The sequence below is a fragment of the Scyliorhinus canicula genome, chromosome 6 (assembly GCF_902713615.1).
Source record: "Scyliorhinus canicula chromosome 6, sScyCan1.1, whole genome shotgun sequence".
In the NCBI taxonomy this organism is placed as follows: Eukaryota; Metazoa; Chordata; class Chondrichthyes; order Carcharhiniformes; family Scyliorhinidae; genus Scyliorhinus; species Scyliorhinus canicula.
In genome coordinates this window covers 192,827,984-192,900,072 of record NC_052151.1, presented here as the reverse complement: position 1 = coordinate 192,900,072, position 72,089 = coordinate 192,827,984, and the positions used below count along the sequence as shown (strand labels likewise).

The 72,089-nt window shown below is 47.2% G+C and overlaps 1 long non-coding RNA gene across 1 annotated transcript; it reads right to left on the bottom strand.

Annotated features, from left to right (window-relative positions):
* Positions 1–40,969: 40,969 nt before the first annotated feature.
* LOC119966851 lies at positions 40,970–50,244 on the bottom strand. Its single transcript, XR_005460860.1, has 3 exons — positions 50,028–50,244; positions 48,072–48,203; positions 40,970–41,053 (listed from the first exon to the last, which is right to left on the bottom strand). It is a non-coding gene; the product is annotated as an uncharacterized LOC119966851 (long non-coding RNA).
* Positions 50,245–72,089: the final 21,845 nt, after the last annotated feature.

The following is a 72,089-nucleotide window of genomic DNA, read 5'->3' as shown; positions in this document are numbered from 1 at the left end:
TACATAGGATATATGGCAGAGAAACAGGTCATTCAGCTCAACCCCCCACTCAAGCCTCCTCCCCTCTTTTCTCAGCAAACCCACCATCGTAATCCCTTCTCTCTCAATTCCATGTCCAGTCACCCCTTAAATTAATCTATACTCTTTAATTCAACCACTCCCTGCGGTAGCGAGTTTCACATTCTCATCACGCTTTGAGAAAGGAAGCTTATCTGGATATTGATGGCCTCTAATAATGCGCTTTCCCACAAGGGGAAATATTGGTTCATAATCTTCCGATCAGCATCAATGCTCTGCGCATTGCCTCAGCTGCAGTGGTGATGGGTCAGCACACACCAGTAGGTGTAAGGGAAGATGGGCTAAGAGAGGCCACAGACCCCTTTTCGCAACATGGGCCCCTGTATTCAGGTAGCTGTCATGGATTTCAATGGAGCTGCATTTCTCCCTGCTGTCACTGGGCAGGCTCTGCTTATTCCTGCACTTGCACCTTACAGGCGCTTTTCGACTACCGGTAAAACACACACAGCTTTGTGAAATTGGCACTTCTCCTGGGAGTGAGCCCCCACATCTATAGCACTCTTCACTACTCCTGGGTTGCTGACTAAATCTTTAATATCTCTGCATTCTCTCGCTTTCTGCATCCCTTTGCTCATTAAACCCCAGGCCCTCAGTCTTGGCATTCCTTCCGCTCGCAGCTTCTTTCCTGACCTGGTAGACTTTACACCACACTGCGCGCTTTCAAGCTCCATAGTGCTGTTATCTGCACTTTCCATAGCTAGAGAAACCTCCAGCGCCTTCTTCAGGGTTATCTTGGACTCTGCCAACAGTTTCTCCTGTATCGCAGTGTTATTCACCCCACACACCAAACGGCCTCTTAACATGTCATTAAACGTAGGTCCATCGTCCCTGTGTTCTACTCTTTGCCTTAATCCGGCCAGAAATGCTGCGATTACTTTTCCAATGGCTCTTGTAATTGAATTGAATCTATACCTTTGCACAATTCTCGAGGGCTATGCACGGTAATGCCCTTTCACAAGATCTAATATCTCTGCGAAAGTCTTCGTATCAGGGCATCTGAAGATGTCAAACTCCTAACCAAATTATAATCAATTATGTATTTGGTCTCCACAGGCTGTAAGTTTTATGATCTTTCTCTTCTCCTCCTCCACTATTTCATTTACCTGGAAAAAATACTGCAGATGTTCAACAGATGGGCAGCACGGTAGCATAGGAGATAGCATAGTTGCTTCACAGCTCCAGGGTCCCAGGTTCGATCCCCGGCTTGGGTCACTGTCTGTGCGAGTCTGCACTTTCTCCCCGTGTCTGTGTGAGTTTCCTCTGGGTGCTTTGGTTTCTTCCACCAGTCCAAAGATGTGCAGGTTAGGTGGATTGGCCGTGATAAATTGCCCTTAGTGTCCAAAAAAAGGTTAGGTGGGGTTACTGGGTTCCGGGATCGGGTGGAGGTGTTGGCTTTAATAGGTGCTTTCTCTAAGAGCCGGTTCAGACTCGATGGGCCGAATGGCCTCCTTCTGCACTGTAAATTCTGTGATCTATGATCTATGAACATAGTGAACCCAATCTTCGGAGTTAGGATCATACAGCTCTAATTTACCACAGAGATGCATTTTGGTGACTCACTGATTGTAGACTGGCTTGACTTGAAAATTTGAACATGAGGTCTGTTTTCTTCCTTTGTACGGTGACTTGAAGTTGATCCTCATTGCCAATGTAATATCTGAGTAATTGGCGACCAGCAAGTTTGGACAACAAACTATTTTTAAGAATAACTATAACTATATACATGGTGCTAGGATGTGCTTCCGACTTCCACAGCTCCAGGATCGATTCTGCTGTAAAAAAAACCCTCACAGCCCCACACCAGCACCACCCCCCACCTTCCCCCCCCCCCCCCCCCCGCCCCTGCATCTGCACGATATGACTCAACTGTTGGTTTAGCTCACTGGTTTCGCTCACTGGGCTAAATCGCTGGCTTTTAAAGCAGACCAAGCAGGCCAGCAGCACGGTTTGATTCCCGCACCAGCCTCCCCGGACAGGCGCCGGAATGTGGCGACTAGGGGCTTTTCACAGTAACTTCATTGAAGCCTACTCGTGACAATAAACGATTTCCATTTTCATTTCAACTGGCTGATTGGGTCAGATGACCCTTCGAAACATCGCCCCTTCCAGGTGCCCACTATTATATACCCGATTGATCTCATAAGCTTAAATATTAAAAATAGTCCTAGACGCTATTAATTCCCATTAAGTGAGACTTACATGACTAAATGTTAGAAGTGAATTGTTACTGATTAGCCTTTGTGACTTTACAAAATAACTAGGCTGGGATTCTCCGTTCTCCGATGCTGCGATCGGGAATTCCGATTGGACAGAGAAAGGAGCGTCAGTCGAAAAACTGTATTGGTGCCAGAAGACAGACTTGTCCCTAGTCTCTGCTCCCATGCCGCCGCTGGTAGTGGGCTATCTGCAAAGTGCTGATTTGCATGCATGAGCATGCAATTAACATGGTGGAAGCCCGATTCTAGCCCCGCCACTCCTCCATCCAGCCTGTTCCTCTGGCCCTCACAGCGGGAAATCCACAAGGTGGGCTTTCATATGAGTGTGGTGAAAGGCAGCCCTGGCGCGGTGTACCCTGAGGGGTCCAAAGGGTCATCCCATTGCTAATATGCCTCTTTCATGCTGGCAGGCTGCAGAGAGGGTTCCCCAAGGATCCTGGGAGTTGGGTGTGTAAGGGATTGCGCCGGAGAAAGCTGAAGGGAAGGGACTGAAGGAGGAGGGGTGGCGTGACTTAAGGGGGGCTGTCTAAAGTAAGGAGGCTGGGGGGGTTGGGGAGGTGGGCTCGGGTCACCTTCATGCATTTGTTATGTGGGGGGGGGGGGGACTACCTGTTATTTCCGTGGTGTGGGGGAAGGACGTCCGATTTGACGTGGGGTTGGGAATTCTCCCCTTTTCACGGGAGGAGGAGGGGAGGGTGGGTGACATTTGAGCTGTGTAGGGGGGCCCGGGTGTGTGTGTGTGGAGGGGCCCTTACTGCTGACTTTGGGATTGGGGCACTTATTCCGAATGGTGGCCCAAGCCAGACAGTGATGAGAATCCGGTGCATTTGCTGCTCTGCATATATATTTTTATGCTAAAGTACTGTGACACGCACCTGGTGCCATTCCTATCACCAGCAGGGATCAGTCCCCATTCTCCACTGGTGGGAGCACTTCATCTCCAGAATCCCAACCCCAGAGTTTAATAAGACAGAGCAAATCATTGCGAATATCCTCATCCACGCTGTTCCTTCATCTTTGGGATTCAAGAGGGTTTTGACCAAGAGTGATTGATTTTGCGAGTGGTAGAGGCAAAAGAGAATCCCGAGCGACCTGTGAGAAAGGGCTGTCAAAAATCAATTCCAAACATTCACGGTTCCTCCTGACAATGCATGGACTAACAAAGCAAAATGCCTGATAAATATTTCAGTGAATTCTGCTCCCTGCACATCAGAAGGCATCAAAATAACTTAAAGTAAATATACTTCTCAGGGAAAAAAGCGGTACACTCGCACTCTGTCAGAACATCTGATGGGTTCACCGAATTAAGTTTCATCAATGTGTGAAATGGAAGCACCAATTTCCCTATTGGAGCTTCATTCAGAAATAATGTTTCAGCGCTCCAGCATTGGCGGTTCTACCTTCAATTACCTGAGCCTTCCGTTCTGATATCCTGTCCCTCAACCTATTGCCTCTCTACCTTGCTCTCCTCTTTTAAGACACTCCGTGAAGCTATGGACGGGATTTTCTGGTCGCACCCACCCGCAAGACCAGAAATTTCCGCCTAAGGTCAATGGAACTTTATACGATCTGTTAAGCTGTCCGTCCAACCCGCGACGATGCCCTTGGAGTACAGTCATTAGTGAATATCCCCACTTCTGACCTGATGATTTATGGAAGGTCTCAGTTGAAGATGGCTGGATCTAGTAGACTCCCCTGGGTAATTCCTGCAGTGATGTCCCAGGACTGAAATGATTGAACTCCAACAGCCACAACCATCTTCATTTATGCCACGTATAACAAGTGGAGGGCTTTGCCCCGATTCCATCCACCACCACTCTGACTTCTATCGGTTAGCCAGTTCGTTATCCAACTGGCCAAATTTCCCACTATCCCATGCCTCCTTACTTTCTGCATAAGCCTACCATGGGAACCTCATCAAATGCCTTACTAAAATCCATGTACACTACTGTGGTGATATGCATCACTGCAAATACACAAGGGATTAATGTAAATACACGTAGACTAGCGAGACACTAGAGGGAGCACCAGAGACATGACACACAGACACTCAACCAATAGGTCAGTTAGATAGGACACGACCAATATGCATTCACGATACACACAGAGGTGACACTACCACAGGAGGGCATTACACCAATATATAAAGGACACAGCACACATGATCATCCTCTTTCCAATGGAGACACTCAGTGAATACAGACACAGGGTTGATTGAACATCACACCCACCACGTGGATTGTAGCAGACTGGTTCGTCAGTCTGAGTAGCTATAGAAGGATTAACAGTAGAGGCAAATCCGAGTAGGAGAATTGTTAATAGTTTAATAAACGTGTTGAAGTTATCTCCATGTCTGAACCTTCCTTTGTCAGAGTGAACACCAAGGAAGCAGCTTATGCTACGCCAAGGGCATAACAAGACATGGTACCAGCGAGTGACTGTTTCAATCCATATAGTTACAACTCAGCAAACAGTGACAACCAGCAACAACACCCAGGCAAGATGATGGAGATTCCGGTTCCAAAGCGGCTGCAGTGCCACGGCAATCTCCGCGAAAACTGGCATGCATTTTAGGCAAAGGCTTAAGATCTTTCTGGTAGCAGCCGACTTACAAGATGTGGCCGATGCTGAAAAGACAGAGCTTCTGCTCACCTTCGCTGGTGCCAGAGCAGAAGAGACCTTCAAAACATTCAAGTTCTCCAAAGGGCAAAACAGGAGCGACTTCCAGGCAGTCCTGGACAAATTCGGACAATACTGCGAGGAAAACACAAACAAACGAACAGAAAATGGTAAGAGAGGCGCCAGTACTCACCACGAGGCCGAGATCCCGGAGCAGAGAACGACAATTGTGATCGGCGGCCATCTTGAGAAAGATACCGCACATGCGCAGTTGAGGGAAATGCGCAAAGTAAAGGAGCAGCGATCTGCACATGCGCAAATGCTTCCTACGCACCACGTCACACGCTTCGTGATGTCGGAGGCCCCAGACCACGCCCACTTAAAGGGGAAATGTCCCAAAACACAAAAAAAAAATTCAAAGCTGTAAAACCTGATTCTTTCACCTGGAACGACAGCACAATGCCTGAAATTCAACCAGTAGCTGAAAGTAACCTCCGCAGAACCCTGCAACAAGCAGTTAGCACCGCCGAAAGAGATGATACAGTCCTTGAAGACTACGACTCCGACCTTGATTTCTTCTTTGGACATCATGAGCCCAATGCCAGCTCCGACACAAACAGTGATGACATGGTCCTAGAAGACTACGACTCGGACGAAGGTTTCATCATTCGAGATGGTGATCCCAGTACCAAATCCGAACCGCAACGAGATGTGTTCTACAGTGAAGAATCCAACACAGACGCGGATGTGTTCTTCGGATTTGAGGATCTTCAGCCCAGCATATATGACATCCCGACTCGTGAGTGCAGGATTATGCTGCGGCCTGACACCGAGAGACAGAGAGCGGTACAAGCCCACAGAGAGCGGCCTGCTGCCACACAGACAGTGGTCCACGCACCACTAAGGGTTCCCGACTCCACACACACAGTGGTCCACGCACCACAAAGGGTCCCAGCCTCTACACAGGAAGCGATGAAAGACTCAATAGCGAGACAACTGCACGTCGCCACACAAGAAGTGACTCAAGTGACACAAGCCTCCACAGCGAGCTCGTGGACAGCCTCCATGATAGAAGCAACGAAAGACTCCAAAGCGCAGTCCTTGCATGAACAAGACCATGAGGGTCTAGCAATCTCCTCTGAGCAACCAGCAGCAGACGATGCAAGTCTGCCACGCTCAAGTGAACAACAGAAAGACTATGACAGTCTGCCATGCTCAATGAAATGAAATGAAAATCGCTTATTGTCACAAGTCGGCTTCAATGAAGTTACTGTGAAAAGCCCCTAGTCGCCACATTCCGGCGCCTGTTCGGGGAGGCTACTACGGGAATTGAACCATGCTGCTGGCCTGCCTTCGTCTGCTTTAAGAGCCAGCTATTTAGCCCAGTGTGCTAAACCAGCTCCAAGTGCACAGCAAGAAGACTACGACAGTCTACCACGCTCCAGTGAACAACAAAGCGACTATGACAGTCCACCCAGATTGTTTGAGCCACAAGAAGAAAACTCTGACAGTCTACCCAGCTCAAGTGAACAACAAGAAGCTACTGAAGCTCTATCCACTGTATGTGAGACAAGTGACGACGGCATCCCACTTCCCATACAAGATGTGCAATATGACAGACCTCAGCTAGTGTGTACAGGGGCACTCGACGATCACAGTGAGACTACTGGTGAATCCGGTGACACCACGTTACTTCAAACCTCATTCGCTCGAGCCTCTCCACAAACAAATGCATTCCTGAATGTTTTGACTCCTGACCTGGAGCATCAAGAAACCTCAGCTGACTCCAGTGAACCTGAAATGACTCCGGACATGGAGCATAAAGAAATCTCAGCCAACTCCAGTGAACCTGCTATGACTCCGGACGGGGAGCATCGACAAAAAACAACTGACTCAGGTGACACAGACCAGCTCCAGACGGGGAGCATCGATAAACCAACACTGACTCAGGTGAAACAGACCAGACTCAAGATGAGGAGCATCAACAAGCCAAAGCTGATTCATGTAAGCCGGACAGGACTCCAGACGGGGAGCGCCGCAAACTCAGTGATGGCACGCTCAAGGTGACAGCAGATGCCACAGAGCACACTGACACGAGTAACTGTGTGACGGACTCGTATTATCCACAGCGTGTGGTCCTTCAGTGCAGCAACCACGACAACAAAACCAACCGACACAACACAACCTATGAAAGCCATATCAAAGACAATGACATGACGTGTACCAAAGACAACATCGTCGATAGCAAGCATGACAATGACTACACCAATGGAACTATGACTGGTATGACATGGTACAACTCTGCCCATGAGGGACACTGTTACTGCTCAGCTCAGTGCAATGACATACCATGGCAGGACGATGCATCTTCCCAATTCACGTGTGCTGCACGACCAACAGGCAACCTGGCTTTCAGGACAGATGCCATCCAACATCGCTATCACAAGCATCGGAAGAAAAAAAGACTCCAAATCAGACAATGAAGTGATTTGACCACTTCTTGGTTCCTTATGCACAGGGACACTGATGGCGTTCACAAGGACACGCCACCATCAAACTCACCAACTCACCAACCCAACAAGAAAGACATTCCACCATGATAATTGATGGGTTTTGGACTCATATATATGATTTGGACTTATTGTGTAGTGATCACTGTTATCGTGACTTGTACAGAGCATCGCTTATCTACCTGTTTTTTGTTCAATTTTCTTTAACAGTGTACAGAAAATATGTAACACGAACAAAGGGGGCATGTGGTGATATGCATCACTGTAAATACACAAGGGGTTAATGTAAGTACACGTAGACTAGGTAGACACTAGAGGGAGCACCAGAGATGTGACACACAGACACTCAGCCAATAGGTCAGTAAGATAGGACACGACCAATGGGCATTCACGATACACAGAGGTGACACTACCACAGGGGGGCATTATACCAACCCATATATAAAGGAAACAGCACACATGATCTTCCACTTTCCAATGGAGACACTCAGTGAGTACAGACACAGGGTTGATTGAACATCACACCCACCACGTGGATTGTAGCACACTGGTTCACTTCTGACCTTGGGTGACTCTCTGTGGGGAGTTTGTACCTCTGTTTTGTGTCTGCCTGGGTTTCCTCCGGGTACTCTGGTTTCCTCCCACTCTCCAAAGCTGAACTGGTTAGGTGGGGTCCCAGGCATAGGGTGGGGGAGTGAGTCTAGGGCCTAGATAGGGTGCTCTTTCAGAAGTTTGGTGCAGACTCAATAGGCCAAATGGCCTCCTTCTCCATTGAAGGGATTCTCTGATTCTAAACTTGCACTTTCCGGCAGCCAGGCTGACTCAGCAATCTTCCGGGAGGCGGTATCTCTAATGGCCCTCTCTGAGCTCATTGCCCAATTGGGAATGCTGGGCAGGCTCGCTACACTGCCTGTCCAATCAGAGGGCCGCAAGCTCTGATGCCTCAACAATCGCATTAAGAAAGGTGGGAGCTGCTGGTGCTGAAGGAGCTCAGGGACTGCAAGGACACCTCAAGCAGAATTGAACTTATACTGTGGCCGCATCTGCCTGGCCATCATTGAGGTGGGAGAACCCTCCGCAGGGCATGCTGGCCCACACAGGTCAGAGGAATAGGACAACCTTTAAGCTGCAGGCTCCAATCACACTGGGTGCATGAAGGGGTCACTCAATTGGCAGGAGCCTGCGGCTGAATGCTGACTCCCCCACAGAAGCCACCCAGTGGTCAGAAGCAGGAACAAGGCAGCAGAACAACATGCCGTCAGACAGAGAGAAGATTCCAGCATACCCGGTTCCAAACCCATTTCCATCCTCCGTGATAAACTCCAGTCCAATGTTCCAGGTCGGCGACCTTTCCTCAGAACAGCTGTCTCATTACGTGGCTTGGAGTCCGATTTTCTGCCTATTGTGGCCCTGTAAAGCTGCGAGGAATGTTTACTGTGTCCAAGGCACAACATAAATGCAAGCTGCCATTATTGTTGGGATGAAGCAGGATACCACACAGAGAGATCGAATGCATTTGGTTTCCGCCCTGCCAATCTCATTTCCACAAAGGATAAAAAATACTTGTTTTATGACTCGCAAATGGGATATATGTTGAAGATTTGAGATTATTCAATTTTACTAGACAACCCGCTTGGAAAAATACATTCTTTTATATAGACTGTTTGACAGCAGTCAAGCATGAACAATACAATCTTAAAGCCACTCATAGGCTTGAATGACTTTCCCTTGAGTGAACAACCTGATTCCGGTGTAAAAATAATGACAGAATAGTAATTCTGCGGATGTAGCAGCGCTGAATGCTACACGGGTCTTAATACCTTTATGATTACTTAATCACAAAGTGGAATATTTTACATTCACATGCGACTGAACAGACTGGAGCTCTTTTTTTCCCCCGAGAAAAAAGAAGGCCTAAGGCTGGTTTTGAAGAGACTAAACTATGAAGAGGTTTAATTAGATGGGTGTGGATAAGATGTTTTCATCTGTTGGGTGGGGGGGGGGGGGGGGGGGGGGGGGGGTGAGTTCAAACACAGGACCAATAAATAAAAGAACGTGAATGCAGAAAGGAATGCAGCAGAACATTCTTTACCCTGAGAGCGTCGACAGCACGGAACTCACGGCCACATCAAGTGCATTGGCAAATAGATGGCTTTTTAAAGGGAAGCCACGCAGGGACACAAGCAACAAAGGGATAGAAGGATATGCTGAGAGGGTCAGGTGAAGAGGGGTAGGAGGCGGCTCGCATACATCATGGGCCAGTTGGGTTGACAGGTCTATTTCTGTGCTGTACATTCTGTGGGGTATTACCGACCCGTATCCTATTGACTGGGGACAGTACCCCATGTTCCTTGGGGAATATAAGCTCCCCCAATGAGGGGGGCGGGGGAGGGGAGGGGGGGGGGGGCAATCATGAGCGGTGCATCTGTATAAATAGACCTGCCCAGTATGGTATTGGCAAGAGAAGGATCCAATAGTGAACTTCTGGCCCTGTGTACATATTGTTGCAAATAAAGTTAGTTTCTGTTTGACTCTACAAACTTTTGCTGGATTTTTCATGGCCCTCACAAAACTATGCAATGCAAAGGACATGAAGAATTTCTCTCCTGCATTGTTCGACATTTCGGGTACATACAATTAGATATAAAAGCAGAAAATGCGGCAAACACACAGCAGGTCAGACAACATCTGTGGAGAGAAGCATTTCAGGTCAACGAGCCTTCATCGGATCTGTTCTGATGACCTGCGCCATTGAAATAAAGAACAAATTAGCATTTAGATAGTGCCTTTTCTTGACCCCAAGCTGTCGCAAGGTGCTTTACCGCCAATGAAGTAATTTCTGAAGTGTCAGGAATGAAGGAAACAAGGCGTATGGCTTATGCGCATTGAACTCCCAAAAACAACAATCAAATAATTATTTTTAGCGATGCTTATTCAGCAATAAATATTTGATATATCCCTGCTCTTCTTCCAAGTGTTACTATGCGGTCTTTCACGTCAGAAACCGACCCGTTTGAACGTTTCATCTGATAGACCTCAGTGAATATGAGTGAGTATGAATTGAGACAGTGGGAGTTCCAGTGTCCATTTTATTTTGGCAGTTACAACATTGGCCAAGCAAGGGGAAAACAATACCATAAAATCTAACATCACAGGAGGAAGCCACCTCACACATCGTGCCTGCCCGAGCCCTTTTGAAAGAGCAATGCAATCAATCCCACTCCCCTGCTTTTTTCCCAATGACTCTGTAAATGTTTTTTTTTGTTCAAGTATATACCCAATTCCATTTTGACAGTTACTATTTGAATCTGCTTCCATTGCCCTTTCAAGCCGTGCATTCCAGACCGTAACCAATGCAATGATATCCTGGAGACTGCTAGCTGTAAACACTCCAACATTTATTTCAACATATTTACAGGTTATGGAGCACTCTTTTGCAAGCCTCCTTGCTGGTTTAGCACAGCGGGCTAAACAGCTGCCCTGTAATGCAAAACAAGGCCAGCAGCGCGGGTTCAATTCCCGTACCGGCCTCCCCGAACAGGCGCCGGAATGTGACGAATGAGGGCTTTTCACAGTAACTTCATTGAAGCCTACTTGTGACAATAAAAGATTATTATTATTATCCTTCTTACTGTCATTTTAAACTGCTGCAGAGTCTCACATCACATGAGTGCATGACCTCACAGGTTGTTAACCCTTTATGGGGCTTAGCCTAATCCACTCCATTATACTGCAATCAAACCCTCAGGGTCTAGTTTCCTTGAAACCCCGTATTTTGGTTATCAACCCTCCTGCAGGTGAAAAAGCGATTCTATAAAAACATTTTGGCAACTATAGGTCTCCCACTAAGTCTCTCTGTTTTCAGGAGATCCTTGCCCCTCTAGTTCTTCCAGACAATAATCCCGCATCCACCCTAGTGTCATTCTGATAACATTTTCTGTGCACCCTCTCCAAGGCATCGACATTAGCTCGAAAATGGGGGGGGGGGGGAAGGGGGGGGGGGGGCAAGAATTGGTCACACTGCACTCTCGGTCTTAACCAGTGGGGCTGGATTCACCCCATGTCGAAATTGCGTTCGGCACTCGTGCGGAGAATACAATTTCGCCAAAATCGGGCCTGGTGCCAATTCGACGATTCTCCGGGACCCGTGAATCGGCGTGATCGCGGAGTACTCGGTCCGGCCGGGGTCCCGTTGACACAGACCAGCCCACAATCCTCCGCTCTCGACCGACCAAGTTCCCAACGGCGTGGAACTAACCTGCTATCGCCGGTCGGGATGCTCGCATGGCGGCTGCGGACTCAGTCCACGGCCGCCCTGGTGGGGCGCGGGCGAACCGGTAACCGGGCGGGGGGCCTTATAGGCGGCCGGGGGACAGATCCATGCGGTCAGATGCTCGGGCGCGTGGCCAATCGGGTGGTCCTAGTTTTTATGTGTGGCTCCGCGGTCCAAGTCCGCCATGCCGCTCGGCGCAGCTGCTGGAGGCCGCCGCCGTGCACATGCGTGGATTCAAATCTGGACTTGCGAGGGCCCGTATCCGCAACTAAAGCTGCGTGAATTCCTCTGGGTCCCTGCTAGCCCCCTAGCTAGGGCATTGAATCAGTTCATCTTTTTTGCAGGAATCTCCAGAGTAAAGCACCAGCGGTTTTATGCCGGTGTGGGGACATAGTCCCATTTTGGGAGAATCCAGCCCTTGATATTTATAAATGTTTACGTGACTTCAGCGTTTGCATTGTGGCTCACTGAGTATTACTCGTGTCCCTTATTCAGACCTTCCAGGTTTAAGTCTCACTCCAGGATGTGAGCACTCAACCAAAGACTGATACTCTTGTGTGGCACCATGGGACTGCAGCACTACTGGAGGTGCTGCCCTTTGGCTAAGATGTGGCATTGGGGCTCCTCTTCTGAGGAGGGTAGAAAACATCCCATGGCACTATTTTGAAGCAGAGCAAGAGTGTTATTCATGGTGACCGAGCCAATATTTATCCCAAAATCTACATCACACAAAAAAAAACAGATCATCGCATTGCTGTTTGTGGGAGATGGCGATGCATAACCTGGTTGCCACATTTCCTAAATAACAAAGATGACTACACTTTGAAGTATATTTCATTGCCTGCAAGTGCTTTGCGGCATCCATTGGTTGTGAACAATGTTAAATACAAGCAAGTCTTTCTTGGTACACTTTGAATCCCGTATACCTTTTTAATAGCTTCACCATACCAGTCACAAGCCTGGCATTGAGTTCAATGGAGCCTGTTCATTATTTCCTGATCCTCACAACCAGATTTTATGGCCTCACCAGCGGGAGTGTTTCCGGCGAGGTGGGGAGATGGTGAGAGAGGGCACATAAAATCTGGTGGCGGCTTTGCCCACCGCTTGGCGCCCAACCCCAATTCATTCCACATAAAATTCTAGGGAGGCATGGGTCAAAGTCGGCAGCCCGCCATTTTGAAAAAAATAACTAATGGACAATTGGGCTTGTGAGCAGGCTACTTGACCTGAATATTACACTGCCCATGCAATGATAGGGAGTGAGAAGGCCATGAAGGCCAGTTTCATGGAAAAGGCAGGAGGAAAGGAGGACACATCATTCCTGTGTGCATCGGTGTCCCGTGTGCATTGTGAACCAGCCCCTCAACCCCCTCCACTACTCACCCCAGCCCTACCTCCACCATCACCCTTGCAAGGCTCTCCGATACCTCCCTCTCCGAAACCCTACACCTCACTGGAGTCTGGGTGGCATGCTGTCTTCACCTCAGGGGCTCCGTGCCATCCCAGCAGTGTCCACTACTCAGTTCTGACACTGATGGTACACATCATATTGACTGGTAGCTCTCGAGAGTGGACGCCACCCGCTGTGAGGTTGACTTTCCACTCTCTGTTGGTTTTGCCCACCAGCAGTGCGTTATTTCTGCAGAGTTGGCTTGTTTTCAGTTGCTTGGCTACTGACTGACTTTTGCAGCAGTGGGTAGACAGGATTGCCAATAATATGCCCGTTAGAATTTAGCCCACAGATTGTGACTTTCGGACCAATGGAAACATCTTCTCCATACCCACCTTCTTGAACAATTTCATAACGTGAGGTAACCCTTCAGACTTTATGAAAGAAAATAACCCCAACTGCAGCCTTTCCTGACAGATACGCCTCCTCATTTCTGATAGCAACTGATACATTTTTCTCTTGTATTTACTTCAGTGTTTGGGCATGCTTTCTCCCGAAGTACGGCACGGTGACACAGCCGTTAGCACTGCTGCCTCACAGCACCAGGGATCCTGGTTCAACTCCGGCCTTGGGTGACTGTCTGTGTGGAGTTTGCACTTTCTCCCCTTGTCTGCGTGGGTTTCCTCCGGGTGCCCCAATTTCCTCCCACAGTCCAAAGATGTGCAGGTTTGGTGGATTGGCCGTGATAAATTGCCCTTTAGTGTCCAAAGCCGTGCAGGTTAGGTGGGAATAGGACAGAGGAGTGGACCTAGGTAGGGTGGTCTTTCAGAGGATTGGTGGCGAGGCCAATTGGCCTCCTCTACAATGTAAGAATTCTGTTCTATTCTACAACAAGGAGGCCAGAACTGCAAACAGCTGTATGTGTGCTCTATTCAAGTTTCACGTAACTTCTCTGCTTATCAAAATGGTGTTTGTATAAATGATCCCAATGCTTTGAATTTTTTATGGCCTCCTTGAACGACGTTGCTATTTTCACCGACTGGTGAGCCTGTAACCCCTCGATCTGTTCCTTCCCTACAATTTACAAAACCCCGGTTTTGATCAACGGTGGCCCACCTTACAGCAAATGGTACCACTGTCGGTGACAGAATAAAAGCAATGACAAATCTGAAATATTGAAAACATTTGGAATTAAATTATTGTTTCAGGGTCATTCATCTTACTGAAGGCAGAGAATAGTCAAAATGATAGAATTAAATCTGAGTGTGCAATTTACAGAGCCTGAAGGCACAGTTTTGATGTAAATATTTAATATTGCCCCCCCCCCCCCCCCCCCCCCCCCCCCCCCCCCCCCCCCCCCCCACCCCACCGTCCCCCAAGGAGGAATTCTGAGGCGCAGTCAGCTGTACCAAACTGGAGCGAATCAACAAAACTAACTGAGGTAAGCAAAGGAAAGTGAGCAACACTTAGAATTGAGCTGTAAATGCTGAGAAAACGACATTGCTTATTATAAACTATTTCTGCAAGATCAAAGATGCCAATTTCTGAATTTTAATAATGAATGCTACAAATGTGGAGGCTGCCTGCATTATTTGAGAGAGCGTAACGCCTCCCACAGCTTACTGGAGAGTTACTACACTGGCAGAACCTTTCAGAGTTGGTACTCGTTGACACAGAGCGCAGCTTTGAAATTCCTCTTCTCAAAATTAAAAGCTTGTGGGTCATCCCATTTGCAAGAGGACCTTCCAGGATGTTATCTGTAGATTGCTAGATAGCTTTTGCATGACAACAACGAAGTGACATCCACCTGGGTGCCGAGAATGAGCTGGTTAGATACGGCACTTTCTGGTGAAGCTGTCTTATGAAATGAGTTTTTCAATGTGCTGTTTTGGATGACTTGATTTATTCCTTAGTTTACATAATGTCACAGATAATAGCGTTAGCACATTCAATAATATACTCTTCTTCACATACAGCAGCAACAATTTGCATTTATATGGCCCCTTATAATGTAGGCAAACGGCTCAAGGTGCTCCACAGGAGAGTTACCAAACAACATTTGGTGCCAAGCTCCATAAGAATAACTGGCCAAAACCTTGGTCAATAGAGGTAGGTTTTAAAGAGTGTCATAAAGGATGAGGGACAGGTGGGGAGGTTTGGATGCGGGTGGATTCCAGAACTTGGGATTGAGGCAGCTGAAGGCATGGGCACCAAAGGTGGGCCAATCAAAATTGAGAATGCACAGGAGGTCAGAATGGGGAGGCAGTGGCGCAGTGGTATTAACACTAGTCATCCAGAGGCCCAGAGCCCAGGTCCAAGTTCAAATCCCGCCCCTGCAGATGGTGAAATTTTAATTCAATAAAAATCCATAATTAAATGTCTAATGGTGGCCATTGTCGATTGTCGTAAAAACCCATCTGGTTCACTAAGCCCTTCAGTGAAGGAAATCTGCCACCCTTACTTGATCTGCCCTATATGTGACTCCAGACCCATAGCCATGTGGTTGACTCTTAACTGCCCCCTCAAGGGCTTTTATGGATGGGCAATAAATGCTAGTACCGTCTGTGACACCGACGTCCCAAGAACAAATATATTTGAAAAAGGGATCAGATGAGCGAAGAGAACGAGAAGGGTTGGTGTGGCTGCAGGAGGTTTCAGAGATGAGGAAGGGGGGAGGGGAACGTCATGAAGGAATTTTCACATGCGAATGAGAAATCTGGAAATCGAAATGTTGAATCTAATGACCTCCTTCTGTGCTATGACTGACACTATGATAATACTGCTTATAAATTATGAAGAGTTAGGGCACAGAAATATTTCATAAGATATTAAATTGGATCTGTACCTTCCTGGTGCACAGACTGAAATCATCTATATCCAATACAGATATAATTAAGATTTTTTTTTTCTCTTCATCTCTTCCCTTTTCATTTTGTGCAAAGTGCGCTGCTTGCTTCGACTGAAGTAATCTAGAAATGAAATATGTATTTCTGCAAGATCCAGTTATCGTCTGAATCCTGGTGGCTTTTTTCTCTTTGCCAGACAGATGACTTCAAGCAAACATTTTGCGCATCACTTCAGACATTGCAATTTGATGTTAGTGTTAACGTAGGGATGCATTTAAAACAAGCGCTGTGGATGCTTACTTGATGAGTGAGAGAATAATACTCAGGAAGGCTGCATTGGTTGGGAACCGATTTAATGGAAAAATAAATGCCTCGACGTATTCAACAGTAAGGCAGATTTTTCCATTCAGTTACTTTACAGATAGAACAAGCACACTCAGGAACTTTAATGCTTCATTGTTAGTTTAGCTTGATTGAACAGTCATGCTTTGCAATCATAGCCTGCAGCCCAGGGGTTTTCTTACCCTAGTTCTCATGTCAGTCTATGTACCTGTAATGTAGCTTCACACCGGAATAGTCATTAGAACTATGTCTCATTCAGTAAATTTAATACTTTGCAAAACAGGCATTTCCCTGATTTAACCATGAGCATCATAGAATGGCACAGCACAGGAAGAGTCATTCAGTCCATTACCACTTTACTGGCTCTTTGAAGAAACTACCCAATTAGTTCCACTCCCTTGCACTTTTCCAATCGCCTTGTAATATATTCCCCATTCAATTATTTATCCAACTTCTCTTTGAAAGTCATTGTTGAATCTTCTTCCTCTACTCTGACAGGCAATGCATCCCAAACATAACGGCATGTTCTGAATATCTTCATCTCACTCTGGCTCATTTGCCAATTACCTTAGATCTGCGTGCTCTTGCTACAGACCCTCCTACCAACAGAGAAACGTATGAATTAGGAGAAGCAGTAGGCCACTCAGCCCCTCGAACCTGCTCTGCAATTCAGTAAGATCACGATTATCTGATTGGAACTGCAACCCTACATTCCTGCCCACACCCCATGAATTTAGACCCCCCTTATTAATAAAGAATCTATCGAGCTCTGCCATAAAAATTATCAAAGATTCTGCTTCCACTGCCTTTTAAGGAAGTAAGTCCCAGAGACTCACAACCCAATGTGTTGGGTACTCTGGATCCGTGGAGACTGCGTTTACCTCAGCAGTAACACATACAGGCTACCAACACTTGAAATAGTACAACACTATTTTATTAAGCTAGAAACTGTTGAACATACTTTCACTGTGGGGCGACACTAATTAAGCTAAAGACCTATGCCTATCCTAACCAGTCTATGCACTCAGCACATGGTGAAAATCTGTGCTGCAAGCTGTGAGCTCTGTCCTTCTGAGAGGCTGCATCCCAAATGAGCGGGAAAACTGATGCCCTCTGTCTTTATAGTGAGTGTGCTCTAACTGGTGATTGGCTGCGGCATTGTGTGTGTTGATTGGTCTTACTGTGTGTCAATCAGTGTGTGTGTCTGCACCATGATATACTGGTGCATATTATGACACAACCCTCTGAAAAAAAAATTCTCTTCATCTCGATGGTGGGGGAGTCCAGAATTAGGAGTCAGAATTTGAGGATAAGGACTGAACCTTTTAGGACTGAGGTAAGGAGGAATTTCTTCACTCAGATAGTGGTGAGTCTGTGGCATTCACTACACAGAAAGCAGTTGAAGCCAAAACGTTGAGTAATTCCAGGAATAATTAGATAGAGCTCTTAGGGCTAAATGGATCAAGGGAGATGGGGGGAAGGCAGGATTAGGATATTGAACTTGATGATCAGCCATGATCATAACGAATGGCCGAGCAGGCTCGAAGGGCCAAATGCCTCCTCCTGCTCACACTTTCTTTGTTTCTGTGTTTCTATCTCTGTCTTAAATGGGTGATTTATTTTTAAACAGTGTTTAACCATAGTTCTAGATTCTTCCACAAGGGGAAACACCCTCTCCACATCCACACTGTCAATGCCCCTCAGGATCTTAATTGTTCTAATCAGATTACTCTTCAGATTACTCTTCTAAGCACCTGCAAATGCAAACCTAGCCTGCCCAACCTTTCCTAATAAGACAACCCATCCAGTCCACTCTTGCCACCTGTGAGGGTCAGGTCAAGTGCCAGTGCTTCTTCCTCAGAATACTCTTCCTCCACTCCTCCTTCCGTGTCAAGCAGCGAGTGTTAGGAGTCGGAAAGGAAAGCAGGAAGTCCACATCATTCTGTCGACAGTTCCCACTTCATGGCATCTTTCAAATTGAGGGCAAGGAGTGACTGGTGAAGGTGCAGGAGGCAGAACCTAACCGTCATCCAGGATGGCCTCAACAGCACCCAGTTCACTGAAGCCCAGTTTGCTGAGAACCATGTGTTCCAGGGTGCAGAGAGACGGTTTCTTGATGGTCCTCTACCAGGCATCTGCCTCTTCTGCCTGCTGTGTGACCCCTTCTCCTTCAAGAGAGAGAGGGCAGAATGTCAGTGACAGTATGTCAATATGTTTGAATGATATGCCTGTAAGAGCTGAATAGCTGGAGGTCTGTGGAGGCTGTGGGAAGCATGAGAGTGGCAGCAGTGGTCAGTGTGTGTTTGTGTAGGTGACGTACATAATTAGGATGTTTGATGGGGTGGGGGGGGGGTCCTGAGTGTCAGGGAATGCTGATGGGTGAATGATGGAGTTGCAGCATATTGAGCAATGTGGGAGGTGTGGCGGGCGAGAGACAAGCAGAGGCATTCACTAACCTTGACCACCCGACTGAGGTTAGTGATCATTTTGCAGCATTGCTGCCAGGTTCATGGTGGGACATTCTGAGGAATCACTGTCCTCCCCCTCTTGCTCCCATTCCCTCAGAGGGCTTCTGGCCGAGTCGCAGGAACCGTAGCCTCCTCACTGGTTTTGATATCTCAACACTGGGTATCTGGAACAGCATCACAAAAGCCGAAAGCCCTTCTCCTTCCTCTGTCCCTGTGTTATTGCTCTCCCCACCACCACCCGCCCCCGCATGACAAAAAACGATTATACAGCCTTTAATTGAAAACCATTGACACCTGTTTTCATTGACGGTTCTGTAACTATTGGAGGAGACTCAGATTGCTCTTGTTTTTCAATAAAAGAGAAATGTTGAGCACATTGTGCCCCAGGGCAAGGTCAACTGAACTATTAGATTAATATGTGGTCTATCATTACCCCTGAGTGGATGAGGTCAACCTCATTAGAAATCAGAGAGATGAACAACTCGAGCCTTTGCCTCACTCAAATGTATGTTTAATGATCTGTGAAATCCAAATTGAATGTGGGAAGTTGGCTGGAACTGAAAATGCGTTTTGATATCATCAATGGCCAAGCTCAGTTAACACTTATTGTTACTTCTGGGGACACTGTTGAGGAGCTAACTATTTGCATTAGGCTTTATCTGTAATGTGTCTCCCTTAAAGGGTGTAACAATGGCATTGCTGCAGCAATATATCAGCAACTCAGCGATGCATGGTGAAGTAGAAATATCTAATGGACAAGTTGTACCTCGCCACTGTTTGCCACACCAAAGTAACAGCAGAAATTGTTGCATTTGCAATTGAACTTGTCAATGGCTGGAAAATAATAGCATGAAGAATCCATTCAGTAATTTATATATTTACTCACACGCAACCTCTCTGGCCCAGAAAAGGAACAAATGGCACTGTGGCATTTCATTTATGTAGGTATTAAATGGTTGTGCGAGATTATCAAAATTTAAAATTTGAGAAATGTTTTATTACTTTTCCTTTCTGTCCCTTTTTTTCTCCCCCTCTTCTTTCAATCTTTCTTTCATTCTCTTTATTTCCCTTCCGGTATTGTATTATGACCAGTTTAGAAGGGGTGATTGGTCTCCACTCTTTGCTCCACTCCTGGGTTGGTTATGTTTTCTTCCTGGACTAAACCCCCAAGGTTTTGATAATTTTTAAAAAAAGTCGATAAAGTTTGACATTCAAGACACTTACCTGGAGAATAGAGGCACAAGATACCCTGGGTTTTGAACAAACTAAACTAAACTTCACTATGCAAGATCATTAAGACAAAACATCTACCCTAAAGTCTAGCATTCAGGGTTAACATGAATTACATGTGAATTAACAGGTAAATTATGGTTGAACACATACTGAACAATAAGTGCCTAATGTGACCAAGACAGATTCCATGGATTTCTCAGCAACCCAACCAGATATCAATAAATACTGTGACCCAACCAGTCTCATTGAAACTCCATCTCCCTCAAGGGGGACTCCAAGATTTTCACTTTCAAGATCAAACAAAGGCACACAAACTCAGACAGTCTCAACAACGGCACACCTTGCTCCAGTTTCATCTCCCTGAGACTCCGTTCTCTGGATTTCTGAGTCTTCTCTCCAACCTCTACTTACTGGCACAACTTCAGCGGCTTTTTAGCTCGCTAGCTTTATTGGGCTGGCAATGCCCCTGGATTACACCAGGCTCCAATCTCTCCAGTAACACCAAGCTATTAATGACACTGAGTTTCTTCTGATGAACCCCAACCCTTTCCAGAAGGGAGCCAGTGACCAAGGTCTTGAGTTTGGAAGATACAGTCAAAGGAGCCTTGGTGAGTTGCTGGTCTTAACCGACTTTCACTGAAATGGACAGGTATCCACTTGTTTAACAAAATGCAACTGGATGGCTGGAGATTATAGCTCGGAATCAGTTGCTACTCCTATTTGCATTGTTAGTTTCTACTGAATCAACTTGAATCTTACAGACAAACTGAATCTTACAGGCAAACAGGAACCAGTTGGAATTAAGCGGTGATAGTTGACATGTAGCTGCTTCAGTGATTCTGTGAACTGGAAACTCTGGCCGCAATTCTCCATTCCTGAGGCTGTGTCCCGCGCTAACAGCAAATCTGTGGGTGATTCATGAAGGGAAAATTGGAGTGAACCCCTCTGGTACCGGTGAGGGGCTAGCACCGGCGCTGTGTGGAACATCTGTGGATCGCACGGAAAACAGCCAAGAATTGCCGGGTCCTGGGCTGTGCATGTGCAGGGCTAATGCGCTCCATCAGTCGTGCCGGAATACAGCCAGCGGCATGGATCCAAATGAGTGTGCGGCGATAGACACTGTCTGCAGCCGGGACGCTAGGTTCCTGAATGCAGGGACCACAAGTGGCCTGCACCATCGGGAACTCGGCCCATCGGGAGCAGAGCATCGCGAGTTCGCCAGCTGATAATGCGCCAACGGCTTTACGACTCTACAAGGCGCGCATCCCAATGACACCGATTTCAGGGGGTGGAGAATTGTGAACTGGCATCAAATTGGCGCCTGCCCCGAATCCAGCATCGGACGCTGTTCTCCACCCGAACGCCAATCCCAATGTCTGCATTGGGCTACAGAAAATTCCGCCCTCTATCTGTTGAAGCCAAATGGATTGCCTTGAGTCAAAAGACAACACACATTATTTTATCTGAGTCAAAAACAAGGGGCGGGATTCTCCCAGCCCTGGGCCGGGCCGGAGAATCCCCGCGAATGGGCCACGCCGCCCCGTCGCCGGCACGCAATTCTCCACCAAGCGGAGAATCGGCACCATTAAGGCCGGCGTGGTTGGCACGGCGCCGGTAACACGCCGCTCCGTGCTGCCAGCCTGCCGATTCTCCGGCCCGGATGGGCTGAGCGGCCATAAGAAAAGAGCTGAGTCCCGCCGGCACCGTTCTAACCTACTCTGGGCCAGCGGGACCAGGGCATGGAAGGGTCGGGTGGTGGCCTGTGGGAGGGAGGGGAGTTCAACCCCGGGGGGGGGCTCCATTGTGGCCTGGCCCACGATCGGGGCCCACCGATCAGCAGGTCGGCCTCTGCGGCTGGGGGCCTCCTTTCCTATGCGCCGGCCCCTGTAGTTCTGCGTCATGTTGCATTGGGGTCTGCGCGTTGGAGGAGGCCAATGCGCATTTGCGCGTTGGACACCGGCGCCACTGCGCACGTCCTCGTTGGCGTCGGCGCAACTGTGCATGCGGATCCCGCAGCACACAGTTCATGGCGGGATCAGCAGCTGGAGCAGCGCAAACTGCCCAGCGCCGTGCTGGCCCACTTTAAGGGGGTTTACGACGGTGTGGACACTCTGCCGCCGGATTGGTGAAGCCCACCCCAGGGTACATGAGAGATGCAGCCAGGATGGCGAGTGAAATGTAAGGGTGGCTCCCATTTAGGCTGAGAACAGTACACTATATAAACAGGAATTAGTGACTCAATGTACAATATGATGTGAAAACAACCATGTTTATTGGACAAATAGTAAACAATTATTAATGCTTAAAATATGAAAGGAAGGAAAGAAAAGATCACTTTGTGTACGTACATGTATGCGGGGTAGGGGAATGTCTGATGATTGTCGGGGATGGGGTGGGAGGAGCATGAGCTCCCGACATTCTGTGTGATGGGGGCGTGGGCCCGTTACGTTGCAGCGTTGAATGGGGTACCCTTTAAAACTGGCATCCCAATCGCTGTGAAGTCGGTTGCTGGCTCTATCAGGCCACGCCTGCCAAAGTGATAGCGTAAACCACACCCACTAATTATTTTTATTTAAAAAGGCTCATTATCTGGAGAGAAAAATGGTCTGTGCAACTGGGGAATGCATGCCACTTTTCAGGCTGAGCCTGGCACTTTGCCAAATTCTGGTCAGACTCCGCCCTCTATTACTAATGCTAACCCCAAATTGGTAATTTCAAGACAACTTCCCAAAATTGTTAAATTCCTCTCAGTCCGTACATCATGTCTTGCACAAAGGGTTGACACTCCAGTCAGTCACTCTGTCGATGGCCCTTCCTCCCATATCCTTCAGTGGTCGACTAACACGCTCTGGCTGCAGCCCTGAATGTCGGAGGCTGTGCCACGTCAAGTCCAATTCTTGGCTCCATTCCAGTTATTTGAGGCTTCTCTTCAGACTTTCTGAAAAACAAGGATCTAGTAAACATGAGCCCTTATCAAATTCTCCTCACAGGCACTATGAGACTTTGCAGACCAGTAATATTCAAGTTTTTCATGCCTTTATAAATGTTTTCAAGATAAAGATAGATAGCTTTTTGAAGAATAAAGGGATTAAGGGTTATGGTGTTCGGGCCGGAAAGTGGAGCTGAGTCCACAAAAGATCAGCCATGATCTCATTGAATGGCGGAGCAGGCTCGAGGGGGCCAGATGGCCTACTCCTGCTCCTAGTTCTTATGTTCTTATGTTTTTTTTTGATGGTGTCTCTCACTTGACATCTGTCATGTTACACTGTCCCTCAATCAAACACCATCTCTTGATTCCACACCATCGCTCAGGCATTTCAAAGTGGGGGTCACGACCCGCGGGTGGGTCGCAGGCGGGTGTCAGAAGCGTCGCAGAGCCAGTCATCGTGGCGTTCCCAACCGCGGGAATTCACGTGCAGCAACCGCAGCAGTCGGATTTAACATTGACTGCTGCGAGCAGCTTTGAAAATGGTGGTGGCAACTAGCTAAAAAAATGTGGGCACACTGCGCGTGCGTATCCGCTCATCAGTATTGCATGCCGCCCAGGAGTATTGGGACCTGAACCCGGGGTCAAAGTGCAATGGCAGCATGGCGGCGGCTGACTGTGTGGTGATCACCGATGATGAACAAGGTCTGTTTGGCATTCCGAAACATTACTGTAATGACCTGGAGAGAGCATATATTCCTCATGGTTTAATCATGGGCAGAACTGAACGTTGGGCAAGGGATAGAATGAATGCGGCCTCACGGCGCTGAGGTCCCAGGTTCGATCCCGGCTCTGGGTCACTGTCCGTGTGGAGTTTGCACATTCTCCCCGTGTTTGCGTGGGTTTCGCCCCCACAACCCAAAAATGTGCAAGCTAGGTGGATTGGCCACTCTAAATTGCCCCTTAATTGGAAAAATGATTGGGTACACTAAATTTATAAAAAAAAAAGGGATAGAATGAAAGCCATGGGAAATCATCACATCGTTGCCCTCTGTGTACTGAAGGGTGGCTCAATGTTTTTTGCTGACCTTTTAGATTATATTAATGCATTGAATCGAAACAGTGACCAGTCAATCCCAATGACAGTGGACTTCATCCGCTTGAAGATTTACTGTAATGATCAGTCAACAGGGGAGCAACTTGGTGCAGTGGTTAGCACTGGGACTGTGGCGCTGAGGACTCGGGTTTGAATCCTGGCTCTGGGTCACTGCCCGTGTGGAGTTTGCACATTCTCCCCATGTCTGCGTGGATTGGCCAGGCTAAATTGCCCCTTAATTGGAAAAGAAAAATAATTGGCTACTCTAAAAAAAATTTTAAAAACAGGGCAGCTACTCAGAGTTTACGAACTGAGGTACGAAATCCACGCTCTCCTCCTGTGAACCTGATTGGTGTGAGATCATGAGGATCAAGCAGGCTCACCTCTCACATTAAAGGTAAGAGAAAATGGTGGGTCGTGAATATCAGCCAGCGTGGATCACGAAGGTCGGTTGGTGTGGGTCGCGACGTTCGGCAGGTGTGGGTCGCGAAGGTCGTTCGGCGTGGGTCGCGAAGGTCGACCGGCATGGGGCGCGAAGTTCGACCGGCGTGGGTCGCGAAGTTCGACAGGTGTGGGTCATGAAGGTCGACCGGCATGGGTCCCGAAGGTTGGCCTGTTGGTAAAAATGGGTTCCCGGAAAAAAAGTTTGAAAAACACTGCCATGGCTCACATCCCCCATCCCCCACGTAATGTGCAATGTTAGGTTACATATTGTCCTGGCTTGTAGTTCAAAGGTCTTCAAATGTGGTAAGAAAAATGACTGCTGCTAAACAACAACAACTTTTATTTCAGTAAACCTATGATGTATAGGAAATAGAAGCTGTGATTGGCCAGGATGAGAAACAAAGTCTTGGAATAACAAGTCTACGATTAATAGTATCATTCCTTGGGCAGGATAGTGGTGCAGTGGGTTAGCCCTGCTGCCTCACGGCGCCGAGGTCCGAAGTTCAATCCCGGCTCTGGGCCACTCTCCGTGTGGAGTTTCCACATTCCCCCCCGTGTTTGCATGGGTTTCGCCCCCACAACCCAAAGATGTGCAGGGTAGATGGATTGGCCTCGATAAATTGCCCCTTAATTTGAAAAAATGAATTGGGTGCTCTAAATTTATTTTTTTTAAATTAGTATCATTCCTGATTACTGCCGATTAATTATTTGACTGATTCAAAGAAACCACACTACAAAGTAACTTTAAATATTTAATATTGGCTTAATGCAGGTTCTTTTAAAATCTTTTAAGAACAAAGCAGAAATAAAAATACAAAACTGCAATAGAAGTAAAATGGCTGCAGGCCTCATTCCTGGAGAAGTAACGAGGGGCTTGGCGATTTGGAGGTGAACAGCAAGGCGCGGGTTGGAAGCATCGCGTACAGGGGAGCAAGAGTGAGGCAGTGAACACCGCAGAGCAGCCAGTGAGAATGGCCTGAGTAACGGCCATAAGGGAGTGACATGGCCCACACGAGTAGGGGAGAGAGACTAGAACAGTATGAGGTCCTATCCGAACCCCTTTTGATAGGCTAACCTTAGCAAAAATTGCTTGCTGATTGGCTGGGGCAATGGTCAATCAGCAGCATAGAAGTTCCCCATCACCCCCTGGCCTTTCCAGCTAGGCATGTCCAGCCCCAACCTCATCATAGAATTTACAGTGCAGAAGGAGGCCATTCGGCCCATCGAGTCTGCACCGGCTCTTGGAAAGAGCACCCTACCCAAGGCCAACACCTCCACCCTATCACCGTAACCCAGTAACCCCACCCAACACTAAGGGCAATTTTGGACACTAAGGGCAATTTATCATGGCCAATCCACCTAACCTGCACATCTTTGGACTATGGGAGGAAACCGGAGCACCAGGAGGAAACCCACGCACACACGGGGAGGATGTGCAGACTGCGCACAGACAGTGACCCAAGCCGGAATTGAACCTGGGACCCTGGAGCTGCGAAGCAATTGTGCTATCCACAATGCTACCGTGCTGCCCCCACAATGCTACTGTGCTGCCCCCACTATGCTACCGTGCTGCCCCACAATGCTACCGTGCTGCCCTCACAATGCTACCGTGCTGCCCCCACAATGCTACCGTGCTGTCCTCACAATGCTACCGTGCTGCCCCCACACTGCTACCGTGCTGCCCTCATGGGTGGAGGGTGAGAATTTAAAAAAAATTAATTGAGCCAATGGGGTAAGAGATATACATATGGAGAAAAATTTTATAATAGTTTGGGCGGTGTGATGGCACAGTGGTTAGCACGGTATTATAACCTGCCTGCTTACCATTGGCTGGGGACTAATGACAATCCCACAATCCTGTGGGAGTATGAGCTTCCTCAATGAGGGGGGCGGAGAAATCATTAGCAGGTCCCTGCATAAATAGAGCTGGCCAGTTTGGAACCAGAGAGAGAGAGGAGTTTGGCAGCAAGAGAAGTTGCTGTTGCTGTTGCTGTTGCTGTTGCTGTTGCTGTTGCTGTTGCTGTTGCTGTTGCTGTTGCTGTTGCTGTTGCTGTTGCTGTTGCTGTTGCTGTTGCTGTTGCTGTTGCTGTTGCTGTTGCTGTTGCTGTTGCTGTTGCTGTTGCTGTTGCTGTTGCTGTTGCTGTTGCTGTTGCTGTTGCTGTTGCTGTTGCATATATGTTAATTTGTAAATAAATGTTATTTCTTTGTATCCTGAAAACTCGTGCTGGATTCTTCGTGGCCCTCACAAAACACGGCTACCTCACAGTGTCAGGGACCCGAGTTCGATTCCGGCCTTGGCTGACTGTGGAGTTTGTACGTAATCCATGTCTGCCTGGGTTTCCTCCCACAGTCCAAAGATGTGCCGTTTAGGTGGATTGGCCAGGCTAAATTGCTCTTAGTGTTTAGGTGGGGTTACTGGGATAGGGTAGGGGAGTGGGCCTAGGTAGGGTGCTCTTTAAGTGGGTCGGTGCAGACTCAATGGGTCAAATGGTCTCCTTCTGCACAGTAGGGATTCTATGATTCACTGAATTTGACAGTCTACTGGGGACAGGTCTCAGGTTATGGAGATGTTTAAGTTAGGATTCAGATAACATTTCTGTGCTTAGTATTTTTTTTGCTTAATTCAACGCCTGAGAAACTGGAATGATTTATTTTCTAATGAAGGTCAAGTGACCTGAAATATTTCTCTTCCCACAGGAAGAGTTTTTACAGCATTTTTTTGCTTCTTATTTCCGAATCCCAGCATCCGCACCTTGCTTTAAATTATTTAAATAACATCAACTTGTAAATGCATGACAGAGGACATCAAAAATGTTGACCACTTATCTTTCATGAGTCTAGGTGTATGATATTTGGATCCCATCAAATGGCAAATCAGTGGACGACACGTGGGAAGCAGAGAAATTGGATTTCAAGCTAAGCTCAAATCCTCAAGCTCGCAGATCTATTTCAAAATTTTGAGGAAACTTTAGCTTTCTGCCAAAAGGGGTGGGCAGATATGTCAATCTTCGCCTATCCAATAACTGCTTGAAAGTTCCTAAACTGTCCAACTCCACTACCATAGCTGGGAGTGCGTTCCTCTGACATCCCTCCCATATCTTCCACCTTTATAGTTATGCCCCACTGTAACAGCTACATTCACCAGAGGAAAAAGTCACTGACCGTCCACTCTATCTACCCCTGTCATCATTAAGTCACCTCTCATCCTCCCTTTTCTCCAATTAAAAAACAGTAAGAAGTTTACTGAAATTTACCGAAATTCACTAGACTCTGGGGTGGTCCCGGTGGATTGGAAATTAGCAAACGTGACGCCACTGTTTAAAAAAGGAGGTAGGCAGAAAGCAGGAAATTATAGGCCAGTGAGTTTAACTTCGGTAATAGGGAAGATGCTGGAATCTATCATCAAGGAAGAAATTGCGAGGCATCTGGATAGAAATTGTCCCATTGGGCAGACGCAGCATGGGTTCGTTAAAGGCAGGTCATGCCTAACTAATTTAGTGGAATTTTTTGAGGACATTACCAGTGCAGTAGATAACGGGGAGCCGATGGATGTGGTATATCTGGATTTCCAGAAAGCCTTTGACAAGGTGCCACACAAAAGGTTGCTGCATAAGATAAAGATGCATGGCATTAAGGGTAAAGTAGTAGCATGGATAGAGGATTGGTTAATTAATAGAAAGCAAAGAGTTGGGATAAATGGGTGTTTCTCTGGTTGGCAATCAGTAGCTAGTGGTGTCCCTCAGGGATCCGTCTTGGGCCCACAATTGTTCACAATTTACATTGATGATTTGGAGTTGGGGACCAAGGGCAATGTGTCCAAGTTTGCAGATGACACTAAGATGAGTGGTAAAGCGAAAAGTGCAGAGGATACTGGAAGTCTGCAGAGGGATTTGGATAGGTTAAGTGAATGGGCTCGGGTCTGGCAGATGGAATACAATGTTGACAAATGTGAGGTTATCCATTTTGGTAGGAATAACAGCAAACGGGATTATTATTTAAACAATAAAATATTAAAGCATACCGCTGTTCAGAGAGACTTGGGTGTGCTAGTGCATGAGTCACAGAAGGTTGGTTTACAAGTGCAACAGGTGATTAAGAAGGCAAATGGAATTTTGTCCTTCATTGCTAGAGGGATGGAGTTTAAGACTAGGGAGGTTATGTTGCAATTGTATAAGGTGTTAGTGCGGCCACACCTGGAGTATTGTGTTCAGTTTTGGTCTCCTTACTTGAGAAAGGACGTACTGGCACTGGAGGGTGTGCAGAGGAGATTCACTAGGTTAATCCCAGAGCTGAAGGGGTTGGATTATGAGGAGAGGTTGAGTAGACTGGGACTGTACTCGTTGGAATTTAGAAGGATGAGGGGGGATCTTATAGAAACATTTAAAATTATGAAGGGAATAGATAGGATAGATGCGGGCAGGTTGTTTCCACTGGCGGGTGACAGCAGAACTAGGGGGCATAGCCTCAAAATAAGGGGAAGTAGATTTAGGACTGAGTTTAGGAGGAACTTCTTCACCCAAAGGGTTGTGAATCTATGGAATTCCTTGCCCAGTGAAGCAGTTGAGGCTCCTTCATTACATGTTTTTAAGGTAAAGATAGATAGTTTTTTGAAGAATAAAGGGATTAAGGGTTATGGTGTTCAGGCCGGAAAGTGGAGCTGAGTCCACAAAAGATCAGCCATGATCTAATTGAATGGCGGAGCAGGCTCGAGGGGCCAGATGGCCTACTCCTGCTCCTAGTTCTTATGTTCTTATGTTCTAAGTCTTACAACACCAGGTTAAAGTCCAACAGGTTTGTTTCAAACACAAGCTTTCGGAGCACTGCTCCTTCCTCGGGTGAATGGCGAGGTATGTTCCAGAAACATCTATATAAACAAAGTCAGAGATGCCAGACAATGCTTGGAATATGAGCATTTGCGGGTAATCAAATCATTACAGATCCAGAGATAGGGGGTAATCCCAGGTTAAAGAGGTGTGAATTGTCTCAAACCAGGACAGTTGGTAGGATTTTGCAAGTCCAGGCCAGATGGTGGGGGGTGAATGTAATGCGACGTGAATCCAAGATCCCGGTTGAGGCCGCACTCATGCATGCGGAACTTAGCCTTGGATCCAGACCTTTTGAGCACCCTACGTGCTCTCATCCCACGTAATCCCCGCATTGGCGATCTCTACTGCCTGCCGAAAATACACAAGGCCAACACACCAGGCCGTCCTATCGTTTCAGGCAATGGGACCCTGTGTGAGAACCTCTCTGGCCACATTGAGGGCATCCTGAAACCCATCGTACAAGGTACACCCAGCTTCTGGCGCGACACAGTGGACTTCCTACAGAAACTCAGCACCCATGGACCAGTTGAACCAGGAACATTCCTCGTCACAATGGATGTCTCGGCACTCTACACCAGCACTCCATGACGACGGCATTTCTGCAACAGCCTCAGTCGTCAACACCGACAACTGCCAATCTCCAGATGCAATTCTGCAACTCATCCGCTTCATTCTAGATCACAACGTCTTCACCTTCGACAACAAATTCTTCATCCAGACGCACGGAACAGCCATGGGGACAAAGTTCGCACCTCAATAAGCCAACATCTTCATGCACAAGTTTGAACAAGACTTCCTCACCGCACAGGACCTTCAATTGACGTTATACACCAGATACATCGATGATATTTTTTTCCTTTGGACCCACGGCGAAGAATCACTGAAACAACTACATGATGAGATCAATAAGTTCCATCCCACCATCAGACTCACCATGGACTACTCTCCAAATTCAGTTGCATTCTTGGACACATTCACCTCCATCAAGGATGGTCACCTCAGCACTTCGCTTTACCGCAAGCCCACAGATAACCTCACGGTGCTCCATTTCTCCAGCTTCCACCCGAAACACATTAAAGAAGCCATCCCCTATGGAAAAGCCCTCTGTATACACAGGATCTGCTCAGATGAGGAGGAGCGTAACAGACACCTACAGATGCTGAAAGATGCCCTCGTACGAACGGGATATGGCGCTCGACTCATCGATCAACAGTTCCAACGCATCACAGCAAACAACCGCACCGACCTCCTCAGAAGACAAACACGGGACACAACTGACAGAGTATCCTTCGTCGTCCAGTACTTTCCTGGGGCGGAGAAACTACGACATCTTCTTTGCAGCCTTCAACACATCATCAATAAAGATGAAGATCTTGCCAAGGTCATCCCCACACCCCCACTACTTGCCTTCAAACAACCGCGCAATCTCAAACAAACCATTGTTTGCAGCAAATTACCCAGCCTTCAGAATAGCGACCATAACACCACACAACCCTGCCAGGGCAATCTCTGCAAGACATGCCAGATCATCGACATGGATACCACCATTACACGTGGAACCACCACCCACCAGGTACGCGGCACATACTCGTGCGACTCAACCAATGTAGTCTACCTCATACGCTGCAGGAAAGGATGTCCCGAAGCGAGGCCATGCAGACACTGCGGCAACGAATGAACGGGCATTGTGCAACAATCCCCAGGCAGGAATGTTCCCTTCCAGTCGAGGAACACTTCAGCAGTCAAGGGCATTCAGCCTCTGATCTCCGGGTAAGCGTTCTCCAAGGCGGTCTTCAGGACATGCGACAACGCAGAATTTCCGAGCAAAATCTTATAGCTAAGTTCCGCCGTTCCAGAGGTGGTTTAAACCTCGGCGGCGGGAGAAGGCCTCCCAGTGGCGGGACTTCGGCCCATCCGAGCCGGAGATTTGAGGTAAGTTTAAAAAAAAAAATGAAATCCCGCCGGCGCCAGCTGTTTTCACAGGCTGCCGGCGGGATTTGCACAACGCCGGTTTATGACCGGCGGGAGAATTGAAAAACCTGCGGGAGCGGAAATAACGCCGCTTCCCGCCTATTCTCCGACCCTGCGTAGGGTCGGAGAATTTCGCCCTTTGTCTGTATAAATGTTCCTGGAATATACCTCGCCATTCACCTGAGGAAGGAGCAGTGCTCCGAAAGCTCGTGTTTGAAACAAACCTGTTGGACTTTAACCTGGTGTTGTAAGACTTCTTACTGTGCTCACCCCAGTCCAACGCGGCATCCCCACATCATGGCTTCCAATGAGAAAAGCCCTATCTCCCTCAACCTTTCCTCATAAGACCTACCCTCCAATCCAGGCAGCATCCTGAAAAATCGCCTTTGCACCCTTTCCAATGCTTCCACATCCTTCTTATAATGAGGTGACCAGAACTGCACACAATACTCCAAATGTGGTCTAACCAAGGTCTTGTATAGTTGCAGCATAACCTCACGACTCTTAAATTCAATCCCCCGTTAAGAAATGCTGACAAACTATAGGTTTTCTTTACGGCTCTATCTACTTGGGTGGCAACTTTCAGAGATCTATGGACATGAACTCCGAGATCTCTCTGCTCCTCCACATTCTTCAGAACCCTGTCGTTAACCCTGTAATCCGCATTCAAATTTGTCCGACCAAAATGAATCACCTCGCACTTATCAGGGTTAAACTCCATCTGCCACTTTTCAGCTCAGCTCTGAATCCTATTAATGTCTCTTTGCAGCCTACAACAGCCCTCCACATTATCCACTACTCCACCAATCTTGGTGTCATCAGCAAATTTACTAACCCAACCTTCAACTCCATCATCCAAGTCATTGATAAAAATCACAAATAGCAGAGGGCCCAGCACTGATCCCTGTGGTACACCGCTGGTGACTGGGCTCCAGGATGAAAATTTACCATCTACCACCACCTTCTATGTGATAGCCAGTTATTGATCCAATTGGCCAAATTTCCCTCTATGCCATGGCTCCTTACTTTCTGCATGAGCCAACCATGGGGCACCTTATCAAATGCCTTACTAAAATTCATGTGTACAACAACAACTGCTCTACCTTCATCTATGTACTTAGTTACCTCCTCAAAGAATACAATCAAACTTGTGACGCAAGACTTACCCCTCACAAATCCGTGCTGAATATCCTGGATTAAGCTGTATCTTTCCAAATGATCATAAATCCTATCCCTCAGGACCCTTTCCAATAAATTACCGAAGTGAGACTAACCGCCCCATAATTCCCAAGGTTATACCTATTCCCTTTCTTAAACAAGGGGACAACATTCGCCTCTCTCCAGTCTTCTGGCACTATTCCTGTAGACAGTGAGGACATAAAGATCAAAGCCAAAGGCTCTGCAATCTCATTCCTCACCTCCCAAAGAATCCTAGGATATATCCCATCAGGCCCAGGGGACTTATCTATCCTCAGGCTTCTCAAAATTTCTAACGCATCTTCCTTTCGAATATCTACCTCCTCCAGCCTACCAGCCTGTATCGCACTATCCTCCTCAACAACATGGCCCCTCTCCTTTGTGAACACTGAAGAAAAGTATTCATTTTGGGCCTCACCTATATTTTCAGACTCCATGCACACGTTCCCACTACTGTCCTTGACCGGCCCTAACATCACCTTGGTCATTCTTTTATTCCTCACATAAGCGTAAAAAGCCTTGGGGTTTTCCTTGATCCTACCCGCCAAGGACTTCTCATTCCCTCTCCTGTCTCTCCTAAGCCCTTTCTTGAGCTCCTTCCTAGCTATCTTGAATCCCTCAAGTGCCCTAACTGAACCTTGTTTTCTCATCCTTACATAAGCCTCTTCCTCTTGACAAGACATTCAACCTCTTTTGTAAACCATGGTTCCCTCACTCGACCATTTCCTCCCTGCCTGACAGGGACATACATATCAAAGAAACGCAGAATTTGCTCCTTGAACAAGCTCCACATCTCAAATGTACCTATCCCTGTTTCCATCTTATGCTCCCCAATTCTTGCCTAATCGCATCGTAATTACCCTTCCCCCAGTTATAAACATTGCCCTGCCGCATGTTCCTATCCCTCTCCATTGCTATAGTGAAAGTCAGCAAATTGTGACCACTATCTCCAAAGTGCTCTCCCACAACCAAATTTAACACTTGGCCCGGTTCATTACCCAATACCAAATCCAATGTGGCCCCGCCTCTTGTTGGTCTATCCACATATTGTGTGAGGAAACCCTCCTGCACACACTGGATAAAATCAGCCCCATCCAAACTATTCCAATTAGAGTGGTTCCAATCAATATTTGGAAAGTTAAAGTCACCCATGACAACTACCCTGTGACTACCACACCTACCCAAAACCTGCATTGCAATCTTTTCCTCCACATCTCTGTTACTGTTTGGGGGCCTATAGAAAATTCCTAACAAAGTGACCGCTCCTTTCCTATTTCTAACTTCAGCCCACACTACCCCAGTAGACAGATCCTCCTCAAACTGCCTTTCTACAGCTATCATACCATCCTTGATTAACAATGCGCCACTCCCCCACCTCTTTTATCACCTTCCCTAATCTTACTGAAACATCTAAACTCCGGAACCTCCAACAACCATTCCTGCCTCTGTTCTACCACGTCTCTGTAATGGCCACAACATCGCAGTCCCAGGTACCAATCCATGCTTCAAGCTCACCAACCTTATTCCTGATGCTCCTCGCATTGACGTAGACGCACTTCAAACCACCTTCACGGCTGCAGGTCCACTCATGACCTTGGTACCTTCCTCAGTACTCTACTACCCTCAACTTCCTGAACTCCAGCAACACTATTTCCTGGACTACAAATCAGTTTCCCATCCCCCTGCCAAATTAGTTTAAACCCCCCCCCCCCCCCCCCCCCCCCCCCCCCCCCCGCCCCCGAAGAGCTGTAGCAAATTTCCCTCCCAGGATATTGGTGCCCCTCTGGTTCAGGTGTAACCCGTCCTGTTTGTACAGGTCCCACCTTCCCCAGACTGTGCTCCAATTATTCAAGTAACTGAAACCCTCCCTCCTACACCATCCCTGTAGCCACGTGTTTAACTGCACTCTCTCCCTGTTCCTCACCTCGCTAGCACGTGGTACTGGCAGCAAACCAGAGATGACAACACGGTCTATCCTGGCTCTCAGCTTCCACCCTAGCACCCTGAACTCCTGTTTTACATTCCCGTCCCTTTTCCTACCTATGTCGTTGGTACCGATGTGTACCACGACTTGTGGCTGCTCCACCTCCCCCTTAAGGTTCCTGAAAACACGATCAGGGACGTCACGGACCTCGGCACCCAGGAGGCAACACACCAACCGTGAGCCTCTATCGTTGCCACAGAACAGACTTGTCAGTGCAGGAAGAGATCGAGGCACCATTGTTAAATACCGCCTCGATCTCCCCGATTTCTGGACACCCCACCATAACCTCTGGTTCCCCACAATGCCCCAATTTACCTGTTGGGTGTCTCAAGGGCCCCAGGCCCATTGCCTGGAAGTGCCAATCTGGCAGCCTGACAGTGCCATCTGCCACCCTAGCAGTGGCAAGGTGGCATGGGTAGGATGCCCTGGTGGCAGTGCCAAGGAGTCAGGGTACCACCCTGCCCAGAGCCCAACCATCCGAGGGCTTCTGATGGCCTGGGAGACCCCCTCCAGGTGCCGCTACATCTGGTCTACGTTTGTGTGGAACAGTGTCAAACGGCACCATGGCGAGGTCTCCGAGGCATGGGCATGCGATCCCAGGCCTTGGGAGAATTGGCACAGACATATTTAAGCAAGCCGAACTGTTCACTTCAAAATGCAAATCTGGATCCCGCCCAGTGAAGGCGAAATCCAGGTCACGACATCTCCTGAGATCTCGCGAGACATCCCGAGTGTCACAAATCTTTCAAGAGGTCTCTCACGGGCCCCGAGTTCCGAAGGGGAATTTTGCCTCACGTATGGAGAAATAATGGAGGGGAGAAGGAGAGAATGGTTGCAGGGGAAGGTCAAGAACAATACAGGAGGAAATTGTGCAACTGTCAAAAATGGGTAAGGTAAAACTGCTTTTTTAATGTTAGACAGTACATCTCTTTCTGTGACCAATCTGTCAAATCAGAAAAAGATGGAGTAAATTGGAATTTCAAAAATGTCCTCCAAACTCTGATATATGAATGATGCCAATTATTTTTCATCATGTTGACAGGCGAGGTGATACCCCATCAGCACCATGCAGGCAAAGACTGTTGGACATGCCTGTACTCCCAGCACCACCCCAGCAGAGTCAACAAGTTATATCGAGCCCCAAGAAGTCAGTGAGCCGTTGTAACCGCAGTCAATGGCAACGTAACGATTCTTCCAACTAATTTTTAAAACATTTGATGGTCGATGCTGACTTCAACAAAAAAATGATAGATCATTATGATGCTTAAACTAGCCTCCATCACGGGCAGCACGGTGGCGCAGTGGTAGCAATGCAGTCTCACGGCACTGAGGACCCAGGTTCGATCCCGGCTCTGGGTCACCGTCCGTGTTGAGTTTGCACATTCTCCCTGTGTTTGCGTGGGTTTCGCCCCCACAACACAAAGATGTGCAAAGTAGGTAGATTGAACAGGCTAAATTGCCACTTAAATTGAAAAAAATGAATTGGGTACTCTAAATTTAGACAAAAAAACTAGCCTCCATCACTAATAATTTTTCATTGAGTGAGGCTAAACTAGTCAATAATCTCACGTTGGTTCTAAGGTCAGTGTGAGTCAGCATTATTTTCCAATTTAATGTGCAGGATGCCAAGTGTGTCCCCGGATTTTACTTTTAGGTAAAATTGCAAAACAGTGTTAAGATACCAGAGGGAGAGTGGAATAAGACACACAAAGAGAGGAGAAATTAATTATTGGTCAGGTCCTTGACTCGGCATTTGGGGGGTCCGATAAATTGAACAAACGTTGGTTTTATTGCAGGCAGCTCACAAGGTGCGGTTTCTCACAGCATGTCGTCTATTTAGAGGCTCCATGGCACCTGTTTTGGAAGTCCCTGTGCAATTTCCAGCTTAAACCTTTTCTCTTATGTTACAGCATGTTTCACCCACAACTCCACACACAAGGGGAAGAGGCTTTCAAGAAAGAGCTCGAACAGAATGAATAACCTATAAAATTCAGGTCCACAATAAGAGACAAAATGGCGAACCATTCACCATGTCAATGTAAATAATGGTCAAGTTCTGTATTTTGAACAAACGTTGCAATTTAAAATTTATGGAATTGAACCGTTTTTTGTGGTTCGTTTCAGTCTGCACTTTAACTGGTATTTTTTGATTTTTTTGGTGTTTAACTGCTGTTTATTTATTTAATTGCGGCAGTAAGCATTTTGCCAATGGTGTTCGAGTTGTGCTTCTGATAGTTGTAGTTTAACATTTTTGAACTTTAAAAATGTTGGACGGCTTCTCCATCTCGCCAGCCCCTTTTTTCCTGCGAGGCACACCCTCGCCGGCAGCGACATTCTCTGTTCCTGAAGCAAGCCAATGGGGTTTGTGGGCCAACCCAACTGCCGAGAAACATGTGGGGGCATGGGGTGGCTGCCGGCGGGGCAGAGGCTCCTACCGATGGAGATTCCCACAGATTTATTTTTTGTTTCTTTACTGTTTATATAGGGTGGCGCAGTAGCACAGTAGTTATGCAGCACGGTAGCATTGTGGATAGCACAATTGCTTCACAGCTCCAGGGTCCCAGGTTCGATTCCGGTTTGGGCCACTGTCTGTGCGGAGTCTGCACATCCTCCCCGTGCGTGCGTGGGTTTCCTCCGGGTGCTCCGGTTTCCTCCCACAGTCCAAAGATGTACAGGTTAGGTGGATTGGCCATGATAAATTGCCCTTAGTGTCCAAAATTGCCCTTAGTGTTGGGCGGGTGTAGCCACCTAAGATGGACACTGGGCTACAAAAATGGAGAACTGCTAAGGCTGCAGGGAGAAAACAGTCTTAGCAAGGACAAGCAGTTTGCAGAAGGCTAATTAGCATTCTGCACGTACAGAAACCAGTTTATGGCCAGGTGCAGAATCTCAGCTAAAGGTGTAAATGGCAACAACGATTTACATAGTAATGAGGTGATCTAGATCCAGGCCCACACAATAGAAACATTTTGGTTTGAATGGATACTTTGAGTAGACGCCCAGACGAAACGGCACCATAAGTATCCATCACAAAGCACCATAGAGACCGCCCCACCCATCGAGAAGCGACCCTCAGATTGGGGGGTTTGGAAAATATCGATTGGGAGAAGACCCAATCGATATACAGCAGGTAGAGACCGCCCCGAAGAGGCACGGACTTTGGGGGGACCTATAAAAGTAGACCCCGCACATGGTCCGGTCTGTTGTTGCTCCGGCTTGCTGTTGTCTTGGCTCCGGCTCTCTGCTGTCTTCATCGCTTTGCTGATACATCGCATCCTGACTCCAGTTCCATCACCAGCCGTTGAGCCACCAGCCATCGAACTGTAAGTTTCACCACAACGATCGCTACGTGAGCCAGACTTGCTAGACCCTGACGACCTTAACACTTTGAGAGTTGCAGACCAAGAACTGGACGAAGGCCTCGCTCCCTGACCTTGCCTGTTCCTGTTTAGATAAGTATTTTAGTCGTTTAGTTTAGAAGTAACTTAGTCTCTTTAGCGTATGCATGTGTATTTATTATATTTGTTATAATAAATATCAATCGTTTGAACTTACTAATCGGTGTACAGATTTATTACTTTGAACCTGACCTTGATATACTTGTGAGGTGTCTAAATACGGCACCTGGCGACTCCGAGCATAATTACATACACAAAGCTGTAGTAGTGTTAAGCACACGGCCTTTAAACGGAGGCGTGTTAATACACTCCAATAAAACGCGTAATACACTCAAGTAAAACGTGCAACACGGGGTTACTGGGTTATGGGCATAGGGTGGAGGTGTTGACCTTGGGTAGGGTGCTCTTTCCAAGAGCCAGTGCAGACTCGATGGGCCGAATGGCCTCCTTCGGCACTGTAAATTCTATGAATTCTATGAATAATTAACACTGTTGATTTACAGCTCCAGGGGCCCCAGTTTGATTCCTGGCTTGGGTCATTGCCTGTGCTGAGTCTGCAAGTTCTCCACGTGTCTGCGTGGGTTTCTCCGGGCGCTCTGGTTTCCTCCCACAAGTCCCAAATGGTGTGAGGTGAATTGGACATTCTAAATTCTTCCTCTGTGTACCCGAATAGGCGCCGGTGTGTGGCGACTCGGGATTTAACAGTAACTTAATTGCAGTGTTAATATAAGCCTACATGTGACACTAATGAAGATTATTATTATTATTTGAATTTGCTTCAAGTGTTTTGTGGCATTAGGCAACAGAATAAGATTTGAAGGGCAGCACGGTGGCGCAGTTGGTTAGCCATGGTGTCGAGGTCCCAGGTTCGATCCTGCCTCTTGGTCACTGTCCATGTGGAGTTTGCACATTCTTCCCGTGTTTGCGTGGGTTTCGCCACCACAACCCAAAGATGTGCGGGGTAGGTCGACTGACCATGCTAAATTCTCCCTTAATTGGAAAAAATGAATTGGTTACACTAAATTTTTTTTTAAAAGAATAACATTTGAAGCGAACAGTTGCAATCGGGTCAAATTTCTCTGTCCCACAGAACACACAGATAGGTTTTTTGCAATTATCAATGATTGGATTGGGTGAAATAATTTTCTGGACCCATAGAATATAGGACAAAGAACATATGGTGCCGAAGGAGGCCATTCGGCCCATCGAGTATGCAGCGACCCACTTAACCCCTCATTTCCACCCTATCCCCGTAACCCAGTCACCCCTGCTAACCTTTTTGGTTACCAAAGACAATTTATCATGACCAATCTACCTAACCTGCACGCTTTTGAACTGTGGGAGGAAACCGGAGCACCCGGAGGTAATCCGCGCAGACACAAAGAGAACGTGGGGACTCCGCACAGACAGTGACCAAGCAGGGAATTGACCCATTTGCAAATTTTTAATATGTCCAATATTTTAAGGGGTTGGCCATTGTCTGTTTGACACATATGGAACACCTTAGGCGGGAATCTGCGGGAATCGGCAGGGCGAGCAACTCGGGCGCGAAGGAGTGGCGTGAACCACTCCGGCGTCAGGCCGCCCCAAAGATGCGGAGGAGGGGCTAGGCCTGAAGATCCTCCGGTGGCCGGCGCCGGTTGCCGCATTTGCGGGAGCGCCAGCGTGTGCTGGCGTCATCCCAGCGCATGCACAGGGGAGGGTTCAGCTCCGCATCGGCCATCGCGGAGGACCACAGTGGCCGACGAGGAAGAATAGAGTCCCCCACGGCACAGGCCCGCCCGCAGATTAGTGGGCCCCGATCGCAGGCCAGGCCACCGTGGGGGCACCCCCCGAGGCCAGATCTCCCCGCACCCCCTGAGGACCCTGGAGACCGCCCACGCAGCCAGGTCCCACCGGCAAATACCTGGTGTAAATATGCCAGTGGGACATGCTGAAAACGGGCAGCCACTCGGCCCATCGCGGGCCGGAGAATCGCCGGGGGGGGGGGGGGGGGGGGGTTCGGAGAATCCCGCCCCTGTTGTCTGGTATTTTTTATAATAATAATAACCTTTATTAGTGTCACAAGCCGTGACACTGCAATGAAGTTACTGTGCAAATCCCCTAGTTGCCACACTCTGGCACTTGTTCGGGTACACTGAAAGAGAATTCAGAATGCCCAATTCACCTACCATTCTCTACGACAGCCTGTCTGAGATTTATCCTGGTAGTCTCTAGGGTGAGTTTGAGTGATTCGGGTGGGACTAACTAAATGAGTGTTTCAGTCGGAGTGAGGGAGACACGCTTTTTCTCTTTATTGCCCTTTATTCCACCCACTTCCCCTTTCCACCATGCCTGCTTTAACCCTTCCCCACAATTAACAATGATATTTTCTCCCCTTTTAAGATTCACCAATCAATTCACCAAACAATCACAGAAAGATCTCAAGGTCCCAATAAAATGTAGCACCCATTGTTTGCCATTTGGTTACAGATATTGTCTGACATATATGCAGCATGGGTCATTAATATTAAGAGCAGCAATAGCGTAATTCGCTAAAAAAAAACCATATGACTCCTGAGTAACAAAGTCAAATGATTGAACAACAAAGGTCTTCACTGCCAGTGAGAGGTTTAAGAGCCCTCAAGTGTCTGTACAAGAGGCCAGGGAACAAAGACAGAATGGTTCGCAATGGTGGCCGGGATTCTCCAGAGTGAGTCCTCCCCACTACCGCTGCTCATGAGGGTGGAGGATTCAGCGCTCAGGCAAATCACTGCAGCGGCACTGGAGAATCCCACTGCCGGGAACAGAAGGAGAATCCGCCCCTCTAACTTTGCTTCTTGATCAGTAAGTCTAAAGACTTTGCTGACCGCTGCGTCTCACTACAATATATTTTCAATATTTATTGTGCAGTACAACTTTACCAGATATCTCAATGCCTCAAAAAAAGGCAAAAAAAGCACCAAGGCTTTTACAAAAAAACAATTCAAATCTGTGGCTAATCGACACAAACCCCCAACCTCCCCCTCCCTCCAACCTCGTCCCACCCCCCAACTCCCCTTAAACTCACCGCCTCTCCACAACCCCACAACCGCCTCCCCGATACCCTCCCCCAAGACCATCCCCCACCCACACACGCGGGTTGGTGCTAAAATCGCAGGGATTTCACTTACCACTTTTCAAGACAAGAACACTCTCCCGGCAGTCGTTCTCCTGCTGCTGATCTTTGGGTAGATCCAGTTTTCTGGTCGGCTTTTCTGAAACAAAATTGGAATCACAAAACTGCCCACAGATCTGAAGCAGCAGTGCAGCAAAAATGTGAACAACTCTGACAGGCGAGCTTTAAAAAAAGTCGGACCTCTGCGGCCAGCTCAACTGACCCACTTGGACCCAGTTTAACCAGTCGACTGGCACAAATTCAAATGGGCCAGTTCCAATTTCCGGGCACAGCCCACCAATTTATTTACAATTACCAATCGTGTAGGAGGCATATTTGTAGGTCACGATGAATGCCCACTTCTTATACGAACATTCGAATTAGGAGTAAGAGTAAGGCCACTTGGCCCTTTGACCATGCTCCGCCATTCAATAAGACCATGGCTAATCTGATTGTGACCTCAACCCCACATGCCCGCCTACCGCCTGATAACCTTTCACCCCCGCGTTGATCAAGAATCTATCCAGCTCAACCTCAAAAATATTCAACAATTCTGCTTTCACTTTTTGAGGAAGAGAGTTCCAGAGTTCTCTGTGGGAAAACACTTTCTCCTCATCTCCATTTTGAATGAGCGACCCCTTATTTTTAAGCAGCAATACCTAGTTCTAGATTCTCCGAGAAGAGGAAATGCACATGTCTGCCATATCTAAGGCTTTTTTTTGGCTGTTTAACGTCTGAGAAGCTGATGCTGCATATCTTGCCAGAGTGACCCATTTCTTAATAAATTGGTACAATTCTTCAAAGTTCTCAGTTCACGTTGGGATCACAGTGTTCAATATGATTAGCTTGCTCGGTCTATAGAATCTTTTTCATGTATAGAAACAAAAGCATACCCGGCCCATGACGCCAGGTTTTAAAGAGCTCCAGAGAAAGTGAATGCTGTATTTTTGTCCAAAATTTAATTTGGGTTCATTAATATTTAATGGAATGAACTACAGGGTGCAGCACTCAGTACATAAAGTAATGAAAAAGGCTAATGGGCTGCACGCCTTGACCTCAAGAGAACAGAAATTCAAGTGAAGAGGTTAATCTTCGGTTGCAAAGAGCCTTCATCAGACTCCATCTGGAGTAACTACATTCAGTTCCGGGTACTAGAACTCAAGAAAGATATATTGGCATTCAAGGGGACACATCACTTTTTCACCAGAAATAGAGGCTTAAAGGATTTAGTAGCAAGGATAGGTTGCTTTGCTTGCAGTCCCCAAGCATGTTGATCGCATTGAAGTCTTTGAAATGAGAAGGGTGGACAGAGACAAATTAGTTGTGCTGGTGAGAGATTCTAGGACAAGGGAGTATAATCTCAACCTTTGAGTGGGATTGTTGATGAATAAAATCAGGATACATTTATCGCACAGTAGACAGCATAATTCTGGATCCTTCAAAAGGTAAAAAGTTAGCTGGGACAATTGGAGTTCTCAAGATGAAGAGAAAATCTCAGACCTATGTCAGTTAAGAGCATTAATGAAAAATTGATTAAAGCCAGATGAATTAATTGAGGTACAGATTAACTTTATGTTACTGAATGGCCCAGCAAGCTCAAGGGGCTGAATGACCAAAGTGTTGTTATATGTCCCTAACTGAGTATTGTGTGATTGACGAGCAAGCTGCCCTGTGTTCAGTGTTGTAATGTATCCTACAGAGGTCTAATTTCAAATGTTAAAGAAAACTTTACTTTGGTTTCCAAATGGCAGAATAAAAAAAGTAGCCACAGCGATAGTGGACGCACAGGTAGTAATCTTCCAAGAATCATCAAATTCTGGAAAAGTCCTGGAGGATTGGAAAACTGCCAATGAAAACTGCCAACTGCTTTATTCAAAAAGGAGAGAGGTAAAAATCAAATGATTATATGCCAGTTAGCTTAGAGTCCATTATAAAGCATGTAATAACAGGGGAGCATTTTTAAATGCACAATATAATCAAGTAGAGTCAGCATGGCTTCATAAAGGGGAAATCACACCCAACAAATTTATTAAAATTCTTTGAGGCGGTAATGAGCAGGATAGATGAAGGGGAACTAGTAGATGTAATATACTTGGATTTCCAAAGAGTTTTTGATCAAGTGCCATGTGTAAAGCTACTGTTCTAGAAGTGATGAGGCTGTGGGCAATTTAGAAAAGGAATTAGCACATTTCTTTAAAAAGGAAAATGTGGGCAGCACGGTAGCATGGTGGTTAGCATAAATTCTTTAAAACTAATTCAGCAGGGGCATGGGAACCTGGATTGTAGTTTTGGGGTACGGGAGATTGAGAGTATAGAGGTCAGGAGCACAGATTTGACTTCGCAGGAGGGTGCCAGTGTTCAGGTAGGTGGTTTGAAGTGTGTCTACTTCAATGCCAGGAGTATACGAAATAAGGTAGGGGAACTGGCAGCATGGGTTGGTACCTGGGACTTCGACGTTGTGGCCATTTCAGAGACATGGATAGAGCAGGGACAGGAATGGTTGTTGCAGGTTCCGGGGTTTAGGTGTTTTAGTAAGCTCAGAGAAGGGGGAAAAAGAGGGGGAGGTGTGGCACTGCTAGTCAAGGACAGTATTACGGTGGCGGAAAGGATGCTAGATGGGGACTCTTCTTCTGAGGTAGTATGGGCTGAGGTTAGAAACAGGAAAGGAGAGGTCACCCTGTTGGGAGTTTTCTATAGGCCACCTAATAGTTCTAGGGATGTAGAGGAAAGGATGGCGAAGATGATTCTGGAAAAGAGCGAAAGTAACAGGGTAGTTGTTATGGGAGACTTTAACTTTCCAAATATTGACTGGAAAAGATATAGTTCGAGTACATTAGATGGGTCGCTCTTTGTACAATGTGTGCAGGAGGGTTTCCTGACACAATATGTTGACAGGCCAACAAGAGGCGAGGCCACATTGGATTTGGTTTTGGGTAATGAACCAGGCCAGGTGTTAGATCTGGAGGTAGGTGAGCACTTTGGAAACAGTGACCACAATTCGGTGACCTTTACGTTAGTGATGGAAAGGGATAAGTATACCCCGCAGGGCAAGAGTTATAGCTGGGGAAAGGGCAATTATGATGCCATTAGACATGACTTAGGATGTGTTGGTTGGAGATGTAGGCTGCAAGGGTTGGGCACACTGGATATGTGGAGATTGTTCAAGGAACAGCTATTGCATGTTCTTGATAAGTACGTACCAGTCAGGCAGGGAGGAAGGGGTCGAGCGAGGGAACCGTGGTTTACCAAAGAAGTGGAATCTCTTGTTAAGAGGAAGGAGGAGGCCTATGTGTAGATGAGGCATGAAGTTTCAGTTGGGGCGCTTGATAGTTACAAGGAAGCGAGGAAGGATCTAAAGAGAGAGCTGAGACGAGCAAGGAGGGGACATGAGAAGTCTTTGGCAGGTAGGATCAAGGAAAACCCAAAAGCTTTCTATAGGTATGTCAGGAATAAAAGAATGACTAGGGTAAGAGTAGGGCCAGTCAAGGACAGTGGTGGGAAGTTATGTGTGGAGGCTGAGGAGATAAGCGAGATACTAAATGAATACTTTTCGTCAGTATTCACTCAAGAAAAAGATAATATTGTGGAGGAGAATGCTGAGACCCAGGCTATTAGAATAGATGGCATTGAGGTGCGTAGGGAAGAAGTGTTGGCAATTCTGGACAAGGTGAAAATAGATAAGTCCCCGGGGCCGGATGGGATTTATCCTAGGATTCTCTGGGAAGCCAGGGAAGAGATTGCTGAGCCTTTGGCTTTGATTTTTAGGTCATCATTGGCTACAGAAATAGTGCCAGAGGACTGGAGGATAGCAAATGTGGTCCCTTTGTTCAAGAAGGGGAGTAGAGATAACTCCGGTAACTATAGGCCGGTGAGCCTAACGTCTGTGGTGGGTAAGGTCTTGGAGAGGATTATAAAAGATACGATTTATAATCATCTAGATAGGAATAATATGATTAGGGATAGTCAGCATGGTTTTGTGAAGGGTACGTCATGCCTCACAAACCTTATCGAGTTCTTTGAGAAGGTGACTGAACAGGTAGACGAGGGTAGAGCAGTTGATGTGGTGTATATGGATTTCAGTAAAGCGTTTGATAAGGTTCCCCATGGTCGTCTATTGCAGAAAATACGGAGGCTGGGGATTGAGGGTGATTTAGAGATGTGGATCAGAAATTGGCTAGTTGAAAGAAGACAGAGAGTGGTAGTTGATGGGAAATGTTCAGAATGGAGTTCAGTTACGAGTGGCGTACCACAAGGATCTGTTCTGGGGCCGTTACTGTTTGTCATTTTTATAAATGACCTAGAGGAGGGCGCAGAAGGATGGGTGAGTAAATTTGCAGACGACACTAAAGTCGGTGGAGTTGTAGACAGTGCGGAAGGATGTTGCAGGTTACAGAGGGACATAGATAAGCTGCAGAGCTGGGCTGAGAGGTGGCAAATGGAGTTTAATGTGGAGAAGTGTGAGGTGATTCACTTTGGAAAGAATAACAGGAATGCGGAATATTTGGCTAATGGTAAAATTCTTGGTAGTGTGGATGAGCAGAGGGATCTCGGTGTCCATGTACATAGATCCCTGAAAGTTGCCACCCAGGTTGATAGGGTTGTGAAGAAGGCCTATGGTGTGTTGGCCTTTATTGGTAGAGGGATTGAGTTCCGGAGCCATGAGGTCATGTTGCAGTTGTACAAAATTCTAGTACGGCCGCATTTGGAGTATTGCGTACAGTTCTGGTCGCCTCATTATAGGAAGGACGTGGAAGCTTTGGAACGGGTGCAGAGGAGATTTACCAGGATGTTGCCTGGTATGGAGGGAAAATCTTATGAGGAAAGGCTGATGGACTTGAGGTTGTTTTTGTTAGAGAGAAGAAGGTTAAGAGGTGACTTAATAGAGGCATACAAAATGATCAGAGGGTTAGATAGGGTGGACAGCGAGAGCCTTCTCCCGCGGATGGAGGTGGCTAGCACGAGGGGACATAGCCTTAAATTGAGGGGTAATAGATATAGGACAGAGGTCAGAGGTGGGTTTTTTACGCAAAGAGTGGTGAGGCCGTGGAATGCCCTACCTGCAACAGTAGTGAACTCGCCAACATTGAGGGCATTTAAAAATTTGTTGGATAAGCATATGGATGATAAGGGTATAGTGTAGGTTAGATGGCCTTTAGTTTTTTTTCCATGTCGGTGCAACATCGAGGGCCGAAGGGCCTGTACTGCGCTGTATCGTTCTATGTTCTATGTTCACAGCTCCAGGGTCCCAGGTTCGATTCCTGGCTGGGTCACTGTCTGTGCGGAGTCTGCACATCCTCCCCGTGTGTGCGTGGGTTTCCTCCGGGTGCTCCGGTTTCCTCCCACAGTCCAAAGATGTGAGGGTTAGGTGGATTGGCCATGCTAAATTGCCCATAGTGTCCTAAAAAGTAAGGTTAAGTGGGGGGGGGGGTTGTTGGGTTACGGATATAGGGTGGATACGTGGGTTTGAGTAGGGTGATCATTGCTCGGCACATCATCGAGGGCCGAAGGGCCTGTTCTGTGCTGTACTGTTCTACTGTTCTAATAAGTTAAGAGTCCATGGTGTTGGGGATAGCATATCAGCATGGATAGAGGATTGCCGAGGTGATAGAAGATAGAGTTAGGAGAAGAGGAGAATTTTCAGGATGGCAACCTCTAAATAGTGGAGTGACACAGCTACCCGTGCTGCGGCCACAACTATTCTCAATATATATGGATGACTTGGACAAGGGAACTGGATGCCCATTGCCACATTTGTAGATGACACAAAAATACATGGGAAGGTAAGTGATGAGGAGGACACAAAAATCCTACAGAGGGACCTAAACAGGTTAGGTGAGTGAGAATATAATACAGGAAAATGTGATGCTATGCACTTTGGTAGGAAGAATAAAGGAACTGAATTATATTTAACTGGAGAAAGATTGCAGAAATCTGCAGCACAGAGGGATTTGGGGATATTATCCACAGAAAATAGCATGTAAGTTTAGCAGGTAGTAAGGAAGGCAAATGGAATATTGACCTTAATTTCAAAGGGAATGGAGTATGAAAAATAGATAAGTCCTCCTAAAATTATACAAGGCATGCGGTAGGCCACACCTTGAATACTGTGAACAGTTTTTGTCCCCTTATCTATAGAAAGGTATATTCGCATTGGTGGCAGTCCAGAGAAGGTTCACTAGGTTGACCCCAGGTACGGAAGGATCTTCTTGTGAAGAGAGATTGAGTAGAATTTGTCTGTTCTCATGGGAGTTTAGAATAATGAGAGGTGACCTCATTGAGACATATAAGATTCTCTGGGGGCTTGACAGGGTAGATGTTGAGAGGATGTTTCCCCTTGTCGGAGAATCTGGGAACAGAGGGCCTATTCAAAGAGTAAGGCGTCACCCATTTAAGACAGAAATGAGAAGGGATTTCTTCTTTCAGAGGGTAGTGAATCTGTGGAATTCTTTAGTGCAGAGAGCTTTATAGGCTGGGTCTAAATATGTTCAAGGCTGAGATAGACCGACTTTGAACCAATAATGGAATCAAGGGTGATGAGAAGAATGCAGGCATGTGGAGTTAAGGATAATATCAGATCAACCATGATCTCATTGAATGGAGCAGACTCGAAGGACCGAGTGGCCTAATTCTGCTTAGATTGTCATATTGTCCAAGATGGAATTTCTGGAGTTCAAACACGAAAAGAATATTTCATAGAGTCACAGAATGTACAGTGCAGAAGGAGCCCATTCAGCCCATTGAGTCCGCACCGACCCTTTTAAAGAGCACACACCTCCACCCCATCCCCGTAACTTGTAACCCCACCTAACTTTTTTTGGACACCAAGGTAAATTTTAGCGTGGCCAATCCACCTAACCTGAACATCTTTGGACTGTGGGAGGAAACCAGAGCACCTGGAGGAAACCCATGCAGACACGGGGAGAGTGTGCAAACTCCGCACAGTAGGAGTGCCACAGTCAGTGCAACTGTGCAAAAGTAATATGGACACTTCAAATTCAGGTGGTGAGCAAAACCCAGCTTCATTAAACAAAAGAACTACCTAAATCCAACAGCACATGTCTATGAATGCAGCATGCTTTGGGATGTTCTCAAACAGAAATTTAAATAAGTTATTTTACCTTCAATGCTACTCTTCTGAAACACATATGAATAGTTTGTGATGCCAATGGATGTAATTACACTTTCTCCAGACTCCTTGGATCCAGTAAGAATCATCCATGTTTACATCACTGTTTCTGGACTTCTTTCATCTGGAAATGAAATACATCCCTTTTTAGCAGAATAATTGTACTTGTCATGTCACCACACTAGGTTCAAATATGGGCCATCCATTGGTTTGACTTTTACACCTCGCCCTCCAACCTCAGGTTAAATCACCACCAGACAGCTCTCAAAGGGGAGAGCAGCCGATGGTCTCTAGGACTGTGGCAACATTTATATTTTAGAATGTTACAGAATAGAAAGGGGCCATTCAGCCCATATTTTGTGTCCCAGCTCTTGTAAAGAACTATCCAATTGATCCAACTCCAACTACCTTCACCCCATAGTCCTGTAAATTAATTTGCCTTGAAGTGTTAATCCATATTTCTGTTTCAGAGGCTGATCAAGCCGTTTTACACCTCTATATTTTCTACCGATTTGACACCGTGCATTCCCAATACATTAACTGGAATATATTTCAGTTCCAGGGTAAGATTTCCTCTACTATATTCATCAACAATAAAGCCTAATAAACTGACCAAACTGGAAAGGAAATGAAGAAAGTAAGGAAGGTTAGAGGAGGGAAAATAAAACTAAGGCAGGAAATTAAACATTGAAGGCAAAATTAGCTCTGAAACAAAAATGTGCAGCAGCCAAGGAAGTGGAACATGTCATTTAGCTGAATTGGTCCGCGCTGATGTTTATGCCTCACAAATACCCCACCCACATTGCTTCATCCAATTCCGTCAACATTGGCGGGATTCTTCAGATTCACAACCGCGTACTTCTCAGTGGCGGGTAGCTGTGCGTCGTTCGTTGGTAGCGGGATTCTCCGTGCCTGCCACTGTCAATGGGAGTTCCCATTGAAGACGGGAAACCCGCAGGGGGGGGTGTGCTGCTGGCTAGACCAGAGACCAAGGAACAGCCGCCAGGGAACAGCCAGAAAATTCCGACATTTTCCCCATCATGTCTTTATCCAGCATCCCCGAGATACATCTATACTGTTCACTTCAACAGAAGCAATATGGCAGCGAGTTCCACATTCTGGCTCTTTTTATTCTTACTGTCTTCTGTGGCTCACTTGGTCACATTCTTGTATCTGGGTTCAGCTCCCACTCCAGGACTTGTGCGGAACAAACAAATCAAGGTTGAAACTTCAATGCAGTACTCAGAGTGGTCCTGTCTGCCCTCTATAGTAGATGAGAAAGATCCCATGGCACTATTTCAATGAAGAATAGTGGAGTTATCCCTCGTGTCCTGGCTATTTTTATCCCTTTGCCAACAACACACAGAACAAGTGACCCGGCCAGTATTACACTGCGTTTTTCAGACAGCTTGCTGTGCACAAATTGGTTGCCGTGTTTCCCATATCATAACAGTGACGACTTCTGAATTGGCGCTCAAGTTCTACGAGGGGCCTGGTGGTCATGATAGGTGCTATGCAAATGTAAGTTTGACTCTCTAGGTACAAGGGTGGCTCTGGAATTACCTATTGTATTTAGGGTGGGATCATTTTACATTTATCGGCCTCGGGTCTTTGGTCTCCCCCAGAAATGCAACAACCTTCTCCACATCTGCCCTATCAAGCCCAGTTATAATCTTAAAGACTGTCAGGCTGCCTGCCTGTCTTTTCTTGAGGTAGGGTATGCTTTTAGTGATAGGAACTGGGCGGCATGGACAAGCTGGGCTGAAAGGCCTGTTTCCATGCTGTAAATATCTATGACTATGACCAGTTTAGCGCTCACGAAAATTCCATTTGGCGACAATTCTTGTTTAATCCTGTACCATAACGACCATAACATGAGTCTTTCTTCAATGTCACATGTGCGTCTCTCCTTTAGCTTCACAAATAATTGTTTCTTTGTTTCGCTTACCAGGCCTGAGAAAAAGACTCGCCCCAGGCTCCCCCAGCAACATTCTATAACTGGTAGGTACATGGTGTACCGGAACGAGCAATCTTCTCTCTTCCTGCCGGAACAGCGTTTGGATTCGGCTCCTTCGATTTTGGGAGCGGGGAAATCATGTGGAAAATCTGAGTTCCTTTTTTTAAAAAAAAGAAATGAACAGCTAATGATAGCTGGCTGAAACCGTTACTGGATGAACTGAGTAAGTTTAAATCGAACATGTCTACATTTGCCTGCTGGTTTCCTGGCATTTTGGTTCCTGAGGCGGAACAAATAGGTTTGGGAATTCTCTTCCTTGTGTTAACGCGTGGAAAATATTGCGCCTTTGGTGTGATGGCTTTTTAGGGTCACCAATTCTGTTTCTGCCACCCCTACCCACACCTACCACACTTTTAATACCTCAAGCGTACACATGTGCACACAGGCATACACAGACAAACACATGTGCACGCGTGCATACACACACACACCCACACACATGCACATGCACAGCCTGTACAGCACATAGCATTCCCGTTGCCAATTAGGAAGTGAACCTCCCTTACCTGACTGGTCAACTCTCAGTTGTCGGTCACACACCTTTTTTCCACCCCCCTCCAATATTTTCACAAGTAGGGAATAAAAGCATTCAAAGAAAATGTCTGCTGGACGTCTCGCAGAAGTGCCCTGGAGAGCAGTCTCAAATCTCTAGAGACTCTCCAGGAAACTGTACATAAACTGCATCAAAATAAGCACCAACCATGATATGCACGGTAATCTGATGTACATGTATATGAGTAGGGTTAAGGGAAAAATACTGCACTGGATGACAGTAAAATGCAAGTCAAATATGGAAAAGGCAAAATTGTGAAAATGGATGTCATACATCACCAAATATGAGCCATACTTTATGAGGATGTTCAACGATTATAGCCCAGTGATATGTCACATCTCACTGCACTCTGAGACTCTGAGAGACCAGTCACAACAGACAGAGACAGGGCATTAATTTAATTGACTCATCTGAAAGGCAGGAATTTTCTGAAGCTCTGGCTCCTCACAGTCCCTTGGGGAGTCAGCATTTGACGCATAAACCTTGACAACCTTCTGATCCGAAAGAAAAAGTGTAATTTTGGCACACATCATAAAACAATTTATAGGAGTCTCATTTCAGACAGCCAAGTCCATTTAACCTGTTACAAAATCACAGATGCTTTTAAGTGTTCACATATATCTTTGATAAATATACACAAACAGAAATGCTGGAATGTCTAATGTGACTGACTGAAAGCGCGCTGGTACTGATAACAGATCGTTGTAGGAGTTTCTCGATTTCAAATCACTAGAGATATTAGAGGATCATTAAGAGCGGAACGGTGGCACAGTGGTTAGCAATGCTGCCTCACAATTCCAGGGTCCCAGGTTCATGCCTTGGGTGACTGGCTGTGTGCCAGTTTGCACTTTCTCCCCGTGTCTGCTTGGGTTTCCTCCGGGTGCTCTGGTTTCCTCCCACAGTCCAAAGATGTGCAGGTTAGGTGGATCGGCAATGCTAAATTGTCCTTTAGTGTCCAAATAGTTAGCTGGTGTTACTGGGTTGCGGGGATAGGCATGGGCTTAAGTCGGGTGCTCTTTCCAAGGGCCGGTGCAGACTCGATGGGCCGAATGGCCTCCTTCTGCAATGTAAATTCTATGATTCTAGAAATGAATGTTCTGACAACTGCTGACATTCATATACAATGCCCAAGGGTGATTTTCTGAGCCACATGAGGAGGTGGCATCCAAAGCATGATCAAGATGAGAGATGGAGAAGTTCTCCGTGACTAGGGGCAGAATCCACTATTCTCCCTCATGACGAACTTGGAGTCAGGAAGTGTATGTCATTGCCTGGGGTGACAATGCAACGGATCCTTGCTCTGCCAGAATTAAATGCTGGGCAAGAAAGGCCTATTGAGGCCTTAAGTAGCCAGGCACTTAGGGGCCTCACCCCGCCACTACTGGAATTAACCCAGCTGTGGGCCTGTCGTCGTAGCTAAAATCATGCAGCCGCTTGTCACTTCCGGCACAATCGGCTCAGGAAGCAATAATGTAGAAGTTGGGAAAAAGTGGGTGTAATTCCAATTCTTTAAAGGGTTGACTGGTGGAGCTTGTGGGCCGCAACTAGGCCTTGGCTTTTTTCAGGCCCAGGACTCAATTGGATAGAATTGGTGAGCTGACAATTGCAAAGGTGCAATTCAGACCTGTGCGATGTCGGGAACCTCAAAAGCTGCTCAACTGGTGACAAGATTACTTGGAGGCTGGGATTGGGACCACGGTAGGGTAGCGGAGAGACTGAGGTGTCAGATTATTTTTGTCCTCTGCTCCTGCTGGGGCCCCTGCAAAATAATTTAATCCAAACAGAGCCATTCAGGCCCTCTTCATCTTGACAGCGAGTGAAGCTGGCGCAGTCTGAGCATAGGGTCCCAATATGCGTATGAAAATGGAGGACCACCTGAAACAGTCTTTGGCTGCTCTATGGTAGGTCCCTATTTATGTGAAAGAGGATTGGCCATCAGATGTAATGTCCCTATCCAAGTGAAAGAGGATTGGCCATCAGGTGTAATGGGGCAGTGATCCTACTGGCTCCATTTTGGGATCGTTGAAGCATGGAAAATTCCAATTTCAGCTACCCCCATTGTTTGCGAAGGTGCAGAGATACAGATCTACAGAGAAGAGGCAGGACACTAGTTTGTACTCCTCCAGAGGACCAACACAGACTCATGGGGTAACAGCCCACATGGGGCCTATGGGATGGGATGATTATTTTCCCCGTGGGCCTTGCAGGGTACCGGCAGTGGCGGGGATCTCTAATGCCCTCTGTATAAATGTCGGCCAGCAAGGCACCGACCAGAAAGGAATCCGGTAGTGATCTACCAGGCTGTGTATGTATTATGATGTAAATAAAAACTTTGTTTCTTTTATTTTCTTTTATTTTACTCGGTCTGGACACCCCGTGTCCTTAATATAAAATCAATGGTCTGATTGGCCTCCTTCTATGCTGTAGCCATGTGGTCATGATCTGCTATACCATGTGGGGGAAATTTTGTCTTTGTGTGTTAGCTTAGAACAGGTGATGACAAATCGTCAGCCCGTTTTACAGCCCTCCACCCATTTTATATTACCTCATTGTGTTGACCATTCTGCCAACTTGCCATCAGACATCTCATGGCAAATTGATGGGCCAGCAACAGGGGTGGGAAGTGTGACAGATCAGCAACTAGTCCATTGACTTTGGATGGGAATTTCGAGTCCTGGGGTGGGCGGGACAGGGAGGTCCCACATTTAGATTGAAATATATTGGGCCGGATTTCCCAAAATGAGACGCTGTCCCCATGCCGGCGTAAAAACGGTGGAGTTTTACTCCAGAGGTTCCTATAAAAAGTTGACCTAATTCAATGCCCTGCAGTGGACTCGCAGGGACCCGGAGTAAATCTACACCTTTAGCTGCGGATACGGGCTCCTGCATTCCGGTTCGGAGTCTGCGCATGCACACGGCGGCGGCCTCCAGCGGCTGCATCGAGCTCCATGGCGGACTCGGACCGCGGAGGCAGACAGAAAAATGAGAACTCCCCCCCCCCCCACCCACGATCGGCTGCTCGCCCAAGCATCTAATCCCGCAGATTCAAGATTCAATCCCTGGCTGCCTATAAGGACCCCACCCAGTCTCCGATCACCGTGCCCCTGATCAGGGCGGCTGCAGACTGAGTCCGCAGCCGCCACACCAGCATCCCGACCGGCAATAGGTGGTTAGCTCCACTCCGTCGGGAACTCGGCTGGTCGGGAGCAGAGGATTGCTGGGCAGGCCTCTGGCAATGCCCCCCCCCCCCCGTGGCATGGCGGACTCCGCAGTCACGCCAAATTTCAGGTCCCGGAGAATCGGCGAACCGGCACCCGGCCTCATTACGGCGTGAAAGTGGATTCTCCACCCTCCGTGCCGGCCACGATTTCGGCCACGATACTCGGCAATGTCTGAGCTTTGTCCACAGTCATGACTGCTCTCCTCATAGAACATAGAACATAGAACAGTACAGCACAGAACAGGCCCTTCGGCCCTCGATGTTGTGCCGAGCAATGATCACCCTACTCAAACCTACGTATCCACCCTATACCCGTAACCCAACAACCCCCCCCCCCCCCCTTAACCTTACTTTTTAGGACACTACGGGCAATTTAGCATGGCCAATCCACCTAACCCGCACATCTTTGGACTGTGGGAGGAAACCGGAGCACCCGGAGGAAACCCACGCACACACGGGGAGGACGTGCAGACTCCGCACAGACAGTGACCCAGCCGGGAACCGAACCTGGGACCCTGGAGCTGTGAAGCATTGACGCTAACCACCATGCTACCGTGTTCCCGACGGAGTGGAGCTAACCACCTATTGTTTTCTGTTCATGTTTACTGTTTCTTTGCTCTTTTAGAAAATGTTTCCAATTAAGGGGCAATTGAGCCTGGCCAATCTACCTATCCTGCTCAGCTTTGGGTTGTGGGGGTGAGACCCACGCAGACACAGGGAGAATATGCAAACTCCACAAGGACAATGACCTGGAGCTGGGATGTAACCCGGTTCCTCGGCACTGTGAGGCAGCAGTGCTAACCTCTGCATCACCGCGCCGGTCTTTCTTGGCGCTTTTTAACAAAGTAACTGGCGTTACCTTTTTGGCTTCACTAACTGAATGCTCCCCGAGACTTACCCCACCCAGGACCTACCTGAGGACAGCTACCTGTCATAATGTAGGAAATAAATGGGATAATTTTTCATGGAATTTTGGAACTCTCTCCCCCAAATGGTTGTGAGGGGCAATTGGATCTTTCTAGACTGAGATCAAAAGATATTTGCTGGGATAAGAAAAAATGCTGGACGCGCTCAGAAGTCAGATAGCATCTGAGGGGAAAAACGAGGTGAACATTTCAGGTCGGTGTGCTCTCGCCAGATTTTTGTTGGACTGAAGGTCTCAAGGGACATATAACTAAGGCATAAATGGAGCAAACAAAGCAATCAGCCATTTTAATGGAGGAACAAACTAAAGGGGCTGAATGGCCTCCTCCTGTTCCCATGTTCCGATTACCCGAGTCTACATCTTGAGAACAAACTTTCACAGAAACCCATGTCCTCTGTTATGAAATTTACAATAACTCGCTATCAAATTTGATATAAAAATAATGAACTATTTTTCGCATTTCTGAATTACATTTTGGAACATAGTTCCATCCCTGCTCCTAACCGACAGGTGTGAGCACTGTCTTCTTATCACTGATTGCAATGGTAGGTTTAACCCAGCAAAAAAGTACATTTTCATTATCCAGCAGACCGTGCCAAATTATACTTCAAATTACCATCATTTAAAAATGTGAAATAACCTCAAGCAGATTGAAATATATTTTCATTAAATATTACAGTGAAAGGCATCCGAACTCAACTCATTGGGTTTCAGTCTGAAAAGCGAGGATTAAAATTGGCAAGTGAGCATTAGTGAAACATTGGATTTTGGAGCTCATTCATGCAAAGTAGCAGACAAAAGAAAAAGCATCGGGTTTTTAAAGTTTTAAAATTTTCTTTAATGGGCTGTTGATGTCATTGGCAAGGCCTGCATTTGTTGTCCCTCCTTCATTCCCTTTTGAACTGTGTCCTGCTTGACCATTTCAGAGGGCAGGAAAGAGTTAATCACATTGCTGTGGATCTGGAGTCACGTGGAGATCTCACCAGGTAAAGATGTCAGATGTTCTTCCCCAAAGGACATCAGAATTCCTGTAAATGCTTCATGATGTTAATGTTTTGGTATTCTGTCATTTTTTAAAATTCATCTTTTTGCTCTGAAGCAATACAGTTATTGGTACAGTGGAATACTATTTCACCACAGGTCATGACTATGGAATTGGTACTGTGCAGAAGGAGGGCATTCGGCCTTTTGAGTCTGCACCGACTCTCTGAAAGAGCACCTTACCTTGGCCCACTCCCCCGCCCTATCCCCATAACCTCACCGAACCTGCACATCTTTGGACTGTGGGAGGAAACCAGAGCACCTGGAGGAAACTCATGCAGACATGGGAAAAGTGTGCAAGCTCCACACAGACAGACACCCAAGGCCGAAAGGCGGTGAGGTAGCAATGCTACCCACTGTGTCACTGTGCGGTATACTGTGTGGTACATGGGCTATGTGTTCTTTACACAGCACCTTGCACTCCCACAACCTCTACCATCTAGAATGACCAGGGCAGCAGACACTTCGAAGGAGGTCGTGCATCATCCTGATTTGGAAGTATATTGCCGTTTTTTCGCTGTCGCTGGGTCAAAGTCCTGTCATTCCCTCCCTATCAGCACTGTGGGTGCACCTGAACCTTAGGTATTGCAGTGGTTCAAGAAGGCCACTCTTTAACACCTTCCCAAGGGTAATTCGGGATGGGTAATAAATGCTAGCCTAATTGGCGATGCCCACATCCCACAAATAAAAATAAAGTAAAATGCCCGAACCATAAAGCCATGTTATAAGAAGATTTGGATGATTTTTAGAGATAGGGATTGAGTACAGATGCAACTGCATTTGTGAAAATGTTACTTCAAAGCAGTTAACTGACTCTGTGTGGAGTCTGCACATCCTCCCCGTGTCTGCGTGGGTTTCCTCCGGGTGCTCCGGTTTCCTCCCACAGCCCAAAGATGTGCAGGTTGGGTGGATTGGCCATGATAAATTGCCCTTAGTGTCCAAAATTCTATGATTAACCTAGGATAAAAGTTCGGCACAACATCGTGGGCCGAAGGGCCTGTTCTGTGCTGTATTTCTCTCTCTCTCTCTCTCTCTCTCTAAAAATCAATAACGAAGACCTGGGATTAAAAACATGTTCACACCCTGAGAAAATCATATGTGAGTCCAAGAGGAAGAAAAGCAGCAGGAAACTCAATACGTTTTCCAATTCTCCTCAAGCGAGAAGAGCAAGTCTTCAATGCTGGAAACTTCAGGCTCTGCTGCCATCCACACGAGGTGGTCCACTTCATCATGAACTCTTTTCACCTGCTCGAATAAATTAACTAGGGTGATATTGTTGACTCAGTGTAAAGTTCACCGAGAGTGAACTCACATCAGTGCTCACTGACCTTCCGGCAAGGCTTCAATTTCAAAATTCACATTCTTGTTCCGACTTTATCAGTAGGCCCACCCGTCCTTACCTCTGTAACCTCATGCAGTCCGACAACCTTTTCTTTCATTGCTTCATAATTGACGGCCTTCAAGGCAGCTGCCTCGGCCTGAAGCTTTAGAATTCCCTCCAAAACTGCTCTTTCTCTCCACTTCTCTCCCCTCCTTTGGGATGCTCTTTGAGACCTACCTCTTTCCTGTCCTTTCATCTTCTTGTCTAACTTGCAGTAGATCTCTACTCCCCAAGGATATGGGAATGGAATACAAAAATAAATTAGGATTTTGACTGAAAATTCCTAAACCCTCGTTCTTTTTGTATGGCCTTTTTGTTAGTTGGGAAGGTCTTGAGTGCTAGTTCCACACACACAGCAGTGGGTTTGAGGGAACATCCACAGGTAGACCTACAGATTTGATATCTTAGAGCAGGTCCACGTTCCAATCTTAGAATGTTCCTAGAGATCAATATTTACATTAGGAGGTCCATCTTTTTCATTGATTTTCAGGCAGCCATGTTGAATGCCTTTTCAATATGGAGTCCAGATAGGATGGTGCACGATGAGCCATCAGACCTTCCCCCCATGGAATAGAGTGCCAAACACCCAGTTGCATAATTAATGAAGTTGGGGCCGGAAGATTTGGTTTGTTTTCCCGCCAGCCTCTGCTGCGGGAAACACTTCACATCTCCACAACTGCCATAGGGCAGTTCCCAGGGAGGAGAATTGTGCCTCAATGTTTTCAATGGTTTGTTTCATCTGTGTTTGATTATGCTCGTCTGGTAATTGATCCTTGGACACACTGGGCGGGATTCACTCAGTCCACGCCGGGCCGGACGTGAATCGGGCGATGCTGCCCCGACGCCAGTCCATTGGCGTCAGTGCGGTCGATGCGGCGCCGGTTGAGGGCCGCTCTCCGCACCCCCCAGCGATTCTCCACCCGGGTTGGACCGAGTGGCCGCAAAAAAAGTCCGAGTGCCACCTGTGATCTTACCCGGCGGGAACTCGGCGTGCATCCTTTCGGGGGTAGCCTGGCGAGGGGGAGGGGTGTCCGACCACGGGGGGAGGGGCCTCCGCTGTGGCCTGGCCTGCGATCGGAGCCTACCGATTGGCGGGCCAGCCTCTCGGGCTGTGGACCTCTTTTGATCTGGGCCGGCCCCTGTAGCCCTACGCCATGTTGCGTCGGGGCCGGCGCGGGGAAAGAAGCCACTGCGCATGCGGTCGCAGTGCGCATGTGCGCTGGTCGCAGGGCACGCAGTCCCGCGGCGCACTTTGAGGCCGGTATCAGCAGCTGGGGCGGCGTGTGTCGCTCCAGTACCGTGCTGGCCTCCTGTAGGGCTCGGAATAGCTGCTCCCGGGGGCCTGTTGACGCTGTCGTAAAACACGACGCCGTTTACAACGCCGTCAACACTTAGCTTCAGGATCCGAGAATCCCGCCCACTTTATCTGGTTAAGCCTATAGCAAATGAGTTAGGTAATGAAACCAGACTGGGAAATGTTCCAGAAAGCTTGTGTAGGAAATCCCGTAAGATATGCAATGTTTTAAAGAATTTAAAATACATAGTCATCACTGCCCCGTCGTAGTATGATTTAGCCATCTAGAACATGCAGCAACAAGGTGCAAAATGTGATCAGCTTCACATTCTGCCCATTAATAAGCTTGGGTGGCTTGGTTACTATGGGGACAGGGAGGTCCAGGTTGAGACTTACTGGGAGCAAAGTGAAAAATATTCATACCTGAAAAAAAAGGAGCAGCTGGAATAACTGTGGATAGACTTTTGATCTCCAAGCATTTGGACAGCAAACGAGAGAGATAAGGAGAGAGAGGTCTCAGAGAGGGGGGAAACAAAGGCGGCAACGATGTTGCCAGCTGAGAGAAAAAGCGGCAAGTTCTCTGTGAGCTACCAGGCTGAATGTGGAAGGAAGAAGAGTCTTTGGTTGAAGTGACACATCTTGTGACAATGATTGATGATTTGCTTGAGTAAAGCCAGGGAGAGAAATTGCTGGAGTACGTGGTACTGCTGATAACCAGTTTGAAAACTGAGGGAAGATCCTTTGGCATTCACCTGACTTTATGACTCAGTGAAATTGGGAAATGTGAATCCATTGGAAGCTGGGATTTGTTGTGGAATCGTTACGATAGACTGTCATCCTATAGGGAGCATGTTATAATATATATATGCTATGAGGGGCTTAGTCGTTGTGTTAAGACATTAGTAAAGGTTAACTTTTCTTTAAAGGTTAACTTTTCTTTATTTTAGAGTATTGGTTGCTGACTAGGTAATGTTTAATCAATGTTGCCTCCAATTGCTTCGTTACAGTAAATGTGGTAAATGTGAGGTCATCTATTTTGGTTGGAATAACAGCAAAATGGACTATTATTTAAATGGTAAAAAATTGCAGCATGCAGGGTGGGAGCTGGGAGTTGGGGCAGGGGAGTGGTTTGACGGAGAGCTGGAAGGGGTGCATGAGTTCGACGTGGGGGGCACCCATATGGCTGGTGTCCCTCTGCAAAACCAGGGCCAAGGTGGGATATGTGGGTGTGCAGCCTTAATGGCGGTGCATGCCTGGGCACCTCCCCAGTCCCGTGAGGTGGGGGTCACCCCGGCCACTCAGCCTGTTCCTACATCGCCTGCCACCCCATCCCTGGAAGAACCCCCTAACCCCAGCCAGCCTGGCCAGTGTCCGGCCCAGCATCCCACAGCCGCTCCTCTCCGGGTCCTACCTTTCTCTCTCCCTCAGCAGCCACCACGTCAGTTTCACGATTTTTTTAAAAGCACAAGTGAACCGCGCCGTCGGGAATTTGGCCCATCGGAGGCGGAGAATCATGGAGGCCCCGAAGAATATTGGGTCGGGCCCACTAATGACATTCAAAGGGTGTGTACTGTCCGGGCATTTCGGTATGCCGTAATCGAGGTGATGGTGCATTGCGATTTGGCATCAAATCGGCACCTGCTGTGTTTTTGCCATCCGCCCAATCGCTTTTCCTGATTTTAGCGTTGGCCAACAGAGAAGCCCTTCCCAGAACTGTCTAATGATAATGTTGCAATAGTGAATAAGGGGGAATATTTGGAAATGGTTGGGGGGGGGGGGGCACTTTGTTCAGAACCCCATTTAAAAAATAATTATTAAGAAGGATGTTTAATGCATGCGGGCCACATTAAGCTAGTCAAGGAGCACATTGCTAGTAAAATCTGAAGTAGAGTTTAAACAGTACTCTCCAATATGTCATCACTATATGAGCTACTCGCTCTTAAATCAAGCATCCCATGTGTAATATTGATGACTGAATTGTCATTTACCGAGAAACTGACTGCATAAAGTGCACTCCTGAAAAGGAATTGTATTAAATGACAGAAAAAAAGACCATAGAAATGGAGTCACTTCTTCTGCTGTCATCTGTGAATTTGGTACAGCATGTACAAAGCAACCAAATGTTTTCAAGGAATAGTCGGGAGAAATTGTTTTGGTTTCTAAATACCTAGAAGCGGTAGGAATGTCATTCTGTGAAATTCGAACAGGAGTAGGTTATACGGCCTTTCAAGCCAGTTCCTCCATTCAGTTAGATCATGACCAAAGTAATGAAAACTCCACCTAACCACCTGTAACCCTTAATACCCTTGCCAGATAAAAAAATCTATCAATCTCACTTTTAAATTTTTATGACCCCGTTGCCTCAGCAATATTTCAATGGAGGGAGCTCCACGTTTCCACTATCCTTTGTGTGAAGAAATTTTTCTTTTATTTTTAAATATAAATTTGAAGTGCCCAATTCTTTCTTTTCCAGTTAAGGGGCAATTTAGCGTAGCCAATCCACCTACCCTGCACATCTTTGGGTTCTGGGGGTGAGACCTACGCAGACACGGGGAGAATATCCAAACTCCACACGGACAGTGACCCAGGGCTGGGATTGAACGCGGGTTCTCGGCACCATGAGAAGGCGCTAGGCCACCATGCCACCCCTGAAGATAGGTTTCTTACTGTCACCCTTGGAATTTAAGGTAGTGCCTCCTTGATCGAAACTTCCCCAATCTACCCTATCAAATTGTTTAATCCTCCTCGCACTACAATTAAACCATCCTTTAATCTTCTATTTTCATAGGAGTACGTACCTAATTTCTGAAACTTGTCTGGTTTAGCTCACTCGGCTAAATCGCTGGCTTTTAAAGCAGACCAAGCAGGCCAGCAGCACGGTTCGATTCCCGTACCAGCCTCCCTGGACAGGCGCCGGAATGTGGAGACTAGGGGCTTTTCACAGTAACTTCATTGAAGCCTACTCGTGACAATAAGCGATTTTCATTTCATTTTCATACCTTAATCAGTTTAACTGGTGCATACCAGGAGATGGTGTGATAGTGGTAAAGTTGTTGAGATTGTGATCCGGAGGTCCAGACTAATACCCCCAGGATCATGGGTTCAAATCTCACTACTGCAGCTGGTAGAATAGAAATCAAGTTAATAAACCTGGAATGAAAAGCTAACATCAGTTATGGCGATCCCAAAAAGCTATCACTGTTTGTTTCAAAAGCCTACCCAGTTCACTAATGTGACTCTCATGATGGAAGTCTGCCATCCTTAACCCCTCCTCTTCCACACCCCGCCTACACATGACTCCAAACCCACAGCAATGCGGTTAATTCTTAAATGGTCCTCTGAAATAGTCTCGAAAGTTACTCAATTCAAGGGCAATTAATTACGGTCGCATCCCATGCAAGAAGAGTTTTTAAAAAATCACGTAGCAGCCCTTTAAAGCCCAATATATTTTTCCCCAGGCGGTGCCCAGAGCTCAATTGAAGTTACCCCCAGACATGGATCTCAGCAGAATATGATGTAACTGTAGCGTTCCACTCCTTTATATTGCTGCCAGATGAAATGAAGGCTAATTTAATTTTTAATTAATGTTTTGCACCTTTTAATTATCCTTCCAATGTCTCAGCGTCACTTTCTTTTTGACTGTGTCTTTTGAAGCACTGTGGACATTATTATTGTCTGGTGTTTTCCTGAACCTACACTTGTAGCACGAGTGGGAGAGATCCGGCGGAAATAGACTTCCATTCGGATACTAGTTGAGTTCAAAACAGCCTCAAAGAAGAGCTGCAACCGTAATTTCAAGGCCGAAATTTAATGAGCTGTGAAGCAACGTGAAGAGAACAAAATCTCTTCTCGACGGGAAAATTAGGACAAAAGAAGTAAGGGTCACGACCAAAGGCTTGAAGCAAAATGTAACGCAAGAATTAAGTGCTTTGCCATGAGTTATTAGCTAATGCAATAGACTGCTGCCTTGTATAGTGAATGCTCAATCAACTGTTACACTGGAAGAATGAAAATAAATAGTCAGTGCAGAGAGAGAGGGAGAGAGTTCATGCCAAGGAAGGAGGATCATGGGCCTGGGTAACAGGACAAAGGGCGGCTAGGCCAATCTCTCTGGCTTTTTGTGCTCGTATGTTAATCAGGTCACCAGAAAGGGGAGAAATTAAGAGCCACAAAGTTTAATTGTTCAAATGTGCTGATGGATTCCCAATGGCGTTCCTCACTCCATGGGGCACCTCAGTGCTATTTCCGTGCTCCTGCTATAATTTTTGTGGAAGTGGTTTTGAAGGGAAATGGGAAATTACAGCAGTGGAATGAGTCTAGCTCCCAGACACCCTACCGAGGCCTGATTCCACCACCCTTTCCCCATTAGGGGCAGCACGGTAGCATGGTGGTTAGCATAAATGCTTCACAGCTCCAGGGTCCCAGGTTCGATTCCCGGCTGGGTCACTGTCTGTGTGGAGTCTGCACGTCCTCCCCGTGTGTGCGTGGGTTTCCTCCGGGTGCTCCGGTTTCCTCCCACAGTCCAAAGATGTGCGGGTTAGGTGGATTGGCCATGCTAAATTGCCCTTAGTGTCGTTAAAAAGTAAGGTTAAGGGGGGGTTGTTGGGTTACGGGTATAGGGTGGATACGTGGGTTTGAGTAGGGTGATCATTGCTCGGCACAACATCGAGGGCCGAAGGGCCTGTTCTGTGCTGTACTGTTCTAATTCTAATTCTAATTCTAAACTTAAGCATTCGACATGAAGGGGAAATTCTGTAATGCCAATTCACCTGACCCGCACATCTTTGGACTGTGGGAGAAACCCGGAGAACCCTTGTAAGGATCCTCTTATAAATCCTTGCCTAATCACTGTGTCCTTCTTTCTTGCTGGTTGATTCTGGATTTTGCTGGCTGCTGTTTTTAAAAGTATAGACTTTTGGTTTTGCACTGAAACAACCCCCCCTCCAATGTCGCCCGCTCCTCCATAACTCCCACATGCCCCCCCCCCCCCCCCCCCCCCACATCACCAGCTGCTGCAAGCTGCTATTTGGACTGACACCGGCAGACCTCTTGATTCAGTATGCTCAATGACATGGCCCATAATGTCAAGCAGCCAATCAGCTCTTCTGGGATTCTGGGCCTGCCCCTGTTTTCGATTGCAATTGGTGGAGCCATTCAGAAACTTCTGGAACAGAAAGGCAGGTTCTATTCTGGCTTGCCGTTTTCTGCTTGGACCTGAAAGGTGGCACAGCAGGTTGAGTTTTTCTCTCTCTACTCTCTCTCTGGTGATTTAAAAGAATTCAAGCTAGCCATGGAAATTCCACTGAACTGTAAAGCAGATATCTCAGTCTTTGCATTGCCATTTAAAAGGCTGAATCCTGTGGAAGTAACTTCTGATCAAAAGGCTAGAACAGTCTCCAGCCAGATCTGTGAAAGCTTAACCTCTGTTTGGAAACAGCACCGAAACATGACTGCATTGTGTGGCAAACAAATCCAAGCTGGCCAAAAACTGTAAAAAAAAAAAATATAGGCACTAGAAACTAGCCTAATAAATAAAAGTAAGTGGAGTCATGGACCAATTCTGTGACAGTTCAATGTAAATAGTCCCCCCCCCCCCCCCCCCCCACAGCTAACCCACCATTCCCACAATTCCCAATCCACTCATTATTGCTGATCCAAAGCCCTTCGTCAATCCTTTAGTAATGTATGTGAAATATGCCCACTTGCTCCATGGTATCCCAACTGTGGCCACCTTCATGGGCACTGCAACATGACCCTCACCATGAGAAATTCTGGCTTCATAAACTCTGAGACCAGGATTCTTCCCTTGGAAGTTTAAGTTCTCCCGTCATCGAAGAATCACGGCAGTTTGCGCTGCCGCTGGAAATGGCACTCAAGGTGCGAGTCTCACTCCTTAACCATGCACCTTTATGCATGGTGGAGAGCTCGGCGGATTCCACCGGAATCTCAGGATCGGGCCATCATTTTGCGTGAGCAGCCTGACCCCAAACTCCCCCCACACCGTCAGGACCTCCAACCAGCCCCCCGCCCCACACACACACACACACACACCATGCTCGCATTCCTCTTTTATCACAGCAGAAAACACTTAGCTCCTCAGATGTGGTTCGGAGCTGTCAGTCATAGCAAGAGTGTTCATAAATGTTTGGGTTAATTCTCCATCCTGGGATGCCTTAAGCGTGTTTTCCGATGAGATGGAGAATCGGAAAATTGACCGGCGGGGGCGTCGCCGGAAGCTGCTGAATGCGATGCTCTGAACCCCCTTAAGCCAGTTGCTCCCAAAGTCCATCTGAGGGCCACCCTCCCCCCCCCACAATGCAATACCTGCCTACCCTTCCTCTAACAGTCAGCCCCCTTGCCCACTCCAGAGTCCCTCTTAATAGGGTGACCTTTCCCAGGGACCCACTTAATAGGGAGGCCCTCCACAGGGACCCAAATAATAGGTCGACCCCCCCCCCGTGGCCTGCTAGCTGAAGGAACACCCACGGAGACCACCTAAATAGAGGGACCCCCAAGTAAAACCCTCTAATTAAAGGAACACTCCCCACAGGGACCCCCAAACTAAAGGGATACCCACAGAGACCCAATAACTAAAGCAACTTCCCCGGGACTCCCTAACTGAAGGGCCCCCCACAGGGACACCCTAACTAAAGGGACACCCTAACTAAAGGGACCCCCCCCTCTAACCCACGGCCTCCCTCCCCCACCCCTGCAGAAATGAGACCCCTATCTGGAAGCAAGAGAGCAGTCTAGACATGGGCAGTGGAAAGTGTAATGAACTCGAATTGGCTTTATTGGTTGGCCAATTGGAGTATGAGCTCCCTCAATGATAGCTCATTGAGGGGGCCCATATAATCACCTGTATAGGCTTTGTGAGCAGTCTTAAGTTGGCTGGACTGTTTGTAGCTGCTCCTGTAATATTGTTAGTGTAAATAAATATTGGTGTGGTGACGGAACTCCTGCCTCCCGTGGATTACTACAGAAAGAATTGCAGCTGTAATGCCGATCTGGAAGCTCCACGTGTCCATTCCTGGAAGAAGAACTGTGACCTGTGCTTCAACCCCTCAGCTCGATTAGCTGCAAGCCATCCATTCCTTTCTAGTAGTGGGCTGTGATTCACAGCTCCCAGAAAACAGCTGCAGCCTTGATTCATTCATCTCCCTTCATGAATGACTGACTCTAAGTGCTTAACCCTAATGGTTACAAACATCAACAACATCAATCACTTTCTGCTACCCAGGACTGCTCACAGGTACATACTGGGAGATGTTAGGTGCGTACTGATGTGTTGGGTGCTCTGGACCCGTGGAACACATACAGGCCACCAACACTTAAAATAGTACAACACTATGTTATTAAACTATAAACTGTTGAACATACTCTTACTGTGGGTTAACACGATGTTAGATTAGCTAAAGACCTGTGCTTTTCCTGACCAGTCTAATCACTCAGCACATGGTGAGGATCTGTGCTGTAAACTGTAAGCTCTGTACTTCTGAAAGGCTGCATCCCAAATGAGTGGGAAAACTGATGCCCTCCGTCTTTATAGTGAGTGTGCTCTAACTGGTGATTGGCTGCGGTGTTATGCATGTTGATTGGTCCTCCTGTATGTCCATCAGTGTGTGGGCCTGCACCATGATATACTGTTGTGTATTATGAAACATACCACTGAGCTAACATGGTGTCACAGAAGCTCAGATAGCTGTCACTGTTGACTGAGACTTCCAGAGAGTCACATTGCAGTACTGCACCTTTTATCTCACTGAGAGGCTGACATGCCATGCCAGGAGACTGGCTTTCGCTCCATGGTGGAAGCCTCTGCTGCCATCTCACAATGTCTGCTTTCCCTGGTGTCCCGGTAAGTACCACACAGCCAACGGGATCAATCTGCTCCGGCCCATTACCGGATATTGAAGTTGGGCTCACTATGCCCGGTTTGCTTGAGATGATCCACTTCAGCCAGCTTAAATATCTCCAATGGAATCTTGAGAAGTTCCACCTGCTGAGCCATATCCGTTGGGAAAAAAATCAGGAGCATGACAGTAAGGAAACAATCTCACACAAGAATGGGGCTTTCATAAGGGTGATTCATAATTATTTCAGCTCGCTATTACGTTCACGTGGAATTGAATTGTTTGATCAGTTTGGTGTTTGTTCTGATCATGGTGTTATATTCATAATGAAGTGAGGGCAAGCCTGCAGAGACTGGACAGATTGGATGGGGCCTGACGATGGGAATAGTACGCCATTATGACAAGGAATGTGGGACTGTTAATCCAGTTGAAGAGCTCTACAATTGGCGGTCTCATAGCTCGTTGTTCGTTGCTGCTTCTGCTCTTCCTCCTCGTCAAGTTCCTCCATCTCCTTGTTCCTCCTCCTGCTCCTCTTCTTCCTGTGCAGATAAGGATGGTCCCTCATGGTAGTCAAAATTATGGACAAGAACGTAGTCATTCTCAGGGCTCAAGGCTGTCCTAGGAAGTGCATCCTGAATGGTGCAGACAGCAGAAATATGACTCACTCTACCCAATGTTCTCCTCTCTGACATTTCTGGTGGTGGTATGAAGCTTGTAGCTGTGTCCAGCTTCCTGGCATGAGTCATAAGCCGAGGCTGAAAGAGGTAAGCATCGTCACCCAGTGGACAGCAGTTAACCGAATGGACTGATTGGGAAAAAAGGCGGTATTGAGGACTGACGAGTATAAATGATTCATGACCAGGTAATCAGGCACAAATCTGCATAGTCTTGTTGCAAACCAGTTGTATGCTGTTTTGTCCCATTCTACCGATAAGGGTGTTGGCAATGAGGAACACACAAGGCAATACGGGTGTAGTGTTTTTTTCATCTTGGGCCTGGGAATCCTGTGTTTAAAATGAAGCCGTGTTCTCTCATCCTGTTTCACTAAGCCAATGGAGAACGAGTTGAATGTGGCTAATCCTGTGCAAAAACCATCAGTGAAACTCTTGATACAGCAGTGGTGTGCAAGCTGGTTCCTTTCCCCGTCTTCGCTAGCCGCTATTTGCAATAATCTCCTTTTCCCACCTGCTGTTTTGGACTCAACGTTTAAATCTTGGGAGGTGGAGTGTCAGGAGCGGTTTTGGGACCTGTTCGTGGAAGGTGAGGGAGGGGGGGAGAGGGGGGGGGGGGGGGGGAGATGGGGGGGGGGGGGGGGGGAGATGGGGGGGGGGGAGATTGGGGGGGGGGCTGGGGGGGGAGATGGTGGGGGGGGGGCTGGTGGGGGAGGTATGCCAGTTCAGGGAGTTAGCTGAGAAATTCCAACTGCCCAATTCCAGTCTTTTAGGTCTTTTCTAGTTCACGATTTTTCTGTGTAAAGCGGTTCCTTCCTTTCCTTTGGTGCTACCTTCTTCGCTGATGAAGAAGTGTTTTTGTTTCCGGCTGGGCCTGACAGGGGGTCTATTTTGGACCTATATGGTCACATCCTTTCATCGGATTCTGCACTGTTGAGTTTTGTGAGGGCGAAATGGAAAGGTGTGTTTTGTTATGCTCTTGACGTAGCATAAGCTGCTTCCTTGATGTGCACTCTGACGAAGGAAGGTTCAGACTTGGAGATAGCTTTAACACATTTATTAAACTATTAACAATTCTCCTACTTGGATTCGACTCCACTGTTAATCCTTCTATAGCTACTCAGACTGACGAACCAGTCTGCTACAGTCCACGTGGTGGGTGTGATGTTCAATCAACCCTGTGTCTGTACTCAGAGTGTCTCCACTGGAAAGAGGAAGGTCATGTGTGCTGTGTCCTTTATATATGGGTTGGTGTAATGCCCCCCCTGTGGTAGTGTCACCTCTGTGTGTATCGTGAATGCATATTGGTTGTGTCCTATCTTACTGACCTATTGGTTGAGTGTCTGTGTGTCATGTCTCTGGTGCTCCTTCTAGTGTCTCACTAGCCTACGTGTTCTTACATTAACCCCTTGTGTATTTACAGTGATGCATATCACCACAAGGTGAATTGGGTCCCATCCCTCCTGGTGAGGTGTGGAGTGAGACCCTTCACAGGGTCAACTCTCCTTCATGCGCTGAGCCTGACTGAGTTTGTTATTACCTTAAACAGGCAGCATAATCAAAGACCCCTCCCACCCGGCTTACTCACTGTTCCAATTTTGTCCATCGAGCAGGAGATACAGAAGTCTGAGAACACGCACGAACAGACTCAAAAACAGCTTCTTCCCCCGTTGTTACCAGACTCCTGAATGACCCTCTTATGGACTGACCTCATTAACACTACACCCTGTATGCTTCATCCGATGCCACTGCCTACGTAGTTACATTGTATACCTTGTGTTACCCTATTATGTATTTTCTTTTATTCCCTTTTCTTCCCATGTACTTAATGATCTGTTGAGCTGCTTGCAGAAAAATACTTTTCACTGTACCTTGGTATACGTGACAATAAACAATCCAATCCATTCCAATCCAACTAGAGCAAGGGTGAGCGGGTTCATACCGAGTGTTGAGGATCGGTGTGATTGCTGTTCTTGTGGGCCGGCTAACCGTATGCATATGTTCTGGTTCTTATAGGTTGATGGGCTTCATTGTTCAATACCATGTCGGAGATACTCCATGTGCAGTTAGATCTGTGATCACTGGAGACCATATTCAGGGTGTCTCATTTGCCAGTGATTCAATCTGGGATAGAGACGGATGTTGTCGCTTTTTGCTCGTTGATAGGCCGGAGGCGGATATTGCGTGGTTGGAGGTCTCCCACTCCGCCCAGTGCCTCTGCTTGACTGGGTGACTTAATGTCATTTCTGCATTTGGAGAAAGTCAAGTTCACCATCAGGGAGTGGGTAAAGAGGTTCTATCTGAGATGGCAACCATTTATTTCCTAATTTAAGGATCTAGTCATTACCAGTTGTTAGGGGGTTCACATTAGTTTTAGTATTTAAATTAGGTGTGCGTTTTCCTCATTTTATGTTTGATTGTGATGTTTTTCTTTTTTTTTCTGTTTGCTTGTTCTGGGAATTGATCATTATGATTTTTTAAAAAATGAACCCATTTTAAAGAAATAATATTGCTGGCCTCACCGATTGCAGCCAGGAAGGAGCTCTACGGAAAGCAGTGAGGACCATGGTGGTCTTAGCAAACTCAATATGCTGTCGTGGTGTGAGGTGTTGGTTGTGCCGGCAGATGCTGATATAGCTTGGTGAAAATCTGCTGGAGGAGTGACGGTGCCTCCGACATGGTTTCTTAGTGATGGTCAAAGGAGAAGTGCAACCATTATGGGTACGGCCTCGTGCGTAAAACCCTCATCTTCCCCCTTTCAAGCATCTCCTGCTCTCTTCTGTCTTGTTTGCTGCTCCTATCGTCCTCCAGTCCCAAAAGTACACAGTGTCGCGAGAGAGGACAGCTGTGTTACAAAATACAATATGGGTACGGAGCATTGTCCAAGATTGAAGGGGAACGACATACGGGCTGGGGAGCACCTCATGCTGCTGGACCATACTGTCTTTATATTTATTCTGGTGCTCACTGAGGGTTCAGGATGTTTGCTTGGCTCCAGTATGGTATTTTAAGCCTCTTGTCATGGAGACGACCATTGTCTGTGACCCTCTGTAATCTCGAAAGTCTTTGCTTTTGACTGCAGCACTACCTCAGGCATGTACCCATGGCCTGGTATCTGCGTCCTGCCACCAACTAGATCAGGCACCTGAAAGACTGGCTTGACTTAATTGGCTGTCATCAGGAGAAAAAGTGGCTTCATGGAGACAGATTCTATTGTGTCACTTGTGTTAGATCCTGGGTCTAAATACACATTGGCCTATGAGAAGGCAGAGCCAGTGGCATTAGTCAGGACGAGCTGACACTGAGAGCTGCCATTCTGTGCAGGTCAGAAACTGATTACCAATGATTATTTACATTGGGGCAGCACGGTAGCATAGTGGTTAGCATCAATGCTTCACAGCTCCAGGGTCCCAGGTTCGATTCCCGGCTGGGTCACTGTCTGTGCGGAGTCTGCACGTCCTCCCCGTGTGTGCGTGGGTTTCCTCCGGGTACTCCGGTTTCCTCCCACAGTCCAAAGATGTGCGGGTTAGGTGGATTGGCCATGCTAAATTGCCCGTCGTATCCTAAAAAAGTAAGGTTGGGTTATGGGTATAGGGTGGATACGTGGGTTTGAGTAGGGTGATCATTGCTTGGCACAACATCGAGGGCCGAAAGGCCTGTTCTGTGCTGTACTGTTCTTAAAAAAAAAAATTTTTTTTTAAATGCCCTTCTGCAAAATCCTGAGTGTCAATGTATCCCGGTTGGAGACACTGATCACCCAGTCAGGGAGAATTGATGTAAGTGTTCTTGATGCCCTTAGTCATCTCAGGTGGGGTCACTCCACTGCATTAAATCAAAATGTTGTGCTTAAATCAGTTGGGCAGCCCCCAGAACTGTTTATTATTTTATATTTATATGATTGAAGTCAGGCACCTGGGGTTTATGCACGATTGCAGTTTCTCTGGTGTAATTCTATGGAGATTGGTGCAACCAGCGGAGAACGGGCAGCACGGTAGCATGGTGGTTAGCATAAATGCGTCACAGCTCCAGGGTCCCAGGTTCGATTCCCGGCTGGGTCACTGTCTGTGCGGAGTCTGCACGTCCTCCCCGTGTGTGCGTGGGTTTCCTCCGGGTGCTCCGGTTTCCTCCCACAGTCCAAAGATGTGCGGGTTAGGTGGATTGGCAATGCTAAATTGCCCATAGTGTCCTAAAAAGTAAGGTTAAGGGGGGGGGGGGGGGGGTTGTTGGGTTACGGGTATAGGGTGGATACGTGGGTTTGAGTAGGGTGATCATTGCTCGGCACAACATTGAGGGCCGAAGGGCCTGTTACATAGAACATAGAACAGTACAGCACAGAACAGGCCCTTCGGCCCTCGATGTTGTGCCGAGCCATGATCACCCTACTCAAACCCACATATCCACGTAACCCAACAACCCCCCCCCCCCCCCCTTACTTTTTAGGACACTACGGGCAATTTAGCATGGCCAATCCACCTAACCCGCACATCTTTGGACCGTGGGAGGAAACCGGAGCACCCGGAGGAAACCCACGCACACACGGGGAGGACGTGCAGACTCCACACAGACAGTGACCAGGCCGGGAATCGAACCTGGGACCCTGGAGCTGTGAAGCATTTATGCTAACCACCATGCTACCGTGCTCCCCTGTACTGTACTGTGCTGTACTGTTCTAAGTTCTACTGTTCTAAGTTCTAAGATTACAGAATTCAAAATGTAAATTATGTCCAGCGCAGCTTGAGTTTCCACGACCTCCCGCACTTCTTTAAAAAACATTGCGCTGCTCGGTGGAGCCAATCACAAAGCTGGCCACATTGCCAGGATTATTTGGATTGCCACTGCTGCGTAATCTGAAATTGTACTAGTTTTGGGGCTTTTCAGAATATTTCAAAACTAACCTAAACTGGTTTAGACACATGTGGGGGGGGGGGGGGGATTCTCCCGTACCCGGCGGGGCGGGGGGGGGGGGTTCACCATCGCGCGGAGGCTTACACGGCCATCGCGTAGGAATAGAGTGCCCCCGCGGCACAGGCCGCCCGCGGATGATGGACCCCCGAT